The sequence below is a fragment of the Apis mellifera genome, linkage group LG1 (assembly GCF_003254395.2).
Source record: "Apis mellifera strain DH4 linkage group LG1, Amel_HAv3.1, whole genome shotgun sequence".
NCBI lineage: Eukaryota > Metazoa > Arthropoda > Insecta > Hymenoptera > Apidae > Apis > Apis mellifera.
In genome coordinates, this window is record NC_037638.1 from 6,092,239 (window position 1) to 6,164,327 (window position 72,089).

At 30.1% G+C, this 72,089-nt stretch overlaps 3 protein-coding genes and 4 long non-coding RNA genes across 12 annotated transcripts in view; 4 read left to right on the top strand and 3 right to left on the bottom strand.

Annotated features, from left to right (window-relative positions):
* Positions 1-4,040: 4,040 nt before the first annotated feature.
* On the bottom strand, positions 4,041-5,314 carry LOC102655490. 2 transcript variants are annotated; one of them, XR_003304808.1, is made up of 3 exons: positions 5,221-5,314; positions 4,724-5,132; positions 4,041-4,482 (listed from the first exon to the last, which is right to left on the bottom strand). It is a non-coding gene; the product is annotated as an uncharacterized LOC102655490 (long non-coding RNA). The 2 variants fall into 2 exon arrangements; XR_003304809.1 differs by having other exon boundaries at positions 5,238-5,308.
* Positions 5,315-6,438: 1,124 nt separating this feature from the next.
* Positions 6,439-10,065, top strand: LOC100578285. The gene is made up of 2 exons (XR_120122.4): positions 6,439-7,211; positions 8,763-10,065. It is a non-coding gene; the product is annotated as an uncharacterized LOC100578285 (long non-coding RNA).
* A 1,164-nt stretch (positions 10,066-11,229) lies between these two features.
* LOC113219388 lies at positions 11,230-28,693 on the top strand. The gene is made up of 3 exons (XR_003306471.1): positions 11,230-11,658; positions 27,757-28,477; positions 28,576-28,693. It is a non-coding gene; the product is annotated as an uncharacterized LOC113219388 (long non-coding RNA).
* A 4,761-nt stretch (positions 28,694-33,454) lies between these two features.
* On the bottom strand, positions 33,455-39,921 carry LOC100577585. Its single transcript, XM_003250185.4, has 7 exons — positions 39,210-39,921; positions 38,327-38,449; positions 36,933-36,995; positions 36,800-36,862; positions 36,616-36,657; positions 36,453-36,527; positions 33,455-33,602 (listed from the first exon to the last, which is right to left on the bottom strand). The coding sequence occupies exons 1-7, from the start codon at positions 39,267-39,269 to the stop codon at positions 33,528-33,530; spliced, it is 501 nt and encodes a 166-aa protein (XP_003250233.1). The 5' UTR covers positions 39,270-39,921; the 3' UTR covers positions 33,455-33,527.
* Positions 39,922-44,095: 4,174 nt separating this feature from the next.
* The window catches only part of LOC409807 (arginine kinase), a 98,365-nt gene continuing 70,371 nt past the window's right edge, over positions 44,096-72,089 (top strand). Inside the window, exons 1-5 of one of the 4 annotated variants that reach the window (XM_016911875.2) lie at positions 44,096-45,189; positions 45,516-46,040; positions 47,246-47,411; positions 54,649-54,950; positions 64,372-64,903. In XM_016911875.2, the coding sequence (XP_016767364.1) occupies positions 45,537-46,040; positions 47,246-47,411; positions 54,649-54,950; positions 64,372-64,686 (1,287 nt within the window). In that variant the 5' untranslated portion in view covers positions 44,096-45,189; positions 45,516-45,536 and the 3' untranslated portion in view covers positions 64,687-64,903. Of the gene's footprint in view, positions 45,190-45,360; positions 46,041-47,245; positions 47,412-54,648; positions 54,951-58,057; positions 58,564-64,371; positions 64,904-72,089 lie in introns of those variants that run through there. The other 3 variants (XM_016911869.2, XM_026446015.1, XM_026446016.1) reach the window with 3 other exon arrangements.
* The window catches only part of LOC100578978, an 8,525-nt gene continuing 1,226 nt past the window's right edge, over positions 64,791-72,089 (bottom strand). Inside the window, exons 2-4 of the mRNA XM_026446017.1 lie at positions 69,631-69,932; positions 65,810-66,014; positions 64,791-65,033 (exon numbers count right to left, since the gene is read on the bottom strand). Of these exons, the coding sequence (XP_026301802.1) occupies positions 65,863-66,014; positions 69,631-69,932 (454 nt within the window). The 3' untranslated portion in view covers positions 64,791-65,033; positions 65,810-65,862. The remainder of the gene's footprint in view (positions 65,034-65,809; positions 66,015-69,630; positions 69,933-72,089) is intronic.
* LOC107964341 overlaps positions 70,739-72,089 on the top strand; it is a 5,339-nt gene continuing 3,988 nt past the window's right edge. For both annotated transcript variants that reach the window (XR_003306472.1, XR_001702809.2), the window contains exon 1: positions 70,739-71,078. This is a non-coding gene — a long non-coding RNA (uncharacterized LOC107964341). The remainder of the gene's footprint in view (positions 71,079-72,089) is intronic.

Genomic DNA, 72,089 nt, shown 5'->3' on the forward strand with positions numbered 1-72,089 from the left:
CGCATACACTTGAGGCCAACGTAAATATCCGTTACACATATGTGGATAGAGAACAAACAGATATAGAGTTGGTGGAGTTAGGGGGGGTGTATCCACAGATGCGACGCATCATTTTTCAGTTGGAAAATGCGAATTCAGCCGCGGCCTGAAAATTCACATCGAGGCCTCATAATGCATCCGACTGCTATCACCGACGAGCTGACAACTATTCCGATTCCACTCCTTCTTTCTCTTCCTCTTTATTCTTCTCTTACGTTCGCTGATTCTTCTTTTTTTTTTTTTTTTCATCGTCTAGCCAATCTTGCCCTCCTGCGTGTTCCTATCCTCGTTTCTACGATTCCTTGCTACGGTTGGGAAAGTACTTAGAGATATAGGAAGTTTAAATATAGGATGTTTAAAAATTGATGCCATAGTTGCTTTCGATTGTGGTAATCAAACGATGCCGCAAGTTTAAATGAAGGTAACTCGATTTTCTTCCTGTGCTGCGTAATCAACGGCGATATGGTGCAATTGTAATTATGTTTTTATATTTGTTTGTGGGAATAGAAGGAAAATCTTTTAATCTTTTTGTAGCGATAACAATGAATTGAAAGTTTTGTTTAAAACAAATTTTTATTAATTTATAATATCAGACATATAAATTAATTTAATGGCTTTTTATATGAAACTAAATTTTATAAAATAATTAATATTATTTTATACTATTTTTGAAAAAATTTAATACTAAAGAATGATACGAAAGATTGATATAATTAAATTTAAATATATTAAATTATTTGATGTTTCGTATAATATTATATATTATCTATTATACTTAAAGCGTGTAATTCTACGTCTTTGATATTTATTAAGGAATTATATAAATTCCAGCTTCTTGTTCTCATTATACGTTGTATGTTTGTGACTTAAAGTTGTACAAGGTATAATAGTTTGAAAATATATGGCTGTTACTGTTGGTCATTGGCTTATACCGTCGTTCTTTATTCAATAATTATTCGTGCAGCTTCGCGTGTTGGAAAAACTAAGGACTATATTTTTAGTACAAACCATATTTATCGATTTTTGCCGTTGCAAACATCGTACCCCGGATTCGAGATACAAGATGTTCGACGATTGCAACTTTATTAATAAAACAGTAAAATTAAACGGTTTCTCGTTTGTACGTCGCGCTACTTTCGAATTTGAAATCTAATCCTGTTATCGACCAAAACCGTATTTAATATAGAACTTCTTTCGTGAAAAAAAGGAAACGTATTCTGGGCAATAAAATTTCAATGCATTATTATACCAGGTATCTTAAAATTCATAGAAATAGAATTTTAAGTTTTTTAATAGATTCATGTTAAATTTTTCATATGCAAAATACAAGAGATATTATTTGCATAATTCATATTTTTTTTTTTTGGTGATGAGTGTAATAAAAAGTAGTTTAAAATTTTAATAAATAATAAGTAGAATTTTTTCGTTTAAATTGGAATTGGATATACATATATATACATATATTAAAATTGAGAAATAGTTCATTTTTAGCTTTAAACGAACAAATTTTATTCATTTTTTACACACTTTATGTATTCTTATTTAATAAAGAAAAAATTTTCATGCAAAAAAACTGGCCAAGTTAAATATAAAATACATTAATATTCAGTATGGAAATGATTATTGCGTATACATATTCTTATAATATATTATTATTGGATCGATCCTTTTAACATATTAAACTATTGTCCAATTTGATTCTGATATTTGTATACAATATTCGTAAACATAAGCATAAAATTTATGTAATTTTTTTAATATCCAAATATTTTTCCAACCTTAAATATTATTTAATTTATTAGTTTTTTCTAAAAGAAACTATACGTGCATTACACGTACAAGTTTATTTTTTCATTAACTGCAACAAGTGTTTGATACATTATAAAATAATCGATATTTAATAACACATGAAAGATATAGCTTAACAAAATTAAAAAAAACTAAAACATATAAAGCAATGAAGTAATATTAATGCAAATGAATTGTTAATATTAATATAAACGAATTCATCGAGAATTATTTCCCAACAGTAGATGATATTTTTATCGTCGGTCGGTTCCGGTTTATCCTTCGTCTAATTCGTCCAATGCAGCGGAAGGTAAAATGTTGACGTGTCCCCGCCATGTGGACAAAGATATCTCATTCATATTTGGTAACAAGCGATCATTGTTTCTACGAACGGGCTATCCACTCTTTTCCGTTGCTGCGATAACTCGGCGGCGTTGCGTCGAATTTGTTTCGCTCAATTACCCGTGGCTGTGCTCCCTTGACGCTGTGCCAACCTTTCTGTTTTAATTTCGTCGCGGTGCGCCGCGCTTCTCCGACAGGGAGCTTCTCTCTTTATGAAACATTGCGCGCGTGTGTGTAGTCTGTCTCCATAAAAAAAAAAAAATTAATCCTTCGGGACCTTATTATTTTTGATTTCCAACGAACAAAAGTAACTTGTATCGCCGCTTTTGTCATTGCGTTTAGCTAATTCATGTTTTTGTGATTAGACCGAACCGGTATAATTTTTCGAAATTGACAATTCCAACTATTGGTATTGAGGTTAGGTTACTGCGTTTGTAGAACTGTTGTCGAGTTGTTGTTATACCATCGTTTATTTTAGATCAAGTTTCTGCAATTTCGAGAATAAGTGAAATTGACTTTCAATTATTGATATTAAGGATAAGGTTATGTTTCGACTGTTGATATTAGAATTACCGCGTTTATAGAGCTGTCGAGTTATTGTTGCATCATTGTTTGTTTTAGATCAAGTTTCTGTGATTTCAAGAGTGAAATTTTTTGAAATTGATGTTCCAATTCTTGATATTAGGATTAGAGTACTGTGTTTTGTGATTTTTTGAAATTGATGTTTCAGCTTTTGGTATTGAGGTTAGGATATCGTGGTTGTAGAGTTGTTTGTCGAGTTGTTGTCACTTTTTGGTATTAAGGTAGATATTGAGGCTATAGAATTATTATGATTTTTTATTTTAGCTCAAGCTTTTATGATTTCAAGTATCCAGATTGTTTTTAAATTAATATTTTTTTTTTTGATATTTAGATAAATCATAAATAGATTGAAACATCTATAATTATGGAACTATTATGAAATTGATTGAAATGATTTTGCAAATTTGTATCTTATAAATAGAATTGTAGAAATGAAAATTAAGAAATGATTGTGATGTGTGATTCTATTCTAGGTGGAAAATATAGATATGCAAATTATTTCTAAGATATATTTTGATTCAAACTTTCTTTTATTATATCTAAATTCTTGTACTTAAATAAAAATTGTGTTTAAAAATGTGTTGTATGTTTAAATTAGAGATCAAATTAAAGATTTTGTCAGTAACCTAAATCACTAAGCCTAATCTCTTTAATCTCTTTTTAGAGATTTATTAGTTGTTATAAAGAAAAGTAGAATTAATAACTTAATAACTTAATCAACATAATTTTAAAATTAATCTTTTTGATGTGAAATCTATTGCTATATCTAAAACAGTTCAATATTGTAACTAGGTCTCTTCACAACACGTTGAATGTAGACAGTAGAATTGATTTGAATTTCTTTTTACTCAACTCAACTTCTCTTTTATTTAAAGACTTCAGTCTACTAATCAAGAGTTAGATCCTTTAGAAAATTCATGCTATTCAATACAAAGACTAAAAGAATTGTATTAAAATAGAAGAAAGAGAATATTGAGTTTTTTTTGCAAATGTAAAAAAGAAATAGAATTTGATAATTTTCAATTCAATGATTTCAATAATTACGTTTCATTTTCTTTTCTTTTAACTTTCATATTAAAAATCATTGTATTTATAGAAATAGAATATTTAAATTTTGCATGAAATTCGTTCTAACGTATTTTGAATTAAAATTTTATTGCACAGTATCTTTTTAAACCGTTAATATGAAATAAATGAAATAAAATTATTCATTTAAATTTTCAAAAATGATGTTTAATTAAAATATCATATTCCTTTCTAAGAAACAAAAAATTAAATCTATAAAAAAGATAAGTGAACGACATTATCAAAATTAAAATGTCATTAAATAATTACTAAAATTTACTTTCAACAATTTCTTTGGATTCACTCGTAGAAAGGGTAGGTTCGATAAATGGTGATAGAAACGAGAATCCTCCAACGAAGCGGAAACGAAGTTGCCGGTAATTGTACGAAAGGTAGCGGGCGATTCTCACGCAACAATTATCGTGTATTTCTCTCGTGTGCATCGAGTTTTCACCAAGCGGATCACGGTCAATTCGCTTCCATATTTCTTTCGCACGCCCGTAGCGGAAGATCGTGCCATTCTATTTTATTACGCCTGTTAATTGCCTTCTCGAGCGATACTGCAAACATCGAATAAGCGAAACAAGGTAATTAAGAAACTTTCCGCTAAATTTCCTTGTCGTGCCACCAAGAATATTGAAAGTCGTTGAGAATGGATGTTACCGCCTGAATAAATAAAACGTATCAATAAATAAAGAAGTAAAGTAACGTTTCAAATGTATTGGATAGAGTAAATCGAGAGAATAAAATGTTAAATTTCTCAAATGTATTATTATATATATATTTAAATCTAGATTTTTTTAAATATAAATTACGATGTTGATACGATTAGATTAAATTTGACAAATATAGAATTAATTATTTAAATTAGATTCAAGTTATAATTAAGAAATTACAATAACTTAACCTCAAATCGAAGAAACTTATTTCTTTTTTATCTCAATAATATATCTTTCTCTATGATTCTTCTTCCACTAAACTTCATTCGAATTCACTTTTCCTATAAAAAGCTTCTTTTTCTTGCACTTTCGTCAATGTAACGATATCTGAACAACATATCATCCTCGAACGATTCGAGGCCCCTTGAACATCTTCGACGACGAGGCGCCATCGAGAGCCATTCTGCGCGCGAGTTCAATTTACGAATTGCTTTCCTTTTTCAGTCACTTCGTGTCGTCCACTTCGCGGTTCAACATGCGGAAACGAAATTCGTATTGATTAATCTCTTCGAAACGGTCCGTAAAAAGCTGTTCGTATCGTAGTCGTTTCATCAAGATAACGATCAATTCCGTATCTACGATCTCCAACTAAATGTTCTATAAAAATAAATTTTATATCGTGATTTAATTTAATTAATTTGATTTTGCGAGAAAAAGAATGTACAATAATTTTTATAACGCTCACTTGATTAGATACTTAACAATAAAAGAATGTTATAATTGATATTTAATGTTTTAACACAGTGACGGAATATGTGCGTCATAGAAATTTTATACTCTATTCTATAGCGTTATACGGTTGCGTCATAAACTTTAAAAAAGAAAAATATTAGAATATTATAAATACTTTCAAATTGTATAAGATGATGAAGATTTTAACGATTTAGAATAAAATAAATAAAATAAATAATAGTTGAAAATAAAAATCTTATCGAAATTTAGAATTTTGTAACATGGCATTAAACATAGTCAAGCTTGTAAGGTTATGTTTAAAACTAGTAAGTTTTTTAGTAAGTTTTTTTAGTAAGTTTTTTAGTAAGTTTTTTTAGTAAGTTTTTTTAGTAAGTTTTTTAGTAAGTTAATTATAGACGAGAATATATATTTAATTATATTTTAAATTCTTAGGTATAGATAAATATACATATTAAAATCAGAGAAATTATTCGAGAAATTATTTTAAAAAAAGAATATTGTACTTGGCTATTTTTCAATCTTAAAAGCTGAAATTTTTTTTTTTAAATAAGTTTCTCACTTATATTTCTCTTTTAACGCGTCGAACGCGTAAGAATTGCGTGGTGGAACGAGTTTTTATAACTTTCATACGCAAGATGGCTTCCTTATGGATTCTGTTTACGGAGTTCGAACCGTTTAAAAGTTTACCGTTCACGAGACGACATTCTTGCTTGCGTTACGTCGATGCGTCGTATAGCAGCGTGGGAAGCTCGCTGTGATTGAGGGATCATTGGGGAGGTTATCTGGATGTTCTCAGAAGAGTTCTCTTCTCTTCCAACTTGTTTTACGGGATTTAAAAGATGAGAGGTGACTTTTTTCCTGTTTCCCAGATTTTCCTGCTCATCATGATTTTGAATAATATGGAATATCATTGGATTTATCGTTTCATATATTGAGACATGTAAAATTTAATAATTAATATTTTAAAATATATGTTAGAAAAATGCTTTTGATAAATTGAATGTATATATTAGAATATAAAGATACATTTGAGAGTAAAATTCTGTTATTTTTGAGAATATTTTTTGTAAGTGAAAATTACGTTGAGAATAATTTTTATTCTCAATGTTGCGAAAAATAATTCTTAAAAGTAATTTTTCAGTAGATTTATTCTCAGATATATTTATACTCTTAAAAAATTTAAAAAATAAAAATTTAATATATCCCGAAATTTAGTATTTTATGTATCTATGTATCTATATTTCATTATTAGATAAATCAAAAGATTTTGTTCTATATATTACGTACACAATAACCTTTTCGGTACGATTGTCGACTTTAGTCGATAAACACCGAATATACACGACCGATTTTCAGTACGCAGTATACTGTGGCAAGCGTCGTGTCGCGTCGTGTCGCGTCGTATCGTATCGAAAAGGTTATGGTTAATTAACCAATTTGAAATCGCGACAAATAATTTTTAATTATTCAATACAATAAAATATTAATTGCAAAAAAAGTACACTTTATTAGAAGAAACAAATTTTTCATTAAAAGCATAAAGGTATATTACGGTTCTTTCAATTTTTTATGCTTCAAAGTTTTCGTTTGAAAGTAATATTGTATTACTTACATTTTCAATTCCATTACGGTTACAAAAACTTCGAATTCTTTTCATCATTTTTCCGCGATATGGACAAGGATGTTCATATTGTCGCCAATTTCTAAAATAAATATATATGTATCGCGATCCAGAGGAATGGTCGAAGAACGTCGAAACGAAATTACGATTTCACGTGTGACGATGAAACTATTTTATTTCTTCTCTGCGAGGCTACGTAGCCAGTGAATTTGCTGATATTCGACGATCGTAAAGTTTTTACACGAAACAGCGTAAATTTAGCGGAGAGAAAGAATATATTTGAGAATATTATATGAATTGATATATCGAAAAAAGTTAAATATTGTGCATATAATTGATTTCAATACGACAACAAAATAGAGGTATAGTAAAATTCGATATAAATCGAGTGGAAATATTTTTCATAATAATTTATTATTCGTTCTGAATTTTTTACCATTTTCGTCTTTCTTCTTTTTTTCATTTTTTAATATTAGAAAATAATTTTGTTTCTTAATAATTTTTATTACGAACTTCGATATTGTGTCTCACAAATAATAGTACATGAAAATATAATCGAAAATATAGAATAAAATTTTTTTTACTTGAGATTTTAGAGTTAGCTATTTTTTTTATTTTAGATACAATATATCTTAGATGATATTACATATCTGTATCCAAATCGTCTATCGATAATCGATACAAATTAAATGAAAAAATTTTATTCTATTATTTTTTCATTTTGTATCAACATCTTTAACACACTCTGTATACAAAACAATTTTAGAAAATTTTTCGCGAATTCTCGTATTTTTACAAATATTCCTCTACGAATTTTATTTAATATGTATGATTGTCAGGATTTTTTAAAATTCGAGAGCGACTTGCAATAGATTTTACTCTCAAATGGACATGTAAAAATTTTTTGGAACGCGTGGAACCGTTAAAAAAAAAAAAAAGTAACAAAATATTAAATTTTCAACAACGAACAAGAAATTATTCTCTATTTTATTAAGCAAATTAATAAAAATATGGCTTATTGTAATTCCATTTCGCGATTTGTTCAAATTGTTAAAATATTTCGTTAGACAAGGGAGAGGAGATTAACGCAGGATACGCAAATCAAGAAAAGAATCACGCGCCAAGACTCTTTCCAATTTACGCGGATTCGTTCGGCGGCTTTAATGCAATCATACTTTCGAACGTGCAAGTTTAACTTCTTGCGAAGTTAATTTTCTCCGGTTGCACGTCGTTGATTCCGGGAAGAATCGAATAAATGTACAAGATGAATGCGGAAAGAGGGGACTTAGACGGACAAGTGTGGAATTTTTATTCGTTTCTGTATTTATTTTATCGATTTTCTTCATTGATTAAAAGCTACTTGTATTTTTTTTTTTTTAACAGAGCCAACATAAAATAGCGATTTATTTAAATTCCTTGCGAATTCACGTTATTAAATGAATTGTTTATAAAAGTTAGAATAAAATGGTTTTTAGAGTATTTTCATAATAGTTATTTTTATTTTCGATTATTAATACGATATTTTTTTATAGTAATAATCATCGAGCCTTCTTTATCTTTATGATATATATATATATATATATATATATATATATATATAGTCGATAAAAAAAATATTAAAAATTCATTAATATTTTAATATTGTTGCTACAGATTTCTAATATTTTCTATTTTTTTAATTTTCTTCGGATCTCCTGATTTATTTTTATATACATCAAAATAAAATGTCAATAATTAAAAATCAGTTAGAATTAGGATAATCAAATTTTATTATTTAAAATTTAATAGCACAAGTGAATTGATACTCGATTCAAAATTATATGTATAAAAAAAAATTATACAGCAATCTACTTGAAACTCATTTTAAAGGTATGAAATTTTTACAATTCTGAATTCTTTTTTTTTTTTTTCAGAGATTTTTCTACAGTTTCGTGTAGCAAATGAAAAAATAAAAATACTTTTTTTCCCCCCATCTAAAGACACTGAACAATTTTTTCACGACTGAATACACAATAGACTCGAAGATTAAACTCGCTGCACGATTTTATTTTATTCCATCGAATTCTTAAATTTTTAAACATTGGACGACAAAAATTCAAAAAAATTAAAATTATTAAAATAGAATTCCGATATTATATTTATCGAATGGTATCAAATTTCTGAGATGCGATATCTCGAATCTGATATCGACAAGATTTTTCTCTAAATTTACAGGGATTACGGAATATATATAGGGGGAAAAATTCGTGACACTTGCAGATGTCATCCGCGTGGTCCAGTCACGGGGGAGATGATAAGTGGGCGCGAGGAGGGAAGAATGAAAAATTTCATTTTAAAGTGCGCCAGGACCAAGCCGTTCCTGTAAATTAAACTTTAATCAAAAATTCCCTTGAGCGTTCGCCCCAACGTGTTACGATCCTGCGGTGAATCGTGCTTTCTCTCGACCAGCCGCGAATCGTCACAGAAAAAACTATCCTCCCGCAACTTACGAAACAACGTTATTAAATGAAATTTTGTTTACTTTTCTTGCAATAAGAATGGCCCGCAATTAATTTGTCCCCACGGTCTTCGAAACATTTTAGAAAGAATTTTATGCGATCTATTTAATTTTTATCCCGTGTAAAGTATTTTTCTCAAAAATATTTCGAGATACTTTTAAATTTCGAATAATTCGAAAATCTTGATGGAATATTTTTTCAACCGTTGATAATCGAAGAAGAGATGTAATTCGATCTTTAATTTTCAAATTTCCAAAAATTTATGAAAATACGAATAAGTTCATCGAGATTTTTTTTAAAACATTTTTATAACGATAAATTAAAATCAATATCGAAGAATTTTATTAAATATTTTTCAATATTGAAATAATTGTAGAGAAAAAGGAAAGATTTGACGTTTCACAAGGAAATTACTGGAAAATATATTTAATTGCGTAGGATCCAAGTTATCCTTTGGTTCTCTAACAAAGGTCTGCAAAATATTCATTATATATTCGCTCTCATTTTAATTAATTGCAGAAAAATTGCATCGTAAATTAAATTTTATCGTGTAATTTATCTTTCTAACGGATAATTGAAAAATATTGAATTAATCGGGAGGAATATTCAACTAGAAAATCGATTTAATTTTAGAAAAATATAAACCTGTTGATCGCATCTGTATCTGTTCCTGTTGAGGAGGAATAAATAAAAATACGATTAATATACAAATGTTAAATTATCTCGAATCAGCGTTGTTTTTTTTAATACGTTCTCTTAATTTTAAAAGTTATTATTCGATTTCATTCCCACGATATAAAGACATTTACAATTATCAGAAACCACGTACAATAATAAAAAAAGAAAGAAAGAAAGAACGTTTTTAACGTTTATTACTTTGACCTGAATAAATGCGAATGTTCCTCGATTATACTCGAATCTAAAGCTAAATCGTTTTCATTTAGCGTTGAAATTTATCAACGGAAATATTAATCCAGCCATCGTTTCAAAATATTTATTTCCATGTTATTATTTATTCGATACTTTGGCCATGTTAAATGCAATCATAATAATCGTTTTAGTTAATATTTGCGTATAATACATTACGCCACTTGCTTACGAGAAGCGTATAAATATTTATGTTGCTCTATTCGTAATAATTAATATCAATATTTTCTTTTAGAAAATATATTAAAAAAATATAAAATTAGAAAAAAGAGGAAAATGATAGTGTAATTTCATTTTCGAGTATTTGTAAAAAAAAGGAACGAATCGATATGTAAAAATAAACTGAAATAATCGAAATTCTTTTCTTCGAATTTCAAGGTATTTGTATTCCCTTTTCGAATTTTCCCCTTTGCTTTTTCTATCCGTTCTGTATTTTATTAATAATAGTATCGTAGTCCTATTCTGACAAATTTTTATCGAGCATAAATAGAATCAGTGTTGCCAATAACGCGTGTCAAATTGGTCCTTTACCAGTCAAAATCGAATCAGTATTAGTGTCGAATGCAGCTATCGATCTCTGTCTCGTCAATTTCTAAGCGAATTTCGGTATCGATGATTAGTCGCATTAAATGTCGTCGATAATTTTAAAAAATCTTGTATCGATAAAGCGTAAAAGCGAAATAATGAGAAACAATTAATTAATTTAATTTTTTGGTAGTGCGAATCGAAGTAACGTACGAGGTAGCGATCGATTGTTGCGTTTTACGTATTAGAATCGTTGATTATTTTAAGGATTAGTTAAATTATTATTTTTTATAATAATATAATTGAATTTTTATTCTAACATAAGTTATTTCATAATTATAATTAATATATAATAAAGTTTGGATCATCGAAACGATTATTTATATCATAGAATATTTTTTTTGATTGGTTTCTTATTGCGTTTCAAATATTAAAAATGTACGTTGAGGTTCGGGATAGATCGGGAGAATTCGGGCGGCATCGGACGTAATCACAATTCTTTCGTATTATTCGGGATTTCTAGACTCAATTCGGCTCAAAGGTAAAGCGGATCGTCTGATTTCGGCTTGGTTCGATGAAAGTCGGATGCAATCGGTTCTATGGCCCGAGATTCGACTATTGAAGGTACATAATACGTTTCATTTCATTTTATAAGACGTAGTTAAAGTTTTCTCGAGTCCGAAAAATATTCAAGCATCGTTAAATGAAGGTTAAGAGGTATTTTCGCTTTCAACAATCCAATTTTACAAACAAGAGAAACAAATTATTTTAATAACTCGTTTGAAGATCTCTACAACTCAATTCAACTCGAAGAATTTCAAATAAAGTCTTTGAAGTACTGAAGTTCTCTTCGTAAGAGGTTAGTTTTTGTGTTCTTATTATATCGATATCATTACTATTATTATTATTATAAATTGCTTTTACATATATTATATTTGATTTCATATTATTATCTCTATTATGCTATTTTACGAGAAATGAATTATACATTATTAGTGATGTGAAAATTTTATTCTCTAAAAATAAACGCCAACGTCTGAAATGCTTGGTTAAATAATATGTTCATATTAAGGTTAGAGTTGAATTTCAAGCATATTTTGGCTGTAAACTCGAATATCGAATTATGTTGACAACGAATATGATAAAATATATGTAGATTAAATTAGGTTAATGTATACGTTTAGGTTATTGTATAGGTTTAGGTTATTTAGCTTAGAAAAGAAGATAGTTGTTCAATTTCGTGAAGAAATATTTGTGGATAATATTTCATTTAACAAGTTTAATAGAGTTTAAATTGAGAACAATACGATTGTAAATACTCTGTGTGGATTACATATATATGCTTCGATATCGAATATTACTTAATGCACTCTGGGAGGTTTAAGTAATAGTACTAATTGAAAACCTTTCTATTATTTATATTGATGCTCTGTAGTGACTCTGATCGATATGTTCTGTAAAAGTAGAACACCTGTTGAATTTTCGTAACAATAAATGTATTTTCCTTTAAGAAATATAATCAAAAAATAGAAATAGGCTCGTTAATCAATCGGTTAAAATTGAACATCACTTATATATATGTATATAAATTCTTTATAATTTACTCTTTAATTTTTGATAAAAATTTCGAAATTTCTAGAATTTTACAATTAAAATAATTACTAAACAATACATATTTATTATATTTAAATCGAAATAAAATATTTTTGCACATTATATACTAATTTTATAGAATATTCCAAATATTTAAAATAAATATTCAATAAAAATAAAATTTGATTCCTTGTTTAGTTATTAAAAATGTGTTAGTTATTAATAATTGTGCTGCAACATCTTTTCTATTAATTTTTTTTAATTTTCAATCGCCTATTTCTATTTTTAATAGTAAAACAAATATTTTTCCATTAGAAAGATTCGTATATGAGCAAACGAACATCAGTTTCGATAATTCATATTGTTCGTAATGTAAATTTTTCAAAAGATTATACTTATTTCGAATGTAGTAATAGAATATCAATTTATACTTCCATAAGATAATAAATTATCGCAAATTGTAATTAGCATCTCGAGCGTTTCATCATCAGTTAGTATTCATAAATTGAGAGATATTCATTCCGGTCTTGATAAATTTTAATTATACATAGAATTGCATGTTTTTAATAATTCATCACCTTATTTTGTTTATCATAATAAAATAGTGTAATAATTGTATAATAACCGTTTCAATTATTCAATTCGTGAATAATCATTACATTTAGATTAAACACTATTATCATTTATCGATTTTGATCATTTCTATAGGAACGTAATATTACGTGTATATTACGTGCACGCGTATATTTCTTAATTTAATTTTTTTTACTTTTTCCATAATTAACTTTGTAAAATCTGCGTATAAATACATTTATCGATTCTGATCAATCGGTATACACGGATATACGTAAATATAAAGCTCTCGTTTCAAACTAATTTTTTTTCTGCGATCAGAATTCGAGGCATCATCTTCGTAACTAATCGCGACGCTCGTTTCAAACTTTCTCTCTCGCGATAGGTAATCCGGCCAGCGGAAAAGAATCGAAATTTCGCGGTGTACGAGCGAAAAGGGCAGCGTGGCGAGCTCCAGAGACCCTTCGTTCCCCCGGAATAGAAGCGTTACGTTAGGTTAATGCAGACGTATGAATTACTGTCACGTAGCGGTAAGGTTTTCTGAACGGGATGCGTAATTTGTACCGGTGGTGGTTGCAACGTCGTGAGATGAATAAATCATCCGGCACTTATCGTGGCTAAACTTTTCGAACGTAGCTTGCGGTTCTCGTGTGTGCACCTCGTGTGTCGGTTTCTTCTTTTTTGTTTCTTACCGAGCAAGGGAGTGGGGGGGATCCAAAACCGTCGAAAACGATTTATACCTGTCGGAGGAAGGAACCATTGCGGATCCTGTTGTTCTGAATTATTGTTTGTTTGACATTCTGATCTTCTTTTCGAGCCGAAAAGAGAACTTTTTCCCTTACCTTTTTTTTTATATTTTCACCGCTCGATTCGAGGAGGAGGATGAGGAAAAAAGAAAAATCCGAGGAATGAATATTTATCAGCCTTTGGCCGGGATTAGCCGTGGGTAATTCGTACGTGTCTCTGCTCTTTTGTTGGATTACATAAATTTGGGAAAAGTACTACTCTACCTGCAGAGATTTCTACGATGCTTCTTTTCTTCTTTTTTTTTTTTATACTCGAGATTATTGTGCCTGATACTTCGGGATAATTCTTTTCATTTATGCAACTTTTCTTTTTCTTTCTTTTTTACCTCGAATATATAACTTTACACGAGAATTAGGATCGTTTATTATAATCCTTTGCTCCTTTTGCAAAAGTTATGCATCCGATTTTAAAATTATAAATTCCATCCTGGTTTTCCAAATTTTTCAATCAAATTATTCCAAGTATGGAATCAAATCGATACGTAGTCGCAACTCCAGTTCCAAAACTTGTCGAGAAGTTTTTCATAAAAATCTTTCTTCCTGAAAATTCCCTTTCAAACTCTCTCCGTCGAATTCTTCTCCCGATTTCCAAGCATTAGTTGATCAATTCCACGATTAATAACGGTAAAAGCTGTTTCCACCAGGATAGGAAACCGCGTAAAGAGGATCCCGACGATTCTCGTTCCCATTTCGCGAAAAGAAGCAAGTTTTTGCCCGCTGTAAAACAAGTTCCAGTTCTTTCCGCCCCGTTTTAAGAGGGAGGAAGTCCTTCCTTCCCCTCCCTTCCTTTCCAATTTGTACAACCCCGTCCGGATGGATTGTTTTGTGTAATTAAATCGGCCGCGGTCTGCTGATTTTTCCATCAGAAACAGTAATTCCGCGTTTGATGCGGATGACGGGCGAAACTTAAGGGTAATCGAATCATGAGGAACAATTTGCAGCCGGAAGTTTTGCATTTCTCAATTTCGAGCAGTGTTAATGTAATAATTGTGAAACGCGCGGATATTGTATTATTCATGAAATTTATAATTTTTGAAATTAAAAAAAGTTAGAATATATTGGAATATTTTCGAATTGATGTATTATTTTTATCGAGAATATTTTTTTTTTTTTTTCTTCCGTTCATAAATTTGGAACGATAAATTTCGTTTGATAATTTTTATTTTAGAGACGGAATCATTCAATTTATAATTATCGACTGGCGAGGATCGATATTACTTGGTAATAAATTATAGAGTGAGAAATAATAGCTGGGTGGCAGTTTTTGTGATGTAAATTTATACAAGTTTTTTTTTTTTTTAATACTTGGATAGTGACAGGGTAAATAAGTTTCCGTTTATAAGCTTCATTCCCATAATTTTCTTCTTAAAAGAAGAGAAGTTTCGCGCGATAAAATTTTCCTGGAACTTTAAACGCTCGTTTCTCCATGTGAATCATGTTTGAGAATAATGGCTCAATTGGATGGATATATAATTCGAATCGTTGATGTGCATTTTATTTTAATAAAATATTTTTTGCTTGTTTTATTGATATTAGAAAAATACGTTTTTTATTTATATTAATTTTTGAAAATCTAAAATATTTGGTTTAGATTTGAATAAATGAATTTTTAAATTGAAATATGTGCAGAAAAAAATTAAACAAGCAATGTCTTAGATAACTAAATCTAATGGCCGTTTGAACAATTAAAGCAACAAGAAAGCACGCAAGAAGGCCAATTCCTCGTAGAATGTGGTCCTCCTTCAATCCCTTTTCATTCGATTCCTGTTAACCATCTTTAAGTTCAAAGCGTCCGATTCGATTCAAACCTAGAAACCACTTTCCTAACTTAAAGCTTGTTGACGTGAATGTTGTATAGTATCATGAATCAGATCTGACATTTACGTAATATCTTCAACTCAATTTCACATTCCTATCGCTGAGGATATTCAGATATCAATGTGTTAATTAGCTTCTTTGGGAATTAAATAACAGTATAAATTTGTAAAATGTACGAGTGACTTAAAATCTATAATATTCGTAATTCGTAAATTTTTTGTCAGATCTCGATATAATTTATAATTAATTATAGAGAAAAGCACTTCTATGCTTTTAATAATGCTTTTAGTAATTATATTTTTTCTGATTAAAAGTCAGGAGATGTGTTAACTTGTTAACTTCTTAAATTAGATTGTATTCCAATTGTATAATAATTATATTTATTCTTTTACGTAACGTTATAATATATGCATGCATGAAAAAGACTACACGAGCTGCAAGATTCGTTTCTATGCCTTGTAATATAATGAATTAGAAAAGATGTATTCATTTTTTTTCATTCATCATTCGTATAATTCTATTCATATACTTCTACTCTATAATAAGAGTAAAACATTGAACGTGAAAAAAATTCCTAATTATTAGTATATACATAAATAAAAGTTCTTAGTTCTTTCAAATTTTATATTCCCAACGACAATCTTTCCATTCTTATCTTCCTCTATTTAAAAATCCCGAAGAATCACGAAGAGTCGCGAACAATCACGAAGGTTCACGAAGAATCGCGAAGAATAACGAAGGATTACGAAGTATCGCGAAGTATCGCGAAGAATCGCGAAGTGTCGCGAAGGATCGTGAAGAATTGCGAAGGATCGCGAAGAATTGTAAAGAATCGTAATTTCTCCATCTTTGTTCCGAATTATTGCTAGTTTACGAGCGTTCTGGCGGCTTGGCCAAGTCTCTGTCGAGTGTTACTCTTCGCTCACTCGAACTTGGTTCGATGAGAAAGTGAAACGGGAGTGTGGGAAACGTCGACAGCACGTGGCGTGCGATACCCCATGACACGCGTAAATCACGCCACCAGGGGAGTTTCGCAACTTGGACTGTCTTGCGAAGCTCGAAATCACCGATATAGGGTGAACCCTGAAGGGGCGAGAGCCCGATGGGGGTTGAGTCAAGTTGTACACCCGTGCACGAGCATCGATACGTGGCAACGGGATGTGATAGGCGAAGGAAGGAAGGAAAGAGAAGAAAAGAGAAAGAAAGAAAAAAGAAGAGTCGTGTGGAACACACGTGTGACCCATTCGTTTCGAAATGTTACCCCTCTGGAGGGAGGGACAGGAGGCCCCGCCACCACTTCTAGGGGGCTAAAGGGAGGAAAAAAGAAATGTTGGAGGGTAGTCACGCTTTAGGGGCATTTTTCAGGACCCGGTTGTCGGCCACCGTGTCCCCGCTATACTCGTCTCTTCGTCACTTTTCTTCTCTCTTCATCTCGTGGCGTCGTATGATGGATCTCGTACGTTAAGTATTGATTCTCTTCTTTTATATTTCTTCTTTTGTTCTTTATACGTGTTTTTGTTTCAATTGAAATTTAATAAATTTTGTATAGTTTCAATCATAAGGCTTATTATAATTTTGTGATTTAATTAGATATGTTAGTTATCGATTGTAGTATGTAACAGCATAGGATGTTAATATATTCATGAGATAATATCGTAATTTAGTTATAAACAGTTTAACTTTGCGTTAGACGAAGTGAGATGATTGTATGACAGAGATAGACTTATCCCTTCACTTAACGCAAACATAAATCGCTTATAACTTAATAAATAATCGAGATTTATACGTTTATTTTATAGTTAATCCTTCAAAAATATCCCACGAATATATTAATATCCTATACGTAATAAATATTTTATTAATTAAAATTTACCTAAGACGGAAGAAGAAAGATTAAACATTTTCGAATATTTTTTCATTCTCTTTAAAAAAAAAAAGAAAAAAAAGAGAAAGAAAAAATAAAAGTACTACACGATCAAATAGTCTCGTCGATATCGCGTTCCGGGATTTTCCGCTCTTTGTTTCGAGCTGGAACATTTGTCAACCGAATCGTGCAACCGAGTCCAGCCGAACTCGCCCGACACAATTGCGTGGATCTTGTACACGAAGCAGATTCGACATTTTTACACTTTACTACGTCGATCGTCGAGAGATTTCGCGACCATGTACCATCTATTTATCACATATCTCGATACTCCCCGATAATTTATTGGATATCAATAGCAGCCTACATTCCGCCATTCGATGATCTGTGGCCCAGAGACGGTGGTGGCCACCTTTAATCATATCCACTGTGCAAAAAGCATCTATTTACCGTGGCCGTGGCTTATCGTAAGCCACGAGTCGATGGGTGTGAGCCGTGGGATGGCGTAGGCCAATATCATTCTCTAGGGAAATATTTCGTAGTTGGTGGAATGGTGTACGGTTAAACGTGTTTACATGCACACCGAGTATCTTCTCTTTCCTTCTCCTTCCTCTTCTTCTATTTTCTCTTTCCTTCTCTCCTGTTCTCGTTTCTTTCGTTCTCTCCCTCTCCGGATAGTCCTTTAAAGGGTTCTTTTTACGGCCACGTAATTTTTCTCCGACAAAATTTCCCCTGATGGGGTGAGGGTATAGCTATACAGGGTGTCTCGATTAAGCTGTGATATTTTAAATAGCTTTCGATAGTTTGATGATACCGCTGTTTTTTTTTTTTTTAAGTTTTTAATAAGAAACTTTAGGAATTAGAGCGTCTTCCATTAATATTAATTTCACTTTATTAGATTTTTTATTAGATATTCATTCGTTATTAAAAAGTACACGATGCCATTTAAAAATAACTTTAACTTTTCATGAATTTATAATATAGAAATTTATAACAGATTGGAAGAAAGTCTTTTTTGCTATTATCGATAATTTCTTAGTTTTAAGAGATTTATATAAATAATTCAATTGAATGTAAATATTTTTTTTTCCCCGAAAAATTATTGCAAAGTAGACAGTGAAATATCTATGCGGATGAAGTAGAAGGAAACCAGTCCTTTTTGAAGTGGAGGCCGAGATATTTATCGAATCAAACTTTTCCTCCAGGATTTTTACGATTCCCGCTCGCGGGGAAATTGATTCCCCGCGTGTGTTTACGACGTCGTCGATGCGGACGAAAGAATTTCTTATTTCCGTTCGGATGAGATATGTTTCTTCTCTCTTTCCGTGCATTTAAATCGACCGATATCGTTTCTCAAACGTCGAAATTGACGCGTGGAGATGCAGATAGGAAATTATCGCTCGATTAACAAAACTGATTGAACGAATTCGTGAATTTTGGAATTCGTTAATTATCTCCTTTCGTAAATTTGTTTCTATCCGTTTTATCCATATTTCGCGTATATATTTTTGATGAAATGAACGCGGCAAGAATTTTTGAACGAATAATTTTTCATCCGTGTTTACCGTGCTTTTAAGGATACAGAAAATTTAAATCTTTATTTTTATCTTTATTTCAAAATTCCCCCGAAAAGTTTGTTAATTCTGAAACAGTTTTATTTAAATTTACTTGATCGAGGACTTTGTTTTCAGCATCTCTTCTCAACTTTTCCCCCTTAATCACGATTTAATTAGCTAATTGGTCAATTTTGAAAATAAAGTTTAATAATAGGTAAGAAGTGATTAATTACTTTTAAGATAACGTGACCGGGGAAAAGGAATTCTCTTTGTCGGCGAGATCGTTCCGTTCTTCCTTCCGGATGCTTTTTATCTTCAATAGTAAAAAAGGTTTAATTAATTGTACCGTTCTTATTAGCTCTTTCTATTTGAACATATTAAACGACATTAAATTAATACAACATGTGCCAACGGATTACAGTTTTTATTTCACGATACAACTTTTATTGTTAAAATATAAATTTTGAAAAAAAATTTTCGCCAGATATTGAAGGAATATTTAATCAGATTAATTTATTACGAAGTATCCTATTCTAAAGATTAAATATAAATAATATCGTAAATAATTTTTCATTGAAAGAATTTTTAAAAAATTAGTTTCCTTCAAAATATATTTTTTAAATTTTAAAATATTGGAAAATATTTAAGAAATAGATATTAACTGATAGATTGATCAATTAAAAAAAAAAAAAAATACCTGCCTTTTCTCAAAATGTACATCTGATAAATTTTAAAAAAAAATTTTCGCCAGATATCGAAGGAATATTTAATCAGATTAATTTATCGCGAAGTATCCTGTTCTAAAGATTAAATATAAATAATATTGTAAATAATTTTTCATTGAAAGAATTTTTAAAAAATTAGTTTCCTTCAAAATATATTTTTTAAATTTTAAAATATTGGAAAATATTTAAGAAATAGATATTAACTGATAGATTGATCAATTAAAAAAAAAAAAAAATACCTGCCTTTTCTCAAAATGTACATCTGATAAATTTTAAAAAAAAATTTTCGCCAGATATTGAAGGAATATTTAATCAGATTAATTTATCGCGAAGTATCCTGTTCTAAAGATTAAATATAAATAATATTGTAAATAATTTTTCATTGAAAGAATTTTTAAAAAATTAGTTTCCTTCAAAATATATTTTTTAAATTTTAAAATATTGGAAAATATTTAAGAAATAGATATTAACTGATAGATTGATCAATTAAAAAAAAAAAAAAAAATACCTGCCTTTTCTCAAAATGTACATTTGATAAATTTTAAAAAAAAATTTTCGCCAGATATTGAAGGAATATTTAATCAGATTAATTTATTACGAAGTATCCTGTTCTAAAGATTAAATATAAATAATATTGTAAATAATTTTTGAAGAAAGAATTTTTAAAAAATTAGTTTCCTTCAAAATATATTTTTTAAATTTTAAAATATTGGAAAATATTTAAGAAATAAATATCAACTGATAGATTGATCAATCGTGGAATTAAAAAAAAAATATCTGCCTTTTCTCAAAATGTACATCTGATAAATTTTAAAAAAAAATTTTCGCCAGATATTGAAGGAATATTTAATCAGATTAATTTATCGCGAAGCATCCTGTTCTAAAGATTAAATATAAATAATATTGTAAATAATTTTTCATTGAAAGAATTTTTAAAAAATTAGTTTTTAAAACATTCATCGAAATGAATGAAATAAATATTTCAATAAATTTTGCATTCAAAATATATTTTTAAAATTTTAAAATATTGGAAAATATTTAAGAAATGGATATCAACTGATAGATTGATCAATTTAAAAAAAAAAAAAAAATATCTTTCTCAAAATGTACATCTGATAAAAGTTGTTTACATTTCAGAAGAAAATATGAAAATTCATGGGTGGAAGGTTTAGATTTGGTTAAGATTCTTCCTGGATATGGTAAAATTTTTATCCTCTAATCTTTAAAGCTTTTGTATGGTTATTTTCGACACACGAGATCTCGCGTTATCATGCACCAGGATTTTTTTACGTTTTCCATTTATTCATCAACGAGCATTGCTTTTTTATTGCTTTCACATACACTGCATCCATTTTTCTTCCTTTTTTTTTTCCTTTTTATACAAATTTCTCTATCCCCTATCCAATAAATTATTACTTAATTACTAATTTTTAATCCGTATTTTTTTTTATTTATCTTTAATTTTTCTCTAAGGATAAAGCTAGAGAATTTTAATACCACGACGGTGTAATAAATTTTTCAAAAACGAAATTTTCGTACAATTTTCGAAAAAAATAAAATTGATTTGAAATATTCAAATCCAAGAAATATTAACATTATCACCTCAAGTTCTACTTCCCTGTTCTCCACATCTTTTTTATCGAGTCCAAAAATCTCTGATTCAAATGTTCGATACTTCCACCTGTTAATAGAAATATTTAACGTGACGAATCTTCCTTCGAATCAATCAAGACTCCTTGTATAATTGATTCGTTTCCCCCTTTTTTTTTTTTTTATCACCCAGTGTAATAATATCGATCGACGATGGAAAATGTTCCCTAGCGCGGTATAAATGAAATTTTCATACGTCGTATCCGGATTCATGGACGAGATGAAATAACCCCTTCCTCGGGTCAAAATTCGTCGAGTGGATTTTTAATTAAAATACTCGATCATTCGAAACGTGTCGCGCGTTAAAAACCCCCCTTTCTATTTTTCACCCGCTCGAATTTATGTTTGTTCTATTTATTCTCTTCGCAATTCGTTTCGTTAATTTTTCCTCTTCGTCTTTCTTAGGTACGATTTTTGAAAAAAAAAAGAAAAAAAACAAACGAGATAAACGCAATTAAAATTATCATCACCCCTCCGTTCAATTCTCACTTTTGTATCCGTGGAGTATATATATATTTTTTTTTTTTCGATCGAGAAAAATTTGGAGGAAATTCTGTAATTGGAACTTTCGCCATGCGAATAAACGTACGACGTTTATTAACGAATACGTGACGAGCATGCTGGAAAAACGTATTTATATTGTGTGTGTGCGCTTAATTAATTAATTAGACCGACAGAATTATCTAAAAGCGATTATCAATGCGTCTTTAGAAATTTGGCTTGAATTCAAAAATATTTACTTTCCAAATTTCCCCCAGTCAGGTGTAAAGATATAAAATAAAATTTTGAAACGAAGAATTTTATTTTAATAATAATAATAAATTCATTGGAAATATATATATATATATATATATATATATATATATATATATATATATGTATAAATATAAATATAAATATATAAAAATATAAATATATATATATATAAAAATATATATATATATATATAATAAAATTTCGTATGTCGAATAGAATCGTACGGAGAATACGCGGAGCGATAAATGTCGTTGTTCAGATACCAATGTTTTGTAGTTGGTTCGTAGAAATTCGAGGGTACGCGAACCGACGACACGCGATTTCACACCGATTCGAGCAGACTTACGCGATTACGATTACGGCCACCGATAAGCGCCCCCCTCCCTTCCGCTCCCTTTCTCCAGCTGTTGCAATCGATTGTACATCGGTTGTTTACGCCAGTATTGGCTACATTGGCTACGTTGGTACGCTGATAGCAAGATCGTTCTTGGTTTAAGTAAACGAGACGGGGTCGCCTAGGGCGAGAAAATTTAGGGGGTTACCCTAATTTCGGATAGCTCTTCTGGGAACGATGTTTCTATTTTTTTCGTGGATACACGATCTCTTAAACTCTATTTCGAGAGATCAAACTTTTTGTGCAAGTTTTAGGTGGATTGTCATTATAGGACTATTAGATTTGAATTATTCCACGAGGATTATTTAAGAATATTTAGGGATATTTATTATTTGCTTATATATTCCGTTGAAATATTCATTTGATCTTTCGATTTTGTTGGAACAGTGGTTCTATTTTTGAAGGTAGTGCAGATATAAGGGGTTATATAAGGTTATGTTATATTGCTGAACTTCATTCATTTTGGTGCTTTTATAAAGTCAGTTTCACGGTATATTAATTAATTCACCTGTTGACAATGATTGACTGAATCCACTTAAACTGCCAGTGATTGACTTATATTACTTGTGTGACTAATAGTCGACTTATATTACTTGTCTAACTAATTGCTGATCTGTCACTGTTTTTTTTTGATTATGATTATTCTATTTATTGCACTATGATTGACTTATATTTCCCTGGGATTAATTTATATTCCGGTTTGATCAATCATTGATCTGTATTACTTTTCTTGCTATGATTATATTGTTTATCTCCATTTGGATTGCCAAAGATTGAGCTGTATTACTTGTATAACTGATGATTGACTTATGTTATTTGTCTATATTACTTATCCATAATATTCATTTTATTTATTAACAATCACTGATTTTCATTATGATTTTCTTATGATTATTTTATTACATATCTCAATATGATTGACTTATACTACTGAGTTATCATTCATTTATATTATCTATCTGATTATAACATCTATTCTATTTGTTTCATTGTGGTTGATTTATACTACTGATATAACCAGTCACTAATTTATACTATATTTGTCTTATTCTATTTATCTAATCTTACTTTATTCCATTTATTCAATAAAATACAGATGGCAATATATTCAACAAAATACATAATCTCCATTTGGCAGTACAGTTATTGGATGCTTCGAATAATAAATTATCAAACTTATCGCAGTAACTTTATTGTTAATTCAATTATTTAAAATTTTACCCATCTCTAATAAGTTGTCATATGGATAAATAGAATAAGATTGAATAAGTAACGAGTGAAACGAGTGGAACGATCCATTTATAATCGGACAAATAAAACGAAACGTTCATTATTCTCCGACAAATATTCTCATTCTCACAAATAATTTCAAACTTAAACGATCCTGCACAAATTTCTCTACAAGAGTCTCTCAAAGTGTATCATTCTGTTCAACAAAGCAATGATTTCGCTCAGAGCATCGAGCAACGTCTAGATCCTTCCAGCAAAGTTTCTCGCGCAAGCTGCAATAACGTGTGATTATCGTGTCACGCTCGACTTGGCCGAGCAAAAATACGCTATTCAGCAACTTTTTTGTCCTCGTATAGATACAGAGCGTAGGCTCCCTCTGCCACTTCTCTCTCCCCTCTTTCCTACGTTTAGAGAAACGGTTGAGGCGCACGTGTGCTGTTATTGTCTGTAACGTGCTCGCCGATTGGGAGACTATCTGAAGAAAGTTTTGATGGGTAGCAGTTGAACACAGGATCATGGTATTTTTCGTATGGTAACTTTTCGATCTTTTTAATTCTGGAAATAAAATCGTGGAAATAATCGAGAAGATTGATTCGTGAAATTTAATAAAATTTAAAAGGTGTGATTATTTCAACGTTCAAAATATCATTTTTCTAAAATTCTCATAGTTTTATCTTTCTGGAATAGCGATCTCGAATTGGATCATATTTTCAACGATATTTTATCATTTTATTTTTAAAATGTTCAGAGTTCCATTTTCTTGGAATATTATACTATTTTTTTGAAAATATCTACAACTTGAGAAGTATTTGAAAAATAAACGATTTCTGATTGAAAAAATTAATTTTATTTTAAATGAAGAATAATCAATGTAATTATTATCATTTAAGATATTACAATTCTTAGAATAATTTATAATATAATATCAATAAAAAATAGAAACTATGTATTTCTTAAATCACTTGTACGAATAATGAAAAATTTGAGATAACGTAATACAAAAAAAAATATTAAATCAACAAGTTCTTCTCAATTGCACTAAATGCTAAATAAATAAATTAAATAATATCGAATATGTTATAAATAATAATGAATTAAATAAATAAACAGAAAACGACGATCTCTAAATTATAAGAAATTTATCTTTGGAAAAAAGAAATTTAAAAATCCAATCGATCACGAATTTCATTTAATTCGATCAACTTTCGTATCCGTATCGTTGTATAAAGTATTGTAACAAAACGAGAAAAAGTGTAACGTACAATTTAATCAGAGGCTAGCATGACACGAATACGTACATAAATTAAATAAATTAATCGAATGTTCGGTCTGGATTGGCAATTAAGGGTTAATTAAGCTGCCGAGTTCATAGATTTTATGATACGTCTCCATTGTGTTATTTAACGAGATGTATAATTTCGGAGAAAATATACGGGAACAATTTGTAATAACTGTGATCTGAATTTATGGCGACGATGAAGATTTTTATTTCCGAAGATGTCTCTTTTTTCTTTTTTTTTATCACGAAATATTAATTAAACGTATCAATTATAACAAGTATAAGGGTATCTATGAATATTAGAACATTGAAGTTTCCTCATTAAGTTTATATTTAAAAACCATTTATTAAGGTATAATGAATTTGCAGAGAGAAGCCTATAGCTTTGTAATTACGATAGAAATTGTATATCGTAAACTGGTATATGGTCGATAATAATAAAGGACCTTGTAATATTTTTTTTCATTTTAAAAAAAATAAGAAACCATTCGAATTATTATTATTAGAATTTTATGAATAATACAATTGAATTAAATCTTTAAATTATTTTTCGCACGTCGTATAAACAAACTATATTACGATTAGAGACTCTTCATAAATTTAAAGTCAAAAAGATACTAAAAATACTAAGAAAAATAAGAAAAAATCAATAAGTTTCACTCGATTTTAAAATAAAGGGTAAACTGAAATTTTACACACGTGTATGAACTCATCGCCACACTTCACATTATATCTTGTATCGATTCAACTAAGAGAAACATTTTACCGTAGCAAGATGTCTTCACCCAACGTCGTCCATAAAGTAGATAAAAACGCGAAGGCAGCGATCCGTTGGTAAAAGCCTCGCTCCTCGATGATGGCAAACACACTCGATGGTAAAAAGAAGAGTGGGGGAAAGAGAGAGATAGACTTCGTACTTCTGTGAAACACGTATATGGGAAACAAGTGGGATCGAGCGAGACGGAAGAAAGACGGAGATCTTTGGAAAGAAACAATTCGTTTTAAACGTCGATCGGATGAAATTTACGGTTAATGTAATAATCCCCCTTAAGTGAGAGTTTGATATAGTCTCGTAGTTTAAAAAAAAAAGAATTGTACAAGGTGTTCTCTTTTTAAACAGAGAACAATTGGCATATAAGAAGAAATGCTTTGATAAACGTTGTTTTCGCGTCTTAATTAACAATAATCTAAAATAGAATTATATAAGAATGAACAAAATGAATTTAATTTTTCAATTGCGATGGCTATTTCAGGATATTCTATCGTATAATTTCGATTTCATTGATTTCGCGTAGTAAAAAAGAATTTTTCCACGTTTTTTTTTTGATCTCGTTTTATTCTACTCTTGTTCATTGTATTCATCGGAAAAATCTCAATATCTGTCATCGAAGAGAAATTCTTTTCGATTTTCATCATGCGATATATTAATCGATTTTCCATAAAATACGTATTTATTTATTTCTTCGTTGAATTACGAACAATCTTTGTCGAAACATTTTTTTTTTTCTTTTTTTGAACCCCCACCATTGTTTTACTGTTCAAAGATTTAAACACGCTGCACAAAAATTTCTTCCGTGCCCGACTTATCCTCAGTCGAGCAGAATAATCTTCTTAGTCCGATATCGTTTCGCATTTTTACCTCCGTCGCGCGAGTGGGCGTGTAAGGTTGGAAAAAGATGGAGGGGGAAGAGAGAGAGAGAAAGAGAGAGAGAGAGAAAAGAAAGAGAAAGAAAGGAACAATGGCGGGGAAGGAAAAACGCAGTGGCCTTCTAAACAAAGGAAAAAAATAGAGGGGAATAGGGAGAACGGGAGAAAGGAATGTAAGTAAAAATAGAATAGGAAGAAAGGAAGGAAAAGCTGGCCGCTGGGACCAGAACGCGTTCCCATTGTGTATACGCGCGCGGATGCATATTATCGTTGGCCCCAATAGCCTTCGCGCGGTGTTCGATCTGAAACGAAAATACGTAAGAGAAAACGAGAGATTGATACTTTACGAGTATTTATTGCCATATCGATCGGGGATGGATTTTTGATTGGTTCGTTAGAATTTTTTTAATATCGCGTCTCGAGTTTGATTGATCGTCTTGATTTTGACACCATTTTTAATATTTCGCGGATGGCACTTATTGCTTCGAGTAGATCTCGGTTTTTTTAAGAGAGGAATGATGTTTGTTTTTAACGCGATCTTATTTGCGGATTTTTTTTGATTTTTTTAAGGAGAATTTGACCCTTGTTTTTTGACCCCCGTATTCGTTAATCCTAGTAGATTTTGATTTTTTGGGGCAAAAATTGCATCGAAGTGATAGAGAGGATCCATCATATTTCTTTCAGATTAGAATCTGACATAATAGATTGGCCATTTTGACTAAAAATTTATATACAGATAATGGAGGTTGATAGCGATGCATTGACAAAGATTGATACGGTAAATCGGTATCCAATAGTTAATAATTTTCCAAGAAATTGTCGCGACGATAAGATAAAATTTGGTTAATTATTCTTAGGATAAAAATTATCTTAACTATTAAAAAAAAATTTCTAAATTTCTTTGAGATCTCAAAAAATGTGTTCATCAAAATTCAAATTCCAATTTTATTCTTATCGCCTATATCTAATTAATATCAAATTTAGAATAAACACAATTCCAAAAAAAAAAAAAAAAAAAAAAAGCAAAATCATATTTCATTTCTGACCTACAATTTACATTTTTCAGGCGAAGCATGGAAGAGACGCGGTTCTCCTGTTCACTTCCATATAAAACCCTCCTATATACGCGTACACGGAACAGTGACCAGCTTGGCAGTGCTTGGACCGATCGATTTTTCAGTATTTCCGCGTGTATCGATACCCTCTCTCGTCCGCGGTTCCCTTTTTTTTTTCCCCCCTCCCTCTTTCATTCCCTTTCCTCCGCCAAGTCATACCACTCTCCAACCTTTGCTAAATGGATTATCATCGTTGGGGATTTTGAGCGTCGGTCTTTGACGTAACGAGAACGACGAGTGCGAGAAACGGTGGCGCGAGTTCGAAGGCAAGGCGCGCATGTCGATGCTCAAGGCAGCCAATGGACTGGTTGAAATATTAAACGGGAGCAAAGACCCTGTTCTCGTGCACCACGTAGCCATGGTTCAATTTCTACGCCGGCGGCGGCGGCCTAGGTGTGGGGGAGAGGGGTTGAATGAAAATAGACGACGACACAGGGTGAAACGAGGTGGGTGGCGGTTGGGATAGAGACGATGGGAGAGTCGAGAGTTAGGATTTCGACGACACTACCAGCGACATCTACATTTCGCGACTGGCTGCAGGGACGCAAAAAGAAGAGGGACGCCTCCCCCACCATTCGGCCGCGCATGCGCAATTTGTGAAATCTCGGCCTGCATTCGAAGTATAATATGAGGAAATTTGCCGCTTACTCTGTATATAATGGTTCCAAATCGGTAGTATATTCTTGAATTTTGATAAAGATATTCTGGATATTTTTTTTTTTTTTAAATATGTATTGTATTTAATATTTTTTTATTTTATTCTTTTTTAGTTTGGAAAATTAGCGTAATGCATTGGTTACGTGACAAATATTTCTGCTTCTGGAGTGTAGGTTGGTATAATATGTTCGTTAAAATTTTTAGATTGATTGAATTGAATTTTTTAATTGATATATGATATAAAATTTTTATTAAGGATCTTTAATAATATTTGATTTTTTTTTTATCTTTAATTTTGTTATATATTATTTTATAATTTTTTTTACACTTATCTTTTGATGAATTTGCTAAATTCGAAAGTAAATATTCTTTTTGTTTAATAATGCAAAGAAAATTATAGGAATATATGTGCAATATAAATGTACACGTGAATTGAACGTGACCTTAAAAACTTATAAAATGTCATCACGTAAAGGTCAAGTGATTAAAATTAAAACTTTTAGTTGTCCATGGAATAAAAATCTTGCAACAAAAACGTGTTATAATTAATCGTTATATAAGAAACTATATAGCGATTTCTAAAAAGGAAAATATAATCTTTAAATATTTAAAATATCTTCATTTCTTCAAAAAATGCACTCCATGAAAAAAGCAAATAAACGTCTGCACGAAAAAGCATCGCCTCCAATGCACCATTTGAAACCATTTTACTTCGTTCTCCTCATACCAAATGCACGAACATGCAAATTCTCTTTTTTAAGTACGGACGTGGAATTTTTTATTTTTAATTTCAGACTGCAATCCGGAAGTTAAACTCTGAAGTAAATACCGACCTCAATCTTATATCTTACATTTAAAATATAAATTTTCATAAGTAATTCGTTCCCCTGATATAGGGGATTTAATTTCATTTCTAAAAAAAAAATTTCATCCTTTATTCCTCCAACATTTTTATCGCGTTTTTAATTCCGAAACATCCTCCCATTCAAAATATCAACTTTCACGAGTGTAACCAAATTCGCGTATCTCGCGCAACAGCAACAATTTCGCCCAAGGAAATTTTATTTTTCATCTTCTACTACATTTTTTTTTCCCCCCCCTCCCTTTCCCCTACATAGATCATCCTACACATCACGTAACTGACGTCTCGTAAAACAACCTATCCCTTTGAAATATATCAACTTTTTCCAACAAAATTTTGTGTTTTTTATTCTCTTGTATTTATTTCAATTATGAGCGTCTCTTTTCGCCGCGTTCCTCGCGACGATTAATTGCGCGGGGGAGAAGGAAAGGGATATCGAGCGATTAAGAAAATTCGACGAAGCGTTAGGAGGAGTGGTGGGGGCACGAGGAGAATTAGCAGCGTGGTAGAATAACGACAGGTATTTGTTCCCGCATTCGGGCTCTGGCACGATAGAATAAGCGAAGTGGTGACGAGAGGAGGAGGAGGCGTACGGAGTGGACGATTTAAGGGAGCTTGTTTTGGCGGATGATTATGCGGTCTCGAGGAAGTTTAGCTGAGTGGAAGGGGGGATGTTTAATAGGGTTGCAGTGTCAGTTTTATTAACGCGACGAGAGGGGGGGGATTATCGTAGGATATAATGCAAATTCGATCGAGTTTAATATTACGAAAATTAATAAATAATAGTTGGATTATTATTTATATATGTGAAAATTTATCCCTGTTATTTTTTATCAATTAAATTAATTAACAATCGAACTTTTTCCGTTTATCTTTCGATCTATCATATTATTTAATTCGTGAAATTTTTTATTCGAATAAATAAAATTATCCTTGTATTTTTCTTCATATTCGATCGAATTTTCGCGTTAAATAAAATTCGATCGATCTCGGTTTTTTCCATTTTTCCATTTTTCGATCCCGACGGGACCAGCAATGCACGCAATGCAATTAGAAATTAACCCGAACCATTCTAGGATATTCAATAATACGATATATCAATACGCGTGATTGGCAATTGCGGTTTGCTCGAAACACCTGTGTAAGATAGACCGACCACGATATACGTGGATTAATGCCTCCCCCCTCCCCAGCCGTGGATAGATACGCGGAAAATTGCTTCTCGTGCAACAAGAAACCGCTAAATGCGCCCGAAACGTCACCAAGAATAGAGTTTCCGAAATATCGGTGCACGAGATGTTATCCAAACTTGAAACCGAAACTATCCCGGGGCATAGATGGGCGAAATTTTAAATAGTTGAAGTTGTTACCGGAAGTTGGTAAAGTTGCTCGGTTAATTTATTGCTGTATACGCGTGGACGAATTAATGAAGGAATGGATAGCATTTTAACGTGTAATTACGTATAGTGTTACTTTGTATTGCACGAAATTTTTTTAACTAGTTTTTTATTGAATGATTCTTTCAAACTTTTTTTTTTTTCATGATAATTATACGGTTTTTTTTTGCAATTAAGGGTAATTAAAATTTGGAAATAATTAAAATGATCTAACTTATGATGCACGAAGAAGGAAAATAATGGAATTTTAAATTTTAATTTTTTGATTGATAAAAAAAAAAAAAGAATAAATTTCATACGTAAAATATATTGCAATAGGATAAAGGGAAATTATTGTTGGATTTTGTAGATCGTTTGAATTTATTCGTTGAAGTATAAAGAAGGATTCACGAAAACTTAAGTAGCTTCTTTAAAAGTTCTGTGACCCGTTTCGAGAACTACTCGTGAAAATAAATTGAAATCGATATCTTTCGAGTATGAAGTTCTATTTTCGGGGATATAACTGTGTATTTTTAAATTCGATATTTTTTCTTTTTTTTTTTCCCTCCCCCTCCCTCTCTTTTTTCCCTTTTCAATTTATTCGTTATCCGATTGGTGAAGAGAGATTGAAGCAAACTTTAAATCCACTGTTCATCTATTTTCACTCCACCTCCCCCTTTTTTTGGATTCGCGCTTCGAGCTTTTTCCGTATTTTACGATTTGTCTTTCTTTATTTCGATGGTTATACCCCCCTGAGAAGATATTCTGAAAATCAAATTTTCAGATATTCTCTCGTAACGCATTATATTGAATTTGCGATAAAAAGAAGAAGAAAAAAAAAATCTCAATTTTTTCTAAAGGATCATAATACTTCAGTAAACTTTCTACTTTATCGATCTTCTATTTTCGATCTAATAATAAAATTTCAAATGGTATTTCATATTAAAAAAAAAAAAAAAAATTCTTTTCTCGTAGGGAATAAATAACAGTACGTGATAAATATTTAAAACGATTTCGCCTAAATTGAATGGATATTATTTTATCTTTCATTTTTCTTTCCTCTGCTCTTTTTTTTTAATATTATTTTTACCGTTATCACAAATATCCATGCGTTTCACAGAGTAAATCGAGCTGGCCATTTCGATGGTTACACCTTTGTGCGACTGAAAATCAAAGGAAGTAATTGACACTGTGGCGAAAGTGGTATTTGTTGAAAAACCGCGAATTTTGGAAGCATGTGAAAAAGGATAAATCGAATCGTGTGTCGGGTAACTTTGTGGAAAAATTTTTTGATCGATCGCTGTCGTCGAGAGGAAAGTAGATTAAAATTAGACCGATTTAAATTTCGCGCTTAACTTGGCGGATTTTGGCTAGAGAGAAATCGAATGTGAAAAAAAAAAAGTATTACAAAAATAGAAAAAAGGTAAAATTAGAAAGAAAATTGTTTAAAAAAATTTTATCAAAACGTACAAATACTTTATTTTATAATTGAATAACATACGTCAAATATCAAATATAAAGATTAGGTTAAGATATCCTCATTCTAGTAATTTATTTCCCTACTGTATATTCTATAAAAATGAAATAATAGATACGATAAAAAATAACGTCAATTATATTTCACAATTTAGTTTAAACGTTTATTAAATTAATCGAATCGATAATAATCTTTCATTACGTTTATAATTTTTCGCAATTGTCTCTTTCTCTCGCTTACCACTAGTTTCCTTAAAATGTCCCTATACAATTTCTCGCTAGGGAACTAGAAACTCGAACGTTCGAAACTTTGATCGGTAATTTACGAACGCGGAACATCGTTAGCGCCTCCCCCCACCACTTTCCTCGAATCAACTTCTGCGCTCACCAGCCGCGCATAATTCATTCGCGTGTTTGACGTATGTAATAATAGAAACAATGGGACAACGGGGCATGGTAACGCGACAGCAATAACTCATCCGCTGTCCCTGCGCGCATAACTCCTCGGCTTGGCTATCTTTTGAGACACACCGTCGTTGCGCGTTGTTGATTAATCAAACCGAATAATCTGGTCGAGCTGAATTCAAATAATACACAAACCCCCCTCTCCCCTCTCCTTCTCCTTCTATCGCATTCGACCACGCCGGTGTAAACATTAATAATCAACGATAGCGAGATGGTGGGGGGATAGGTTGGTTGTACGTGCAATGAATTTGATCGTGATCGAGGAGAAAGTAATTTGGATAAATTATTTTTCAACGAATGAAAATTACTTGTATTTTGTTCCATCACGTGTGTATATTTTTGTAAGTTTTACGAAGAAGAAAAATTACAGTGTTTTAACCAATTTTTCTTGGAGACGAGAATAGTTTATTTTGACAAAAATTTAATTTTGATTTAAATTTATCTTGGTAAATGATCGTACATTCATAAAAATTGGACTATAATAAATTTTTTTTTTTTTAAGTGAATTTATTCAATATTGATCTTAGTTTAAATATTTTAGATACATCAACAGTGGTTTAAAGCTATATATACTCATAATGTGTAAAATGTACAAATTGAAAAAAAGACTATCCTTTTTTAAATTTTTTTAAAATATGTCATATCTTACACCGCTACGATTCTCAGTTCGACGCAGGCTCAATTTCGTGTCGGGTGCAAATAATACAGTGTACAATTTGTGGAACGTGCACGAAGAATTCTTCACGGTTAGAAAAAAAGGAACGTTTGGTGCAAGAATATCGTGAATTCATAAACGCGTCTGCGCGTAATAAGTCGATGCAATTTGTACGTTCTTTATTGGATGCATTTGTATTTGGTTAATTACATTGTTACACGGCGTCGGCCATTACTTCGACGTGGCAGAGTTAATAGGACGATAATACACTTTTCGTAACTTGCTCCGCCGCCATTCGGTCTGCGCCTGAAACATGCGTCAATGAATTTTTCTTTCTCTCTCTTTCTCTTTCTCTTTCGACGCAAATATTTTCTATTCAAACGAACTTTCAACGTTTCGATTTTTCTCACGCGAGTCAATCATCATCGGTTTAGTTTCGTTTCAATTTATTTCAACTTTTTCTTTCTTTTCTTTTTATTGGATTAAGTTTTTCCTTTTTTAATAAAAATAATAAATATAGAAAGAAAAATGAAATTTAATTCTTATTCGAAGAGAAATTTGATTTAATGAATTTATTACATTTATCGTAGCACGTTGAAATAAATTTTTTCTTACAGGAAATTGATAAATTTTTTTTTTTCGTATTTTCTTTAGAATGGTGTTTCTTTTAATTAAACATTTTAGATTGTGAATACAGTTTTCATTATCGAAAGTGATGAAAATTGCTTCATGGAAATTTTCGAATAATAATTTTGCAAAATTATTAAAAAAGATTTCTATATTATTATCCGAGTAAAATACTGACAACTTGAAAGTTTTTATAATAATTGACCGATATAGATATATCTTATCTGTTTGATAAGTAGTTTGATTAATTTTTTTCTAGAATCTTGTTGGTAAAGGGTAAAAATAAAACTTTCCAAGAAACCGTTTCATATCTTGAAAGGTAAACGAGAGAAGACTAATACTTCTTGCCAATATTCCTTATTACTCAATTATATTTCGAAACATTTCCCTCAACATTTTCCAACATCGCACATCTACTATCTCGTTCTTCATTCTGGCTTACATTTTGTTTACAAATTCACCATAGCATTTTTAAAAAAATTCGATTATCGAGTATTTATGTAAAAATATTTTCATATCCAAATTACAATTAAATATCCTATTTACAATTTCTATTCTCAACTTTGTAATCCACACACCATTTACTTAATTCAAAATAATCATACAAAATACAAATCTAGTCTCAAAATAATAACTTTTCTTATTCTTCAAAAAAAAAAAGAAAAAAAAATTCAAATATCACATCCTCGGTATCATTATTCCCCAAGTATCTATCCACCATCAAAAATAAAATAAAATCCGTGATCTCGGATGTTCTCCGCCATTAGTGACCCCCCTTCTCCCTCCCTCTTCTCACGGTGCACGACCGCCATAGTTGTTGTCTGGCGCGAGCAGAAAAGTTTCCAGACACTTTTAACACCCTCGGGCGGGATATACTTCAAGTTCACGCGACGCATATAACCCCGCGAATTTCCGCGAGTTCGCCCTAATTAACAAGATGAAAATCGCTCTCGTAGCTTCAGGTCCCGGTTAGATACCACCTTTTGACTCATTTATAATCCAATTTTCACAGCTACGGAGGTCCCGCCTTATTATCACATCTATATTTTCTTCCCCCCCCCCATCCTTCCAAATATTCGTTTCCTCGGACGAATTCCATTTTAAACTTTTACCCCCTCTCCTTTCTTCTATCTCTTGGTCGAAGTCGAATAGCGAGTCAAGACGGTGTCACGTGACACCGCTTAGTGTCATCGTCCACCGAAAGATGGACGAGCATCATACGTCTTATTCGCGTGATACGTTCCGTCTATTAACCGTCACATTGTTAAAAATGAAAGGCAGCGAGCTAGGCCTTTGTAATTGTGGGGAAGAATCCTATTGTGGGGATCGTGGAGGATGATGAGAGATAAGGGGAGAGATGGGGAAGAGAAGAGTCTCGAGGAGAGGCGTAGACTTATGGTAGTTGGATTGGGTTTGTGCAGAGGTGAATATTGTGAGAGTGGAAGAAAAGATTGTGATTAAGTTGTTTCTTTTCCTCGACGAGTAATTTTGATCGTTCTTTGTTGTCTGGAATAATTTGATATAGGTACGAGAGTGATGGAAACACGAGTGAGAAAGAATGATAAAACGTGCAAGTTATTTAAGTGAATGTAAACGATATAAATATTATAATAGTTGAAAATATAGAAGATATAGTGTTTAATTTTCACGTTAGATGAAATAATAATAATAATGTAAAGCTAAAAATCGATACATCAATTTATTATTATATTTTTGATAAAGAAAAATGTGAAATATATTTCAAAGTTTCATCAGGAATAAATAATTGAAATTTTGCTGTTTTGAACTTGAGATGTTCCTCTAAATTCTATTTTTTTTAACGCTTATTTAAAAAGTAATTTTATATAACCACTTTAAAGTTATAAAATCTCGTAACGAACTTTTATTTGTTATTGAAAATAACTTTTACCTAATATTAAATACTGAATCGAGAACACTGATTACGGTTTCTTTTAACCCACTACAGTTCTTAGCAAAAAAAAAAAAAAAAAATTAATCGATACTGTAATCTGAAAGAATTTATAATCACTTTGGAGCTTTAATTGTAAAGCTTCGATAGATACAAAAGATTTTTTTTCCTTTTCTTTTTACAAAAGTTTATGTAAACTCGGAGAGCAATAATAGCAATAAAAATCACTCGTGGAAAAATATTCGAACAGAAGATAATATAATTAAAAGAACATTTTCGAGTTTTAATTATATAAAAATATTATTAAACTATTTTCAAGTAATGAAACGAATTTTTCATTTAATTAAGAATGAATATCTAGAAGGAGAATAGAGTTCCATTTTATCATATGAATTTTTTAACATTACTTCCTTCAAGATAAATTTGAATCTCGTAACGAAATCATATTGAAATTTTAACGTGAGAAAGTCCGTCAAAGCAGATATATACTTGCACTTGTTTCTAATATATTTACGAGAAGAGGAAAAAACTGGAGGCAAGACTATAAACACGAACAAAAAAATTTTAAAAATTCTTTTAATCTTAAAAACAAATTAATTAAATTATTTTTTTCACTTTACCTCGGGCCTTAACAGCTTGTTGATGCAATTGATTTTACTGCACAGAATCTCCAATTCCAAGCGTTCCTTGCAAAGCTGTCGAAACACACAAATAGAGAAAGTGAGGTTAGGTCGCGTAACTTCATCGGAAGGGGAGAGAAATTTATTCGAGAATAGTACCAACCATTTTCTTCGTCTTCTCTTGAAACACGTCGGTCTGCTGGAGCTGGAAATCAGAAAGCAATTTACCATTTACCGTAACTATATTGTTTCACCGCGTTGTTCCTCGTACTACACCAACTTATCCGAAGGCAAAACAACGGAATGCACTTTCCACATGGGACGCATCGACTGGAAAACAAACTTACGTGTTTATGAATACAATTGTAGATCGGCCTGATGTCCGCCACGCTTTTTTTCCGGGGAATTTTCTGCAAATTAAATATTATTTATTAACCTCCCCACTGCGTATCTCTGATTTTTCTTAAAAAAAAAAAATACCTTATTTGTTTCCTTTTGAAGCTCTTGAAAATCCTTCTCGTTCGAATTGGTCGCTTTTTCATTCTGAGATTGAAGTACATGCAAGAATTAAAGAGTAAGTATATATATTTTTTTTAAAGAATATTATTAAGATTAACAGATTTGTTTAAAAATACCTCGAGAAATGACGAAATATTTTTATCAATGATAATAATAAATTGATTAATATTGAAAGATGATTATAATTATCATTACTTTATTTTTTAACAATTTTTAGAAAAAAGAAAGAAATTGGATGAAATTCTTTTCGCAAGAATTGTTACTTAATCTAATCTAACCAAACATAACCTTAAACTTTTATCGTTCCGTGAAACGCACGCGATAACTCTCTTGTATACACAAAACGTTGAAAAGAATAAAAAAAAAAAAAAGAAAAAAAAAGGAACGAAGAGGTACTCGTAAATGAATTAAGATTTCATTTCGTGACAACGTATCTGTATATACACAGCCACTTCGTGATTTAATGCTTCGTTACTCTACAATTGTCCCGTTTAATTCGTGGCCGATTTATTCGTCTGGATGAACGAAAGGCAGACAGATCGATAACAGTGGAGAAAAGTATCGTCGACAAGGTGTCTCGCAATTACGATTGTTCGATTTGCATTCTTTTTTTCTTTTTTCTTTCCTTCCCTTCTCTCTTCCCCTCCCCCCTCCGCCTTTTTTTTCTTTTCTTTTCTTCTCTTTTAACTTTTTACCTCTTTAAGAGTTTTGATTAGCGGAAAGATCGAAAGTTTCTATCGATGTTGAAACGGTGAAAAAGGTTAATTTGATCAAGCACGAAGTTGCCAACACATCGGATTCGACATTATTTAGCTCGCTTTCCATCGGATTTCTGAAATGTTCTTCGCTTTTAAAGTAACTTTTCTCTTTTTCTTTTCGAGAAATGATCGATTCCCGTCTCTTTACTTTTCAACGACGAGCAAGTGTTTTTTAAATATTTTATTCATTGGACTTGTTATTAAATGTTTATCGTTTTTGGATTGAAAGTAAAAGTGACATTTAATAATTTACCGAAAATGCACAATTTTGAAAGAATTTTGACACTTTTGCTCTATCAGGAATTAATTTATTTTACTTAATAAAATATTGATGATTTTTTAATTAATCATTTCATTTATATTTTTGAATTAAAAAATCCACAAGAAATATTAATTATTAATTATTAATTATTCAATATTACAATTTTTTTTTTAATATAAATCGAAAGAAATTCACGAAACTATAAATTAATTCTCTTTCAAAATATTGAATGAACGATAATTTATATTAAAAAATTATTTCTAAAAAAAATATTTTATTATCGAAGAAATAATAATATAAGTTCCTCGCAAGAAGGAAAAATGAGTGAGACTCACCATGTATGAATAGAGGAGGAGGATCAAGATCATGAGTCCAGTTATAAACGTAATGGTCCCGCAGAACGGACCCAAATCAAGCATATTCCTCAACTTAGCGTCCGTCAACAGATATTGGTATAACTGAAATAAAAAAAAAGAAAAAAAAAAATATCATTCGAAATGAAAAGATTTTACATCTTCTTTTTATCCCTTGGCATACCAAGATGAAGATATCATTAATATTTATTAAAAGAGAATTTTTTTTTTGAGAGTATATTTTTAACAAAGTACGAATTTTAATATAGATTTATTTCGTATAAATTGTGAAAATACAAAAATTATTCGATCACTTCCTTCGATTTATCAAGAAATTTCAATTTGTTTTTTAAATTAAAGCGAATTTTTAAAAAAAGTGAAATTTCTTAACTAGATAGTTTTTGTATTTTTACGAGATGAATAGATTGAAGTATATCACGTATAAATTCACGTGGCTCCATCTTTATAGTGAAATTCCTTTTAAATCGAGTGATACAATCATCGATAAAACGTCAAATCATTATTATTTAATATATCACAACCAAAAATTGTCAAGAAATATATTTTTAATAAATATTCATTGATAAATTTTCATTATTAATTTTCTAATATTTCTAAAAATAGAAAATTTATCTCCCAAGTGACACCCATATGTGTAACGATATACGACTTAACCTAACCTAATAAACAATTAAAAACTCGTTGTTAATAACAATCTTAAAAAAAATACTTGATAAACATTACTCAACACACAAGTTTTTCTCTAATCTTTCATTCCAAACACGTATTCGCAAAATATTATTGGATATTGAGAGTGGACCTCGTCTTGGTATGCGAAAGGTTAAAAGCAGGATTTTCTACGGACCAGCCATCGTGGCCCAAAATGATAGGTTTTGTAATATCTGTGGATCCTTGCGATTTCCATGACATCGAGTTTTCGTCCCGCGAAGCTGATAATTCGTCGCTATTGTCACGAGCATCACGTGAATTTGGACGGGCCACGAGAATCGAAAAAACTGACAGTTTTTGGAGGATCGTTTGACATAAAGTGATCGATGCGCCCTCTTCAATTTCTCTCCTTGCTGTTGTTCATCTCGTCTTCGATAGAGGGATTTGTACATGTCGCGATTTTTCATTGAATTTTTGAAATCGTCCTTAGCATCTTAACATTATACATTTTTTACGAGAAGAAAAAGTTGAAAATTTTAAGTTTCGAGATTTATTCGTTGTATATTGGAATTTTTGATTAGTTGTGAAAGACGATACAAATTAAAGGAGCATATTCAAGCAACGACGATAAGTAGAGATTCGTGTCAAGAAGCGAATCCTCGTAATATTATGTTTTTTATTGGCTATTGATTTCTATGTATCAATGTTTTCATATATACGTTTTTATTTACTCAATTTTCCATTTTCTTTCATTCCTTTTCTTCATTTTGTTCATATTTTTTTTTGCAATAATCGAGAAATTTATTTATATTTTCGATCATAATTCGATCATAATCGACGAGATAAAGGAGGTTAGATTAGGTTATTCGTTTTTTTTACCTTGTTTTACATTCCTCTTGTATATTTATATCACCTTATATTCCTTTGTAATGATAAAGAAATGCTTATTTATTTTTTCATGAGTTCGATATTCGATGAAATATGGAAAGAGGTTAGGTCAATTATCAATCATTTTTTACTTTTCTATTTTTACTTCTCTCGTACATTTTATTTATTTATTCAACGATTTGGTCAATGAGAGAAAGATTGAATTATTTCTTATTTCTATCTTTTTTAACCTTCTCACTTTTCACTATATCCCGTCATCTCGTTTCTTCGAAATAATTTATACATATATACACGAATATTTAAAATTCAAATTTTGAATTGTAATTATTCACTTATAGAAATTATTTAATTTAATATTCTTAAAGAAATTTAAAAAAAAATTTATAATTTGAAAAAGAATAATTAATTATATATATTAAATAAATTTTAAATTAATATAATTAATATATAAATATATTTAATATATTTAAATTAATATATTAAATAAATTTGAAAATAAAGGAAAAATTAGGTTAGATTAGATCATCTCGGTTTTTACGGTTAACTAGATTCCGTGAAATTTAATAATAATTTAATAATTTGATCGCGTTTTCTTTTCTTGTTGTTTCTTTTAATAACTTTGAACGGTTTGGATTATTTCTGTGTGACAATAGGGGATAATCGCGGTTACAGTGGTGAATATTATTTCGCTCTTGCGCGTATTGAAAAAAGTTAAATGACGCTTTGAATTTGTATTATTTAATTAAAATTTCGTGTTTATCTTGTTTGTTTAATTACTTTAATATTTCGATATTATATCCGTTTCAAAGAACAATACCAATATTTCTCCTGTTATTCCTGTTATTAAATAAGAATGAAAATTTGTAAATTTAATAATTATTTAATCACCTATTTTTTTTTTAAAAGACAGTTTTGAATATTTTTAACTTTTCGAAGTCTTAACGAATACTTTTTATTTCTTATGAAACAATATTATATTAATTATTTAATATTAACTTTACTTTTTTTTATTTTTACTTCAATGCTATTAGCAATTAAAAATTTATGGATGTAGCAATAAATAGAAAAAGAATCACGATCAGATTTCCTTCTATCAAATCACTTTCGTCAAATTAGGCGAATCAATAATTAATTCGCCAGATCAAGATTCTCTTCTTTCGAATTTCTTTTCTTTTTTTTTTCGTAGAATATTTCATTAATAATTAAAATTTTCGATACAATGAAACTAAAATTATCCATTTATAATTAAATTCAAATTTCTTACCTCTTAAATTTCTTTTTTCTCGATCGAGTTACGAAACGAATTATAATATTAAATATTAATGTTATTAACAATTAAAATTTTCGATATAACTAAAATTATCCAAATTAAGATTCAAAATTTTCCACATAACGATTTTTTCCCGTATATCAAAATTATCGATCAAATTTTCTTTTCTCGTATTCTCGATGATTAAAATTTTGATAAAAGGCTATTTGAAAAAAAAAATCGTTTGGAATCACAGACGGAATTAAGGGGCAGATTTCCCCCACTTTCCAATCATTTTCGATCGAGGTCGCGTAGAATGTTGTATTAACCCCCGTCTTAACCACGTCGGAAATAGAATTTCATGACTATTTGTTGGACGTCCGGACATGGTAGAGTCAGGATATCGGCCGTGCCAACCGTATACAACCGCATCTGTGTAAAAGACGTCTCTGTAAATCGTGGCGTAAATTGAAAATGTTTCGAAGATCGGAGAAAGGGCGAAGCTTTTCAACCACGAAGAACCGTTTCACAGTTAGCTGGAAGAATTTCACCGAATTTCGCCGAAGAGGATACACGCTGAATCCCACCATTTGTCTAGAATGTCCTCCATCTTATCCATAAACGTACGAAGTGGGAAGGATATGTTTGAAGGAAACGAAAGGAAATCTAATTTAATTAATCGTTATATAAACAAATAATGTTTGAACATATACTTTTGCAAGAAAAGATTGAAAATAAAACAAAAAAAGTGTTCAAAAAACTACTTTCGTATATTAAAATATAGTTATTTTAATTTATTGCATTGGGTATGTTTTTTTACTGAAAAGTTCTAGAGAAAAAAGATTATATATTTTTTTAAAAAATTTTATTCAAGGAAATCGTATAATGGAATATATATATATATATATATATATATATATATATATATATATATATATATATATGTATATATTATAATTGGTGTTTATTTAGATTTCATGAAATTTTCAAATAACGTTTCGAATTATTTAATACAAAACGTAAACGTTTATCGATATATGAAAAAAAAAAAAAAAAAAAAGAATCAACCTGTCAGAATGACATTCGAGAGAAGTTTTGACCAATGAGAAAGAGGGGTTAAATATTTTCACGACACGTGAAAACGATAGCACGCCGGAAACAGGATTTCACGGTTGTTCGCGATTGGAATGGCGATGTCGGAAGTCCGGCTCGTCGGGCGAAATTCAAAACACATTCGAAACGTCATAAATAAAAAGCTATCGAGGTTAGTATGGAAGCAAAAAAAAAAAAAAAAAAAAAAGAAAGAAAAAAAGAAGAGAAAGAAAAAAAAAAGGGAGAAAAAAATATTTCTGAATACTTTCGTTATATATTATTCCATACAATAGTCGTACAATCTTCTTAACAACAATTCGTTTCTCAACAATCGTGGGATAAAATTCAATAGAATTTTAACATCGAACAAATTTAAAAAAAAAATATTTCTTTCTTTTCTCGAATAAATCTTTGATTACACGTAACAAACTATGACAAATTGCTAAACGTTCGATCATTTAAAATTATTTCCTCTCGTTAATTCGTTAAAATAAAATCTGCATCCAAGATCTGCATGGATAATTACGATAATTTAATTTCCTCGCTCGAACATATTTATTCCTCGGTCGAAAACTTGCTTACTTGTTTCTCATCGTGCAACTGTGTAATAAGTGGAACACTGGCAACACTGTTTTTTTGAACTACGCGAGTCTACGCGTCTCTATGCGTTGCTTTATCACTGAAGGGACTTGCAAGCATTATGATAACCTCGTAATATATAATATGCTCCGGTTGTGCACCAAATAAACCACGTGGAAGATGCCTCTCTCTTCTTTTTCTTTCTTCTTTTTCTTCTCCTTATTCTTTCTTTCATTTACGTCTCACGCGTATGTTCCCCCTTAATTACGACCGTTAACTAATTCCTTTTAAAATAAATATGTTAAACGCACCAAGATTATTGTTAATCGCGAGTCCTGTGTAACGAGAACGTCTTTTGTTTCTTTGGTTGAATTTAGTTGCTTCCGTGGGTGTAACGTGCTCGGCAGAAAGGAACGAAATATGAAATTTTCGCATAATACGTATTTTTGCATTGTTAACTTTATGTTTTCATATATTATTACATTTTAATGAAATTGTGTAAAATTTTAATTCTAATATAATTGTCTTTAGGAATTTTTAGCATAATAATTGTTTTTCTTTTTTTCGCATCGTTCGTTGCTTCATTATTTTTATCATGTTACAATTAAATTTATTACTTTAATTTTATTAACACGTAATTTAGGAAACGTATTATCACGAATATTTAGTATAATAATATAACAATTGTTTGATATAACTGTTTTTTTTTTTTTTGCACTGTTAGCTTTATATTTTTTCACAATATCATATTTTATTTCTAACGCACAATTATACGCGACAAAATTGTAAATTTTCGTATGAAATTTGTCTTCAACGAAATATTTAAACATTTAGAAATTTTTATTCATGGAAATTTCGATACATGGATGGAATTACACGCGTGTTTTTAACATCGCTAAATTTATTCGTGCAATTTGATTATTAATCGATTCTAATTCCGCGCGGGAATATCACAAATAAAATATGGATATTTCAATTAAGTCATCTCGTAAAGAGATGAATATATTTAAATGAACAAAATAGCTCTATCCTCGTCCCACATCACCACCATCTTGCACTGTCCAAATTTCAATTAACCTCAATAAATGAACCTCGATCTTTCGAAATTTCTATATTTTTCTGTTTATTTTCATAGAATCGGATCGATCTAAATCTATTTCACGAATAATTAACACTTCATATTAACATGTAATAATTTATATCAAATAACCAAATAATTTATATTAAATAACCTCATCAAAACTACGTTATTTTAATGATCACTTATTTCACACTATCGATTTTTCTGTAATTCCAACTTCACACCATTTCATCACAATATTTAAAAGTATCTCTGTCGTTTAAAACAAGCACAAAAGTTGTCAAGCACGAAAAATCTCGTTCGAGAATCTACTTATCTCAAATTATTTAATTTCACGTTAGATGAATCGACGACAGAGTTCGCTAGTCTCGCTCCATTTCCATCTTCAATTGCGCATAACTCGATAAATATACTCGATCGAAATTTTTTCACTTTCCTCTTTATCTACGCCACTCTGCAATCGATTCTTCAAAACGTGTTTCAATATTTAATAATCAATTTATTTCTCCGCAATCCCAACCATCAAACCATTTCATTCAATTCTAGAATATTAATACATCCGTCTTTGGAGAATCGATTCTCCAAAGATCGAGACGAAAATTACTTTCAATTATTTTCATATTAATTAACACATATAATAATTCACGTACAATCTAAAACTTTCAATCTTACCTTTTTTACCAACTTATTTTCATAACCACACAATCTCGATACTTTCCTCTCGAAATATACCGTAACCTTGTCCGTACATAACCTATACATCCAAATCGAAATACTCGAAATCCAAAATTTTGAAGATTGAACGAGGTTTATTTTTATTTTAAAATATACATATATATATACATACGACGAAAATTATTCGAAGGAACTTGGCATTCGTACGGAGCAGGTGGAGGGGCAGGTTTTTCGCGACGAGCGGGAAACGAGATTTCGCGGTCGCTCGGCGTCGAGATGGCAATGCCAGAAGCGTCGAGCGGTCCGTCAAAATTCCGAATATTCACGTCGCCTAGGTGTAGGGCCCTCCTGGCGCATACCGGTGTGCGGCTCGAGTGCGGCTCGCGCAAAAAATATGTGTAATTAAAACTCGACGCTCCGGGGGATGCTCCGCGTAGAGGCGCGCGGGTGAAGGGGAGGAGAAGGAGAGGCGTAAAGGGGGGGAAAGCGATAGAGAGACGTCCAGACGACACAGGCGTAAAGGTTAGGAGGACGGAATAATCAGGGGCTCGAGAAGAAGAGGCGAATGTGACGATTTCCAGACCTCTCTCCCTCTTTCTCTTTCTTTCGGGGGTGAGTAGTTGGTGTGGTTCAGGGATTGGCTTTTCGAAAATTTTGAAAAAATTTTTTTTTGTTGATATTTCAATAATTTTTGGGAATAATATCGGAAAGAAAAAATTCTTTGGAAGTGAATCGAAATTTTATAAATTATAAAATAATCTATTTCGAAATTATCCCATTATCGTTTTTCTCAAATTTTCAAGTATTTCTCTGTGAAAAGTGTTATTAAAAGATTTAATAATTATTTAAAATTTCCACGAGCAATCATTCAAGCAAAGTGATTTCGATTAGAAAAAAGAATCCCATCACGATAGGCAATAATCGAAATTCACATCCAGACAAAATTATCCAGCAACAAGATGTGCGACAAGCGTCTGTGCGCGTGCGAGAAGAAGGTCCATCCAGGCTTCATGAACCCTTTCGACGATCGGGTGAAAGCCCTCGACGAGGCGTACGAAAATTTCACCAAGGTGGAGAGCGGCTCGTTGCTGAAAAAATACTTGGACAGACACGTGTTCAACATGCTCAAAACGCGTTTGACGAACACCCAATCCTCCTTGATGGACGTGATACAATCGGGCCTGAAGAACCTGGACTCCAATGTCGGTATATACGCCCCTGACCAGCACTCTTACAGCGTGTTCGCGCCACTGTTCAACCCAGTGATCGAGGAGTATCACAGAGGCTTCACGCCGGAGGACGTGCACCCCCCCTTGGACTGGGGCGATCCTGAGAAGTTGGGCAACCTCGATCCCGACGGAGAGTTCATCATCTCGACGAGGATCCGTTGCGCGAGGTCGGTCAACGGATATCCGCTGAATCCAACAATGACCAAGTCTCACTATCAGGAGTTGGAGGCGAAGGTATATATAAGCTTTCTCTGATTTCTTCTTCCCTGTTGAGTTAATAAGAGAGACAGGTATTAATGATTTGTGCCAATTTTAGACAGACAGGATTTTTTGTATAAATTTATGTGTATTTATATAAGTTTAAGTTTTTGAAAGATTTGATAGATAGTATGTTGTTGGAATTTGGAAAGCAAAGGAAATGTGGAGGTAATGGTGAATGGGGGAGAATTAATGATTTGTGGTAATTTTAAAGGATTTGTGTTTTTGTATAATTTTGTGTAAGTATTTGTACAAGTTTTTAAAGACTTGGTGTTGATAGAAGTGTGCTATTAGAATTTGGAAGCATTTATATATCTTATGGAAATGTAATAATAATGAGTAAAAGCAGATTTGTATAAATTTTAAGAATTTTTATATTTTTTATGATGGTAAAGGTATATTATAATTTGAAGGAAAAAGTATGAAAAGGAGAAAGAATAATCTTTTCTCTATTTGAATTAATAAAAGACAATATATTTGGATATATTTGGATTTTTGAACAAGAATAAGAATAATAGAACAATCAATTCTTTTTATTATTTGTATTAAAATTTAAACAAATAAATAGAAAATTATTTGTATAAATTTTAAAACATTTTGTATTTTTTTGATAGTAGAAATATATTAGAATTTATAGACAAAGAATAAATATGAATATCTAGACACTTAGTACTTACTTACAATGGGCTTCATAATGATATTTAAAATTATTTTTCATCTTTAAGCCTTTGACAGATTCCACGAATTTAAAAATATCCACAGAAAAAAAAAAAAACACAGCAACGAGTACACAACAAAGAAGGCAGGAAGAAACAAGATCGATGCCTTTACACAGAGTTGTGTTTCGCGTCAGTGATGTTAAATGAAGGCGCACAAACGTGCACGTAGCTAATTGATTCCTGCTAGCTCGAAAATCCTCCTCCGTTAAGGCATATAATTGCTTTTTCTAATCGCGTTTTATCCGCTTTGTTTGTTCACTGAACAGAAGTGAACTATATAAATTTTCCAAGCCAAAACCAAAGCCTCTGCGAAATGTCCTTTCTAATCTGTGTACTACTTTTAATCTCTTTCTTTTATCTCCTCTTCTTCTCTCCCTTTTTATATCTTTTTTCCACTCGTGTTTCTCCTCTAACTCCTCCTTTTCTTTTTTTTCCTCCCTTCTTTTCTCTTTTTTTCCCCAGGTGCAACAAATCTTGAGCACGTTAGAGGACGAACTGAAGGGGAATTATTACAGTTTGATCAAGATGGACAAGATAACCCAACAACAACTGATAGACGATCATTTCCTGTTCAAAGAGGGCGATCGATTTTTAGAGGCGGCCAATTCCAATAGGTTCTGGCCAGTCGGTGAGTAATGATCACGTTCACCTCTAGCTACCTGCCCCTAACTTTTTTTTTTTTTCTCTCTTTTTTTTTTCCAACTTGGTACAGATCGACCTCTAAAACTGTTCGAAATTTATCGTCCCATCCATTGTCCAACTCTCTGTATCCTCTTTAGAACACCGATTTTTAACCCTTTTTATCTCACGATGAGTGTAAAGTAATTAACAGATTTTTGCGAATTTTTATGCAAAAAATTCCTTTATGAGCGCAATTTGGTGAAAATTTAATTTAGAAATTGATATTTTTTTTTTTTACGAGTATAATCTATTTTTTAATCTTCAATCGCGAGGCTTTAATTGATCATTTTAAATAAAACGTTATTAATAACATTTTGAACATCAATTAAACGTAAATTCAATATTTCACAGCTTCGAAACATTAATAAAACGTTTTAATAATTTTTTAATAAAGAGGAAGGAGGATAATCTCTGTCTAACCTATGTCAAGATCCCTTAAAGCTGATTCCCTTAAATCGTATTAATTACCATCTTTCTTTCACTCTTTTAATAACTAACTCTTTTAAAAATAATTATTTTTTCCAACTATTTTCATCTTCTATTCACGACACTTTACAATATTAAAATAATATAAAAAATTATTCAGAACGATGATTATTTATCACACAATTATTCCTTACGCATTAATAAACGTTGGATATCGATCTTGAATTAAAAATCGTTGTTCTAAGATTTTACGTCACTCACATCGAATATTTATAGTAATGACTAATGCAATGTCGAGAAACGATTCGACGATGGCCTCAGACTTCTCGAGACGCAGATTAATGAGTCTCGATAGAGTTGCAAGTTTTAATTTTATTCTGCCACACCAGCTGGCGCCCTCCGCGTGTCAGTAATTAGATCGTAAGTTGAGGTGAATTTCATTCTTCCTAGGAATATTTTCTTGGGATTGTTAAGATTTTTTCTTAGTTCTTTTTTAGTTTTCGTTGAGCTCAGTGTTATTGAGATTCTAGTAAGAAAAAGGCACGTATCTTGTAAATTTACGACACAATATTACTTTGTATTAATTTTTCCATGGTATATTCTATTTCCTGAAAATTACTTACTGAATATTATTCTGGATATTTTTAAAAATTATTATAGAATAAAATAAAAATAAAGATATTTTTTTTACAATTTATTTTTATTTTTTTATTGTAACGAGATTCATTGATAATGTAAACATTTTAAAAAAGATCTGAAATTAACCAACTTGATTTGTTTTAGAAGTTTTAGTTAAATTATGATGAAAAGTGATTTTTTTATGAATAATTAAGATAAGAAACGGTAAATATTATCGATACTATTATTGTAGTATCAATTTTATTCTTTGTATTATATTTCGAAACTCGTTTGAGACACGTTATTTCGAATTTGTTTGTTGATTTATCGATTGACACGAGACGAGAGATCGCTGTGTGTATACCTTACGAATACGAATTGCGAAACTGTGTATAGATACTTCAAGAAATACGTCATAAGACTACAATATCTCGAGGAAGAAATTTTGAGGTTAACATGTTGGTTCAACTAAGAATTTATGAGAATAAAATTTATTTGATTATATTATTTGATTAACACGTAGAAAATCTTTAATCTTTCAACGAATTTTCTTTAATTAAATGATAAAAAAAGAAAAAATCGTGCATTGCTCGAATAATTTCCCTTCGTTTAATCCCATATACCGTATATATACTTCTCTATATCGAGTTAATATCGATGGTTTAATACCTTTGTTCTTCATTCAAATTATTAAATATTATATTGTGAAACGTGATTGAATTTTTTGTGATAATCTTACACTTTCACTTACAGATTAAATATACTGTTGCAAATAAGAATTATTCGAATTACTAATGATATTTCTTTTCATAGTTAATAAAAAAAAATTAAAAATTAATAAATCAATCATAATAAAAAATCAATATTTTACTGTTGCAAATAAGAATTATTCGAATTACTAATGATATTTCTTTTCATAGTTTTTAAAAACTAATCAATCATAATAAAAAATCAATATTTTTTTTCCTTCGCAAAATTAATTCTATTTTACAAGTTAAATAAATTTCGTATAAACATTAAATATTTTACTGTTGCAAATAAGAATTATTCGAATTACTAATGATATTTCTTTTCATAGTTTTTAAAAATTAATAAATCAATCATAATAAAAAATCAATATTTTTTTTCCTTCGCAAAATTAATTCTATTTTACAAGTTAAATAAATTTCGTTATAAACATTAAATATTTTACTGTTGCAAATAAGAATTATTCGAATTACTAATGATATTTTTTTTCATAGTTTTTAAAAATTAATAAATCAATCATAATAAAAAATCAATATTTTTTTCCTTCGCAAAATTAATTCTATTTTACGAGTTAAATAAATTTCGTATAAACATTAAATATTTCATGTTTTGCTAGATTTTTAAAACGAATGCGTGTGATGTACGTTTAAATACATTTTTTTTTTTTTTTACCGATTTCGGGTCTCGAGAGACACCGGTGCAAATAGCCTGAACGATTTTCGCGCGGGAAATTCAAACGCCTCGCTCGGTTTCAAGGATCAGTGTGGTTGGCGTAAAACATTCAATTACAATGGCGTAAGTTCCTACAGCTCGTTTGAAAACATTAATCCGTGGATAAAGCCAAATGCTCGAAATTGGGCTTGGTTCAAGTTTAAACGAAGATTAAGCCGAAAGTTTCGTGGATTAGGCGGGGTACCGAACTGTGGTGTACCGAGTTAACAAAATGGCGAGTTGACGGGTGTCACGACAGGTCCACCTGTTTGTTGATTTTCATCGTTGATTCCCTTGAAATGAAAATAATTCGTTGCATTTCATTGGATTTTCAATCAATCATCCTGAGAACCGTAAAAATGAACCGTTTTCCAGAGATAGCGAATAGCGAAAGAATGAGATCCGATTTGAAAATAAAATAAAATAAAAAATATATTATCATATATTTTTTTGTGAAGTTGTATTATCCTGATATCGAACCATGTTATGTTATGTTAAATAAAAATGTCGTTATGTTATTCGTAGACAGAACGAAATATTGAAAAATTCGAAAGAAAAACAAAAATTGAAATTATACAAAATTATTATATTATAAAGAAAATTGTGGGAAAAATTAAATGAAAAGTAATGGAATTGTTATTTCGTGTTAAAAAATATATTGTTATTTACATTCTCAGAAAGAATGGAAAAATTAAAATAAAATAAAAAGTATGAAGATAGTTACATATGATCTTGAGTTTGATATTTGCAAAGACATTATAAGGAACATTTATTAATTTTTTAAAATTATTAATATGAGGAATCAGAAACTGATTTTTGAAAATTTATTTAAATGAAATTTCTATTCGATGAATTTTGAATTCTACAGAGGAATACGTTTGGAGATGTATCATTATTTCTACTTCCGTTTGCGATCAATTTAAAAAATATCCAGTTTTAATAAAATCGAGGGAAAATTGTTGCGGAAATGAAAATTTCTCAATAATTCTTTGTATTTGAGGTATATTCACGGTGCAAATTACATACACGTGAATTGGGATCTCCATGGGAATTTTGATTTTGATAATCAAAAAAAAAATCTTCGACTTATCGACATTCGATAAATTCAATATCGAAACATATCGTTAAATCATGTTTTTTTCCTTTTCTTTTTACTTTTCTCCTTTCAATCGACTATAATAACTATCCATTAGAGGATAATTAATTATAATAATTGAAATAACGTATGATAAATTTCGATATATATATATAAAAATTTAATTTCTTGAAAAATTATAATTTATAATATCCTTTATCTCTTCATTTTAAATTTAGACATTCACGATTAACAGTTTAATTAAAAATTCCAATACCTCGAAATTCTCTAACAATCTTCTCACTGCCATTATCAGCTGTAATTCGAAGTTTCAGAAGTTCCATGAAAATTCAAAATCGGCATAAGCTGTGCAATGGAATATATTATATAAATTCCTTTTTTTCCTCTTCGAGACCCCTCTCCAATAATGAATAAAACTTGCCTTCTATAGCAGATAAAAAAAAAAAAAAGAAAAAGAAAAATATCACATTCAATTTTCAAAAACTAATTTCACAGAAAACTATCTTCTATTTAAATTAATAATCCAAATAATTAAAGATAAATTTCTCTAAATTTATTTTTAGAAGAATTATCACAATTTCACAAATATTTTTTTATTTTTACACGATTCCAATAAAAAATCGAAGACAAATTTCTTATTGGATGAACGAGAATCAATTCCATAGAAAAAAAAAAAAAAAAAACGCGTATCTAAAAGCAAATTTTTAATTCTCCCTTTCCATCCGCTGCTCGGTCGATAAAAAGTAATTCTTGGAGCGAGGATTCAAAGATATTCGGTCTCGAATCGAAAGCGATCCGACCGCCCCTTGCGGGTTGCCAGAAAGCCGACTAAGGGTCCCGTGATTAAGTGAATTTGCATTAGCGATTTTCATCGCGATGGCCTTGGCAAATCTCTTTACCGTCGAGATTAAACGGCTCAAAAGGGTTAAGGGACATTAAAGGGACCGGGGCGCGTGTACAGGGGGCGGAGGGGTGAATCAGCTATTCGAAAGCGGCAGGTTTTCCCGTCCTCCCCTTATCGCGTGATGTATATACTTCGCCTGCGTTACTTACTTGCGGCCACTTGTCCTTCGTAATCACGAGGATTTATCGTTTATTATAAACTTGTTGACTCGACGATGCATTATTAAACGAGCTTTTTTGGTAATAAACTGTTCCAAGGTGAAGTTGGTGGATGAAAAAAAATTTTGAGATCGATCGGTATTTTTTTTCTAAAATACTCGATCGAGTAATATTTTGGGAAAACAGATACGTAAAAATTCGTTTTTTATTTAAAAGTAATGGAAAAGAAGAATATAAATGAATGAATAGATCAATGGACGAACGATGAGTTTGATTTCGTTAGATATTTCCCCAACGCTAGTGAAATATTGATTAATTTTTACTTGTTCCATTCCCCTTACGAATCGTCGTCAATTCAAATCTAACCTCGATAAATTTGAAAAATGGAGTAATTGAAGAAGAATTTTTTAAATTGTGATTATCGAAGAGATAAAATAAAATAATGAAAGAAACGTCGTTTCTAGAAATTTTGTCGAGATACTCCTCTCCTTCCCCTCCATTGCAATCGTAACTACTCGCTTTTGTTTCTTTGAACCGGACTGATAACAGATTGCCTTTGCGAGTGACCACGGTTGCTCGTTATTTACGAACGTTGCAGCTTCGATCAAATTATTTCCCCCACCTCCCATCTATCCGAACAGTGTTTCAGTCGAAGAGTCGTATTACAATTGTACGCGCGCGTTTTGTTTCATATTACTAAGGATTCTTTTGATCGAAGGTTGTACGTATTGTGAAAAGCGAATAAATCGTTGCTTTCTGTTTTTAAATAAATCTCGCCTTGTGAAAATATATTTCATCGTATAAATCCAACAACTTAATAAATACCTTTAATACGTCGTATTATATTTTTAGGTTAGGTTAGTTTCGATAGACAAACGATAATTTAATCGTATTAATTATTCAAAGAATTCTTGAATGTTTGATTCTCTTTGATAAAAGTGAAATTGATTTTCGAAAAGATTGTTGTTTATATTTTTATATTTTTAAATTTTTAATTTATTCTCTGCTATCGAAGATTTGCTCGGAGATTTTTTTTCCAATAATAGGTTACAGAAAGATGATTTATTATTAGATGAAATTTCAAATGTAACATTGTTCTTTGTAGTTAGAAATCATGTAGAGATCATGTATGAAGATGAAATTTGTTTTTCTCCATAGGATCTGTGTTATTCTAATATTGATATTAGAAGATTCTTAATATCAAATCGGACATTTGAATAAATGAAAATTAGAATTGAGAACAAAGAGAAAGAATAAGAGAGAAGAGAAATCAACATTTTCAACATGCACGAGAACGAAGGTTATATTTATAAAATTCGATACGCTTCATCCCCACACGACACGAGCATAAACTTATTATTTATACGAAAAATGTCACAAGTTAAATTTGGATTGCAACATCCTTGAAATTGTTACATTACATTACAAATTCATCGATATCACACCGTATTTACATGAAAAAGCTAATAATAACGTATAAAATAAATATTAAAAATTTTCCTGATCTAACCTCTCAAATATCTTTCAATTTTTTGAAAATATTTCTATAAAAGAAATTTGAGATTTAAAAAGAGTATTGAAAATGAAGTTAAGTTTAAAATTTACTTTAAATATATCAATGTAAAACTTTAAAAAAAAAAAGAAAATAAATTTCAAGACAATAGAAAACACGCGATAAAAAAATTCTCCATTCCTAACCTAATCTAACCTCTCGAACATTTTTAAATTTAAAATCCACGATTTAATTTTTTAAAAATTAGAAAATATTTGTAAAATATTTTTATAAAAGAATATTAATCGATTGACATTTAGGAAAAATGAGGTTAAGTTTAAAATTTATCCTCAAATATGACATTAATATAAGAATAAAAAAAGAAAGAATAAATTTCAAGGCAGCGAAAATATAAAGAAAAAAGAATCCAAGAGTTGTATCGAATTTCCATCCCCACGATTGAAACAGCGAGTGAAAACATTAGATCCGGGATAAAAGAAAATTTCCCATTCCTCTCTATTCCTTTGCAAACCTGAGGGGTCACGCGTGCGTGGAAGAATGGAACATTAATAATTCAATTCCACGAGTTGCCCGAGGCAAATGGAAACGCAGCCGTAAACCGAACCACTTTCGATTATCTTTGAATCGACACTGGATTTACTCGGTTTTCGCGAAAGAAAACGCGCGCTCGGAAGGAAATCGAGAAATGACGCAACGTACGACGCAGATAACCTTCGACATGTTTGGAAATGGATTTACAAACGTATTTAGAATTTCACATAACTTAATTTCTCTTCACTTTCACAGGAAATAAACATTTTGAAAATGTATTAGAATGATACGATTTTATTTTCGAAATATTAGACAGTTGTTATAGGTTATAGGTTATGTTCATTCGATATTACGAACGTTTCGATTTTTCAAGAGAAATTCTTCGCTCCATTTAACATTTATAATAAATAATATATCAATAAACACAGACACAATTCAAAAAAAAATTACTTCACAGCGTTTTTTCTCCTTAATTTCCAGGCAGAGGTATATTTTACAACGACGCGAAAACTTTCCTCGTCTGGTGCAACGAGGAGGATCACCTGCGTCTAATATCGATGCAGAAAGGCGGAGATCTGGCAGCCGTGTACTCGAGGCTCGTTAGAGGGGCCACCGAAGTCGGCAAAAAAATACCATTCTCGCGGCATCGCCGGCTGGGTTACCTAACCTTCTGCCCGACCAACCTTGGAACAACGATCAGGGCCTCCGTTCACGCCCGGTTCCCCAAATTGAACACTAATCCCGAAAGATTCCACGAAATAGCGAATATGTACAATCTTCAGGTGAGAGAGCATTTTCCATTTCCTTTCCGTCCTTTTTATTTTCTTTCGATTCGAATCTATCTTCGAAAATTTATTTTTTCTATCGATTACGATCTATTTGAGATACTTCTGACTATTTATCATGATTTTTTAATCAATTATCTTTAATCTATACTTTGATTATAATTTTTCATCGATCTATTCTATTTTTCTGGCTAGTGATTTTTTTTGTATCCATCTATGGCTTACTTGCACTTCTTGTCTGATCAATGGCTGATGTGTACCACTGTCAAGATCGTATAACAGTCTTAACCAACGAAGATTATCCTATCTAATTCTATATGTATTACAAATCATCTTCGTTATAATATTCCTCTTTAATACGATAATTATTTTACGATAGAATAATTTCCGCGCAATTTAATAAATTTCTTAATGATTTGAAAATATTTCAACGGTTATTTGAAAAATCATAAATTCGCGCCGCGAAATCGGAAAATAAGTAAACGAGGAAATAATATCGGGATACCGCGTAATTATCATTGTCGAACATTGTTATTCATCGTTGAAATGCTAATGAAACGCAACAAGTATCGCAGGTGGATTAATGTTAATACGTTCATACGAAATATTTATATCCTTCGTATTATTGACCGAGCGTAGCAACGACGCTTATATAAATCCCAAGTGTATACAATGTAAACTATAGTTGCGAAACGAGATGCGCAAACAGCCAGTTATGAATATTCCGTTTACGAGGAAAATATTTGAATAGATCTTCCTTGTTTATAGGCAAAAGAACCTATGAAATATAAAAGCACTGTTTTCTTTCTTTAGGTTATGCGTGGACCGGTTTTACTCGAATTCCCTAGAATTCCCTAGGCGACCGTAACATGATTAAACGCGACAAAATATCTCTAGATTTTCTTGTTAAATGCATCGCGTAGAGGAAAACAAATTTTCTAGGGGGGAAAAATTATTTTTTTTTTCAAAGAAAAATTACGACTTTCGTGGAAATTATATTTCGATGATGAATTAATATCTCGTTCATCATTTCTCTTATCAAGTTATATTTAATAGTATCTTTGGATCAGTTTTGTTTCTTTTGTTCTCTGTTTTATTTTTATTTTTCATTTCTTTTTTAAATTGTTCATATTCATTTAAATTGAGGGAAAAAAAAAAGAGATATTCGAGATTCTTGCATAACATTTCCTGTTCGAAAGTTGGTTTGAAAATTGTTGTTCTACCATCGATTGCTGAATTTTCACTTTCAGCTTGAAGAGTGGGGTCGACCGCAGCCAGGGAATGTATAATTAATTATTTGTTCGTTAACTGCTCGGTAAAATCTGAAATTTTCAACGTTCCTGTGATACTAATTACGATGAATTTAATTTGCTTGAATTTTCAATTTTGTTATTCTGTTACGACGAGGAAGATGTTGTGTCAAACGTTGCATTAAACGTTACAATTGATTCACACTCGTAACGGGAACAATTTTATTATAAAAATTGATTAAAAAAAAAAAAAAAAAAAAAAAGATAAAAAGAAAATTTCAACAAGAAATTGCAAACAAATTATTATATGCATTAATTTTCACTTATTTTGGAAAAATTCACTATGAAATTATAGAAAGTTAAATTTACAATGAAAATAGAATGATAAATAATTAATTATAATTAATTCAAATGTAATATTATTTTTTATTTTTATTATTATTTTTGTTTATTCTATGCTTTGCAATGTACATAATATATTCTTCTTTGTTTTTGAAATTTTAAATTTAACAATTGTGCAATTGTTGTTAATTAGTCATGAAAATATTCACACATAATTGAATATAAATAGATTTCTAACGAGTGTGTGTATATTTGTGTATACAATTTGGAATATTTAGATTGAAACGATAATTCGTTCACACGTTAAATTTCTCATTATTTATATAATTATCATATCATTTTCAGAAAATTATTCGTATAAAATATACGAAATACACGAGAGAACGAAAGCTGAGTTTATCGTGATCACAAGTTTATCCATTAATAAATTATTTAAATAACACATGAATATAGAACGTTGAAAAATTTTGTCTAAAAAAAACAATTTATATCTATTCATTGAATAGATGATTTAAAATAAAAAATTATGAATTAGGATAATTATAATATCCTAATAAAAAGTAGAATCACGTGATCAAAACTTAGGGATCTATCTTTGAAAATTTGAAAATCTGATATACTATACAATAGAGAATACCTCTAAATACAATCATACGATTAAAATCTGGGACTAAAATTGGAATTGAATTGATGATACTTACTAGGTTAGAAATTTGAGAATGCGATAGAGGTCACTGAATAGAAACACACAATCAAAATCGAGAGTATGAGGATTAAATTAGATGTCCTGTAGTTTGTGAATCCAGGACAATGCAATAAAGGATATTAAATGGAATTGCATGATTAAAATCTGGGAGAATTAGAGTCAAATTTGGGTATCTAAGAATGCAATAGGGAATACTAAATAGAACCATGTGATCAAAATCTGAGGGGAATCAGAGTTGAATTAATGCGTTCCTAGATCGTGAATCTGGGATGTATTGCAATAAGAGGATACCGAATCGAATTACACGATTAAAATCTAGGGGAATCATTAGGATCGAATTAGGGATCCCTAGATCAACAATCCTAGAACGCTAGCAGAGGATGATAAATAAAATCGTGTGATAGAAATCTATGGAAATTATGATTAAATTATAAGATCCTTAAAAAAATCTGCGAGAATTATTCTAAATATAATCACGTGATCAAAATCTAAGAAAATCAGGACCGAATTAGGGATCCCTAGATCGAGAAATTCAAATAGAAGATATACTAAATGATATCGTGTGATGGAAATCTATGGAAATCGTGATTGAATTATCCTTCTAGAAATCTGCAACGTAATGGAAATAGAGGACCTTAAATATAAATACGTGATCAAAATCTAGGGAAATCTGGCTCGATTTGGGGGATCCCTAGAAACGAATAAGGGAGAATATTAAATAGAGTTTTAAAAATTCATTAAATTAAGAACCATGTGCATTATATATATACATACAGGATTAAACCCATCAACGATTAAATATTTAGATAAGAGGCACAAGGGGTGAGCACACCGAGGGCGAAGAAGGCGTATTCGACATCAGTAACAAACGTCGGCTGGGTTTGACCGAGAACGACGTGGTTTCCGAGATGAGAATCGGGATTCTGGAGCTGATCAAAGAGGAGAAACGATTGCAAGAGTCTGAATAACGCGTGTCCAACCGAAGAGTGTATAACCGAATATAACAATCGAATGAAAACTGTTTCCAATTTCACCCTCTCTTATAAATCGAAATATATCTAAACCGCGTATCGATTAATACTTCTCCACGAGTCGACAATACGTTTCTGTTACGGGCACACATCGAAAGAACACTAACCGTTTCATAGGTAATTATCGACAAGCAGTGCTTGTCCATGCTCGAAATATCCTGTAACAGTCTCTTTCTCTCTCTCTCTTTTTCTCTTAAAACGAAGAAATGTCGATCCTTTATTAACTTTTGATAACACTGTTGTACAATGGTTTGGAAATAAAGGTTATTTTTATAGAGGAACTTGTATGTTTCTATCTAGAGTTAATTTAATCTTGGAATTTAATGATCATGAATAATTCTTGATTCTTGAATGAGGACCGTTGATAATCTAATGTAAAAGTATTTTAAATATTTATTAATTTTTTTGAGTAAATAATGTAAATCAGTGAATAAATTAAATAAAAAAAATATAATCCTTGCTACAATACAAAAATAAATAATAAATGGAAAAATGATTAAATTTACCTTTCAAATTTACTACTTCAAAAAGAAATTTAATTTCTTAGAGAAACCAGAATTAGTTTATTTTATCGATTTTTCTTTTTTTTATATAAATAATTTCATATTTACTCGAACAAGGATAATGCTGTAATAAAATTGTCTTCATAAGATTCGTGCGAATTTCAATAAGCTACGTGGAAGCCATTTCAAACACGTGGAATCAAAAGAAGCACAGTGTTTTCCAACAGCTGGTAGAAAATACGTACTATCAGTTGCGAGAGAGTAACCCACTTGGGAGCTTATATCGACAACATTGGCTTTATGACACTCAATATTCACTTCTCCGACTTACCACATACTATATTACGTCGTCGTGGACACGGAAGACGCAACATGGACTAGGCTAGTCGCCATATTCCATATTTGATAACGTCCAAGTTGCACAACCTGAGATATTCGATACATAGAAGGGCAACACGTATCAACGTGCAGATCTTAGATCTGCATTAGAGAAGGACAACTCGAACGAATATCTTTGTATGTAATGTTACCAAAAATCCACGCATTGTAACAATTTTTTGAGTTTTAATAAAAGACGAATTGAAAAATTGTGTAAAATTTTAAAAGAAGAAAGATGATTTATTGGAGAGAATGAAAAGATTTATAAAAATTGATAAATATAACATTAGATTATTTTATGGAATACTTTTTATGGTAACATATAGTCTTAAGAAATCAAAGAAAGTGAAGAGATCATTAGAACTCTAAGAATTTCTATAATCTATAATGAAAACAAAAGTTTTTAACAAATAATTTAGATACAAGTATTTCTTATTAGAAAGAATATTTGAATTTTAATACATTTGAAAGATGAAAGTGCAGATCACTAAAGATCATTCTTCTCATTTGCATTTATTCTACACTGAAACAGGAGAGAAAAGAAATAGAATATTCAGATTGAAAGAATATTACAATGATCCAAGACAAATTGAAAATTCTGAAGATGTCAGAGGTAACTATTGAGACAACTATGAGAAGTTTAGAGGTAGATATGCAAAGTATCTGGAATCCCAGTCGGTTTTATGAGTACTGGTGATATGTATGGTTCTAGGAAATTTCAAAGACACCTGATGTTTGAGATATCCATTGCTCTTTGGAATTTCCAAATTGTCTTGAGAGTTATTCCAGGTTTTAAGGAAATCAGAACTATTCTAAAACTTGTTATATAGTCAACAAATTCCTTGATGTATTTAAAAATAAAGTGCTTGATTGCTAATAAATATATTGCTAATGATATTTTGGGATTAAGAATTTTCTTTGTTATTATTGTCAGAAATATTATTATATCAGATTATATATCCTTACAAGTATTTATTAGAAGTAATTACTCATTGTCCTTAAAAGTTTCATTATAATTTAAAAAAATATTAAATCTAAATTTTAAGAAAGTTTTATGTTTTAAGTTATATATTCAAAGTATTGATGATTCTCAAACATTTTCTACTATATATTAATGTCTTTCAGAAGTTCTATTGATAATGGAATTACATCAAACATTTTTTGAAGTTTCAAGAATATTTATGGTCTTTAAAACTTTAGAAAAATGTCAAGAATACCTAGTATCTTGATAATCTCAAGAGTTGATATCAGAACTCTTGTTATTTCATAGAATAATGTATTCAAAATTTCTAGAATTTTATTTACAGTTTTGTATCTAATGTATGTTAAGATATTTTATTTTTATTTTTATAAAAATCAAGAATTGGTATTGTTGATCTGTAATATTTGGATTTCTATTTAAATTTTAGATTCATCATATTAATATTATATAATTAAAAATTATTATTAATGGTTAAAGCCATTTTAAAATATATTTTTATTAAAATAAAATATCTTTTCTTTCCATTCATTCCTTCTCTTTTGTGCACTATTACTACAAACGTATGTATATCTTGAATGGGAAGTAGTATAAACCAATGCTACGTCTGACGAGTGAATGGTATAGTATTCCAGTGAAAGCAATGTCGTAACTGTTGGTTTCTAACGTCTTAGAAACAAACCAATCTCTTCTAACGTTAACCTTGCCGCTGTCATTAACAGATTCTACGAAATCGTGAGTACACGGACTCCAGAACTGTGTTCTTATCAGAAATGTCTCGTACCAGAATAGTTTCTATTCTCGTTTTGTATTCCAACGAAACGAAAACGATCTGAGAGAAAGAGTCAAAACTATATGGAGCGAGTCGTGATTTTAAGAGAAAAAATAATAAAAGTAATAAAAAGAATCATAATGCAAAGAAAAGATACACAGACAAAATAGAATAAAATAGAAATAATGATGATAAGAAAAAAGAAAAAAAATATAGAGAAAATGTAACGGAGAAAGAAATGTATGTATGTTGGATGATAAATATGAAAAATGAGGAAAAGAAGAAATATTGATGAGAGAAAGAATAATAAACAAGGAAAAATAGAAAAATAATAAAAGATCAAATGGAGAATGAGATAGAAATATGAAAGTTCTGAAATTAAATTAGAAAAAAAGAAATGGGAAAAAATGATGTAACCAAGATAATATCTTTGAGAGAACTAAGAGAGTGGTAAAGATGGAGACTAAAGTTAAAGTAGAAAAAGAATAGAAAGAGAGTGGTCAACAGATAAAAGAGATAAGGAATGATGAAGATAAGAGAGAGACATTTATGATGACAAAGATGAGCAAGAAGGATATAGTAATAAAGATAGAGGACACAGTAGAAGGAAGAGAGAGGATGATTGATCATCTTATCTTTAAATCCATCTATGTCTGATTTTATTGATTTAACGATTATATAAAATAATTAATATAAAATAAGTAATTGTTATTTTGTTAAATATTAAATCAATACTTGAAATATTATGCTTGAAATATTAAATACCATTGGAATAATTAAAAAAATATTAGATAGATATTAGATATTGGATTATTAGTCGGTTAATATCGATTTTGAAGATAAATCTTATTTCTTTTTCCATTTTGGAAAATATATTCTTGAAGGTTTAACACTCTGACAAGTTTAATGTTATTTAACGTCAAGAACCTGCTATTTTTGACACCATAAAAATATGCTATATGTGAATGTGTCTAGATATAACAATAACGTGCAGCTCCACGTTTGTATCCTGAACCTGACAACGGAATGGTTATGAGAGTTTCCAAGATGTCATTTTTCCTGTATATAAACTATTACGTATTACAGCGTTTCATATTGCAAATGCTAAACTTTTCTTACCACTCGAAAATATGTGTGATACGTGTTTTAGATAAACTGTTATTCGTGCCTTAAATTTCTCGAATCCTTTCAAATTATTTAAATATTGATTTTTTAAAATTATTTTTCGTAATTCATATAAACAAAAATTAATAAAAAAGATACGATTTCTTACAATCTTTTCTTATCAAGGAGCCAAAAATTGTTTGATAATTACAGAATTATTTTTTTTAAATATTTATATTTTTCGCTATAATTCATCATTCTTAATTTATTATTACGTACAAAATTTTTTTTATAAATTTTTCTGAATCACACGACTAGTTAGACTTTCTAATTTATCATCTTCAGTTTTACATTTCAATCAGACCGAAATTTCTATCTTGCGCTAATTCGCATAGTTGGAAACAAGATTTTCTCTCCCCCCTCCACGAAGTCTCTATTATCCCCCCCCCCCCTCCCCCCGAAGTTACCTAATCAGGGTTCACGAAGCCACCACGTGAAATCTTGCACGATCTGACGTGGAATAGCTGCTCGTACGTGATCTCCAAGAGTTGGATATTCTCTCTCCTGGCCTCTTGGTGCCTTTCCTCGCTCTTTAGTCCAGGAAGAAACACGGTGGTAAGGAAACTAATTCAGTTGGTAAACAATAATTCCGTGGAGATGAGCAAACATTTGACACTTTCGATTAAGACGACATAATTGCACGTGGTCGTTAAATACTTTGTATTTTGTATATCAATTTACAGGTTAACGTACTTGTATTAACCATTTGGGAAAGATGAATAATCATATCATATTGTGTGATGCATATAAATGTGATTGTGTTGTTTCGATCAATATTAATTTTTTAAATGAATATAGTTTTATTAAATTTAAAGATTATTATAAATGAGACATCCTGTATATATTTTTAAATGTTAAATAGTTAGATAAATATTCGTTGTTACGATCATTCAAATATCACGCAAAGAATTCGAAAGAAAAGCTTAAAAGAAATAAAGACAGAATAGTAAAGACGATATTAATACAATTCTTTGTTTGTTACAAAAAAAAATATTTATATATATCAGATTACTTTCTCTTTAAAACAAAATAAATTATTAAAGTATTTTTAATATTTATAATACTTTTCGAAATAATTAATAGTTTTAAAAGATAATTCAATTTTAAAAATTCAAATAAAATATCATATATATATATATATATATATTTACGTCATGTTAAATGGCGACGAGAGGCACGAAATATCCCTAGATTCGGAAGGTCGCAAAAAAATTATTTCGAGAAAATTGTTTAATGTTACGAGAAAGAGAACAATATTACTTATCACTTGAAATGTCGCGGAATAATTTAACGAGAACTGGCAATGTGCCCTTCTATTCGCAGAATGATCTCCCCGGTCCACGATGTTCGTTTTAAATTGGAGCGGGCGAAGCCGATTGTCGGCCATATTAAATCATCTTGTTGTCAACTTCTCGCGATACCCAACTTTCTTCGCCGTTTCCAGAACAGTCTTCTGAACACCTCCTTAAAAAACCCTCTGGTTAAATTAAAAAACAAGACGATCGCGACAAACGAGGCAAGAGCGAAGAAAGAAGCAATTTCCGTGCCGCGTGAAATGTTCATCGTGAAAAGTACCTTGACGCCTTTTCGTTAACGACGCTATTCCGATTGGAACGCGATGTAAAAGTGTTTTCCATTACATTTCCAGCGCGTTTCCTCTTCAAATCGTATTTAATACACACACACGTACACAGAGACAGTATATATAATTGTAATTTTGTGTTCGAGATATAAAATTATTGATAATTATCGATCGAGTTAATGTTAGGTTTTGCAATAAGTGTTTAACCTTTAAATCGTGACGAGAATTTTTAATATAGCTAATGGTGGTGTGACGTCTATTTGATACATATCTAAATGGAAGTGTTTAAGATCGAAGTTTTTATCTGTAAAGTGTGTGAAATAAACTGGTAAATAGTTCTAAGAACGATCTTTTGTATGATGTATAATATATATATGTATATAATAACGTTTGACGTGTAATAGCATTGTTGTATTAATGGATTAAAAGTTATAGGTTATGATAATAAATTTTAGATAATACTGCATATATTTTCATTTCTATTCTCTTGAAATACATAAAAAGATAATACAATATCATTATATCTCTTAAATAAAAATTATTAACAAATATCAGATAATATAGAATTCAATTTATGAATATACAACATCCACTTTCTTAGAATAACTTAAAAATAAAAAAATAAAAGTATCAATTTATCATTTTTCTTATTATAATATATGTACAACTAACGATTATTTTAATAGAACCATCTTTGTCTATTTACACCAGATGCACCAGAATCAAAATATCATCCAAATTTCTTCGCGTATAAGTAAGTATTTGCTCCCATCTTGGAAAGGGCAATCTGACCAATCGAACGCTACTCGACGACACGTCAGGCAACAAATATGCCACGAGGAAAAACGTGGGCCGACATCGCGACCAAACAAGAAAATAACGCAAAACGGGCGTCGACACCGTTCCACTTACGGAACGTCGATTTCCTCGTTTCTTCTTCGTGAAACGAAATCCACGACACGTCCTTTTCCAGCTGTTCCCTCTACAGAGACCCTTCCTTTTCCGCCCCATAATTCTCAGCCTTGATCCTCGCTGAAATATTCATCAACCGTCTTGTCCCGATTCTCTTTTCGGTCTCTTTCAATTATCGCTCTGGACAAGTCGGGTCCGTTCCTTTTCCTTCGTTCTTTCCTCCTTTTTCTTTTTTTTTTTTTTTTTTTTCCGTAGGCAGGTTCGTGTTGCCTCGTCACGGTCGTTTAATCGTAAGATCAAATTCTTGGAGTTGACAAAAAAAAAAAAAAAAGTAAGAGGACGGTAAATTGACCGAGTAAGAAGTCAACATGGTAGGCGATAGACGCGTTTAGTAGATCCAGGTTCCTCGTTATCGAAGTTAATGAGCCGACCCCGGTGACTATGGTATAAACAGTGGTTAACTATAATGAAAAGGCGAATAGAGATTAATAGCATCAGGGTGACACATAGTGATTGTTGGCTAGATAGGTTTTATGAGGGAATAAAGTGGATCTCTATTATAATGCTTAGGATGATGAAAAAATTAAAGCTTCCTCGTCAATAATTTATTAGAGAGAATTTAGCCTTTTGTGATTCAATGTATTTAAAAACAAAGGGAGAGAGAAAGATGGATAATATCAGGCTTCGTGACTCGAGCATCTCAACTTCGGGTCGAATCGGAAGTATTCGGTTAAATGTTGATAGTTCGTATTACTAGGGATTTGACTCGGCAGTAAACAGTCTGACTTCGGATCGATTCGACAATAGTCGGATACGATCGGTTAGAAAAATTGAAGTTATAGTTGTTAAATCGATTTTAACCGATTATTATAATATTATTAACATTTAATGAACAAAATAACAAGGAATTGTCTATATTGCTTATTCAAATATTAATTGTAATCTAAAAAAAATATTTGGAATTTTATTTTACTTTTTGAATGTATTTGCATTATTTTTATACGTAATAACAAGGAAATATCTTCGAACTGATATATCTTCCTTCAAATCTTTAAACACATCAAGTCAATTATTTTTTAAACGACAATAACATTAAAGTTTTAAAATTAATTGTGTGACTTTATTTCGTATCTTTCTTTTCTGTGTTATTTATTATATTTCATTAATGAAAGATCTATTTGTTCGAAGATTTTTATCCCCTGTTATATAAATAAAATCAATTAAGAAAACGATTTACCTGGTGAATACGGTCTATTAATAGCACATCGGACAACGACGATAAGTGGACGATCACGTCAATAGGCGTATCAGAAATAATAATACTAGTTGAATAAGATAAACTGTAGATTTCACAAATTTGTTGCTCGTTGTTCCATTGTTTTTTTTACCTCGCTTCTCTTGAACTTTACGCTGCTTTTGTGTATGCCATCCCTGAAACTTTTCTGAAAAATTCAATCAATTTTTTTTATAATTTTTTTCTTTTTATATGCTTCTCTCTTTCTCTGTCTCTTTTTTTTTTTTTATTGAAATGAGAATATTTTAAAGAAAACTTCAACGATCATATATATAACGTATACTGCACATTATCCTCGTGATATTTTACGAGCAAATTTATTCCTGATATGAGAGAAAATAATGTAATAATACTTGATTATTTATAATCAATTTATAATAATAACTTAATTTAATAAATTTTACAATTACGTAGACAAATATATAAAAATATATCGTATTTTTAAAATTAGAAATAAATTTAGGTTATGTTTCAAATAGACATGAAAATTTGCAATATGACACAGTAAAATTTCATATTTTCAACCAATGTTATTAATGAATAATAAATCATTGAAAAATAGCATTCTTTTTTCCCTATAACAATTTTATTATTATTTTTCTCAACTCTTTTAATCAAAATGTTTATGTAATTCGAAATAGTTTTAATTCTTCATTATGAAATATCCAATCATAGTTTATTTCTTCTTCTTTTTTTTTTTTTAATTAATTGAATTTAAATATATCGAAATATTAATAGAATTATAGAAAAAAATAATATCATTTCTATGTAAATTTTACAAACAAAATCGTATATTGTCGTACATGTGCGTTCTCTGAAAGGAATTTTCGATTGGTACTCGTTGTTTTGGTATACAGAACGAGTCACGCGATATGTCGGTTTTCTTGTTTGCTTTTTGAAAGTATGGAAGAGGGAAAATGTCGAGTCGTGGGGAAACAGCCGAGCTGTGTAAGATTTATTTGCTTACGACGTAATGTTACTACGAAGATTGATGTTTGATGCTTACCATGGATGCACAAAATATTTGTACATAGTTTTTTTTATTTTTATATTTATTTTTATACTTAACATATTTCTTTTTTCCATTTTATTCCATAATTATGTTATAGAAAATAATATCTTTTCCTTTTTTTAAATTTTTTAATAAAATAAAAAATAAAATAAAATCTTTTATTATATTATATTTCTTTTATACGATTATTTTCAATTTTAAAAAATTTCTATAAAATCCTCACAACGATCTTTTATTATTTTATTTTCCATTCTCAATATCTTCTTCTCATAAAAAAAAATGTCAAAAAGAAATGTGCAGTGTAAAGTTATGCAATATGGAAAAACAATAAATATATTTTTTTTAGAGTATCATTAAAGTACAAAAATCATTTAAAAAGCAATAATCATAACAAGACAAACCTCGTTACACCCATTTTACAACTGAAATTGCGTGACTCTGCTCTCTGCAGTAATATTTTTTCGCTCTCATTTTCTTTTCTTTACTCTTTCATCGCGATTCCAGTCAATGAAATAATACACATAACGAAGAAAAAAATTAATATGTTTCAATGGAAGGATCGTGATATGATGTATTCGTGATCCACGTGATTTGGATCCATAATCGTTGCGAAAATTACGTGGTCGGTTCAGATCCGATTACGTATTCTACGGAAGAAAATCGTAAAGATCAAGCCAAGAGGAAATGGTAGTAAAGTTCTGCGCACGAGACAAAATTAATCCATTTGTCATTTCGATTTTTTACTTTGATTTTCAAACAGCGCGCGCTCTCCTATGACAGATTAAAGAATTATGTTAACCATGAAAACGATAATTTGATAACATCCATCCAAGTTTCCACGTAAATAAATCAATATATATCCCGATATTAATTAAACTTTGACTTTCCACCATTTTGCCTGAATGATGAATCGTAATCCGCAATTATTTTCAATGGTTAGAGAACGAAGAACAGCTACATATATGTTCTCTGTTTAATTGGGTTTTGTGCAAAAATTTTAGATGCATGTAATTTTAATGGATATTGTTTTTTTTTTTTAATTTGTATAATAATAATAATATTGTTAATAATAATATTAACTTTTCATCAATTGTGTGCGATATTGAAATAGGTTAGGTTATTGTGCATGAAGTAACTTTTTAACTATGTAAGATAAAAAAGATGAAACAAAATATGAAAATAATAGATATTAATTGAGATAAAGATATCAATATAGATTTCTTTGAATGACAAGGATAATAGAGACGGTTTTATCGCTTTTCATTCGATTTAGTTGGATTTTAAACAGAAGTGAAAATTTTCAGAGAAATACATTCCTAAAACTATGTCGAAGTCAGAAAAAGTGACTCTACACAGAATGCTGAATAAGATTGTTGGAAATCTCCCTTAATATTCAGTCTGCCCTCTATATCTACTTATGAAATGTTCTGTAACTTTAAATAGCTATTCCTAACCTCACAATCAGAAATAATAGGCAATTCTTAAAATCATTTGTGCTTGATTTGTAATTGATTTTAAAATCGTTCAATTATCTATGATATTACGAACGAATAATATATTTTCGTTAAATAATAAAAAAAAAAGAAAAAAATATTTTTATAAATCGAAAAAAAAATCGAAAACATGTTTAAGTACGTTGATAATGATTTATCAAAGTTAAATCTTAATTATCAAAATTGTTTTCTTAAAATAAAAAAAATATTTTCAATCAATAGTAAATAAGAATAAATTAATAATTGTAATTTGATAAAAACACAGAATCGTTTTACAAATGCTACAAAATCGCACAAAATCTTCTTTTATCCGTTGTATTTCAACATATGAAAAATCGATATTTTGTATACAATAAAAAGTGAAACAAATAATATAAAAGCCGATGACTGCATTTCATCCTTTGACAAAGTTACATTTCAATATTTACAATTTATATTTACTGTGAGTGTTCTCCAGTAGATTGAACATAGAAAATCAGTCTTTCACTTAACAGTTGATTTGATTTTTATTTCATCATTTTGATACAATTTTATCGGAAAACGGAAAATATCTTTTTATTTCAATCGTAGTTCAAATTTCAAATAATCCAATATCAAAAAAAAGTTAATAAATATTTATGATTTTAGACACACATCTTTTTTATTTTAATTCATAGAATATTCACTTTATATTTTTTCCTAACCTCAATAATTTCAATTATTGCAATTGCAGTTTTTTGCATAAATTTGAAGTAACTTTTACATATTGCACATTCTACACTTATTTCTAGTTTTTAGAAGAAAATAAATGTACCTCTTTTTTTATCGAATTTTCCATTTTTTTAACTTCAATCATTTCGATTATACAATTCTACTGCAATTTATGTTCTATACCTGTCGCATATTCTATAATTCACAGAAAAAAGAAATCAACTTTTCACTTAAACAAACAACATTTTTCTAACGTTCACAATTCAATCGTATATTTCTTCACAATCACAAGCATCTAACACGTATTCCATAATGGAATAATTATATATAAACAAAATTAACTTATTAAATAATACATCGAATAATCTAAACTCAGTCTCCTGAGTTTAAAGACAAAGCAAGACAAGCGATTCGAGCGCTCTCTCAAACGATCTCATCATTTCATCGTCACGAAACTCGCCATAAGGAGATATAACGAGCGCGATACATAAGAAGGGCCTAAAGGGAATAAGTGAGACAGAGAAAGTAGGGGACAATAATCATGAGTTCATAGAAGAGGAAACACTTACGACATAGGGCTCGATATTGTGTGCTCCGCATCGTTCCCGCTGGACAAACAGCCGGTACACCGTCTTCGTACAATTCTCTTGGTGTGTTCCAATCAAGAGGGCCATAATTGCACACGAGAGCCTCCACACGAACTTCTCCGTATGCAATAGCTATTGTATGTTCAGTTGACGACGTCGCCATGTTTTTGACTTTGAATCTCGATCGCTGTGTGTAAATTGCACGACCGCAACCGATCCGGCTAATTGTCGACAACGCGAATGGGATGTAAGGCAAGTTACTTTTTGCGACGAAATTCACCAATCTAGAATGAATAAATTGAAACATCTATCTTAATATAAATCGTTTATTATAAAAGTTTATTCATTTCTATCGAAATCAAATGATATACAATGAACGTTGTATAAAACGAAAATAGAAATCTAAGTAGGGATAGAATTAAAATTAAGATTATTAATTAAATATCAATTCTACTAGTTCATGAATATCTAACATCACTAGATAATAATAGAAAATGATAAAATTCTGAAAATATTGGCCAATTTGAATTCCGATTTTTAAATAATATGTTTGAATTTAAATGCATAATATAAATTCAAATATATACGTGCGTGAATTAATAAAAAGAATTGAAAAAAATAAATTTAATCCTAAAAGAGCATAATATATAGATTAGAATATTATATTATTAATTTATTTAATATGTAAATTATTTTGTATCAGTTATTATTCTTCATTCTCTGAATCATTTAGAAATTCTATTTATCCATTCTCATTTAATTTGATTCAATGAAAATTAATTAACTACTCTATCAAAATATAATTATTAGTATTAATGTACATATGTCTTAAATTTCAAATAAACAGAAATATCTATTGATTACCTGTAATAATTCTATAATATCTTTATTAATTAAAGTATATTAGATATATACAAATAAATGAACTTCAAAATATAGAGAATTAATTATTAAAGAATTTTATTTATCAACAATAATTATATTTTCTGCAGGATAAAAATTATTACCAAATTATTCTCAATATTATCATGATAATATTCTTATTAGATTTAAAAAAAAAGTGATCAATTTTTACCTGTTTTCTCAGGCAAAGTCAAATCTCTACAATGAAATCCATCTATCCTATACAGATAGTTAAATGAAACATAGAGAGTAATAGAAAGAAAGAGACAAAAAGTATAAAGAAAAGAGCCAGGATTATAGGGATAGTGGAGAAAGAATCAATGTAAACCTTTGGCCAAATTCAAAGGCGAGTTAACAGTGTCTACACATACTGGATCGACCATTCACAAAGTGAAAGCCTTGGCACATAAAAGTCGTTTCGATCAATTCAACTTAGGCTATTGCCACGGTGCTCAGAATGACAATACGTGTGGATTTTCTCGCGAACTTGCGCACACATTTACGGTATTCGACGTGTATACATATAGGTGAGTGCATATACAGAAATATATCACAATGAAAGAACTTGTGTTTTTGATTCCTTTTGTATTTTTTCTGACTTTACTTTTGATCGAAAATTGAAAGGAAATCGTTTAAATTTCATTGAATATAATTTAATGATATTAACTCGTTGATTGTTTTCTATCGCACGAAAGTTAGGTTATGTTTTATTATATAAATAAATGTTATTATAATAACATTTTGTTTGAATAATTTTTAAAATTGAATTTTTATTTTTATTTAAAAATAAATTTATTTGAAATAAATTTTTATTTAAAATTATATAAATTTAAATTATATATTGCTTCATTGCAATTATTAAAATAAAATTTTGGCGAAATTATTGGAATTTTTAATTTTTCAAATTATTTAATTATTATACTTACTACTTTGAAATGAAAAAATTTTTTAAACAAAAATTGATGATATTGAATATTATATTTTTTTTATATTCAACGATAAATTATGTAAAAAATTTCGAGATAAAAATTGTGTTATAAACGGGAATAACATCACAAAGTCACGTTTTTCATTTTTTTTATTTCACGTTTTTCATTTTTTTCCGTTCGAATCGTCCTTAATGCAAATAGCGAATTTACGTCCCGATAAAACCCTGCCAATGTGATTAATGTATACCCATTTTTTTTTAATTTGCTTTTTTAACGATATTTCTCACTTCCTTTTTTTTTTTTTTTTTTTTAATCTTTTTAATCAAATCCTATTTATCTTGTTAGATTACACGCTATACGTACTTATATGTCAATCGTTTATAAGCAATAAATCTTTACAAATATGTTTGCTAGAATCACTAATTTCAGAAAATCAAATGTAAGAAAAATATATTTAAGACTTAATAATACTTGTATTATTACTTAAAATTTTAACAGTTTTAAATTTAGCAATTTTTTTTTATCTATTTAGATACATTGCAAAATTAAATTCTGAATTATGTAATAACAGAATTTATTACTATTTAAAATATTTAAAATTTTTTTTAA

What these genes read in the sequence shown, in the direction of transcription:
- LOC100577585 (XM_003250185.4), bottom strand. Translation starts at nt 39,269, where the DNA reads ATGGAAATCGCAAGGATCCACAGATATTACAAAACCTATCATTTTGGG. An exon ending in ATTTTGGGCCACGATGGCTG is followed by an intron (nt 38,450 to 39,209) that starts GTCCGTAGAAAA and finishes TTTTTATTTCAG; the next exon opens with TTATACCAATATCTGTTGAC. An exon ending in AAGAGAAGACGAAGAAAATG is followed by an intron (nt 36,528 to 36,615) that starts GTTGGTACTATT and finishes GTGTTTCGACAG; the next exon opens with CTTTGCAAGGAACGCTTGGA.